We start from the raw sequence: 71,362 nt of genomic DNA, 5'->3' as shown, positions 1-71,362 counted from the left end.
CCAAAAGAACTGATAACGCAGCAATAAAAAATTAACAATAAAATAAAAATAAGAAGGCCAATGAGGTATGGCAATGCCTTCATGGTATATTTTCTCCCAATTTGGCACATCATTTGTTTAATCATCAGATAAGCAGAATTATAGCCCTCTAACAGGGGATGGGAATAATTGGCAAAAGTTCAGCACGCATTACAAAACTGATTCTTCTATGCAGACTTTTCTGGCTAGAGAAATACATTACAAAAAGTTATAGCTGTGGGTGTCAAAGACTATAGTATTCATCCTGACCAGCTAACAATTCTTGGTATTCAAACACTATACTCGTACTAACAACTACTAAACAAATTTATGACTTGTTCAAACCTGTTTCGGTTCAAGTTAAAACGTTTTGGATACAAACTCTATGAGTGCTTTTGAGACCTTCTCCAAAAATAATCTTCAAATTTCCCGTATAAAAGTTCTCCAAAGCACTTCTAAGTTGTGTTCAACCATACTAATTTAATTTCACTTGAAAAGGTTAAAATTGGTATCTGGTTAAATGAAATAAGAGAATGCTTTCAAAAGTTAGATTATATATAAACTATTTTCAAGTTGTTAGAGAAGCTTAAATCATTTCACCAGTTTATTTTATTTTCTGATAAACTCATCCAAACATGACCCAACAGTTACAATTCCAACCCATACTCTATAGTGTAGTGCACAGATGGAAAAACTTGAAAAGTTGAATTAGCAATAACATAACATAACACAGCATGGCATACCAAGGTGTATGAAGGGCCAATATAGTGACGTCAGCTCCAAGGGAGACCTTATCACCGTTTTCAACCTTGTCGGTGCAACCCTTCACGTTATCGATGGAACCACCATAGACCTTGATTCCAGGCACCAGTTGTTTTATCTTCTCGTTTCCACCAGCATGATCCCTGTCACACAATAATAAACGGTAAAACAAAACATCATAGGGAACATGTCAGAAAAAGATAAAAACAACTCAGTACATCATACCAGTGATGGTGGGTGGTGAGGACGAGTTTGAGAGTGACACCATACGAGTTGGCAGCTTCGAGAATCTTCTCCGGCTCGACTGGGTCCACCGCCGCGGCTTCCTTGGTGCTCTCATCGACGATCCTGCGCCACTCAGATTGGTTCAGCAAAATCTAAGAGAGAAGAGAAATGAATGGATGAATGTTAGATTAGATTCCCACAGATAAGAATAATTGTCTTCGAGACATGGTATGTGTTGGATTTTCATCTTTCCCTTTCCGATTCAAACACTCTTCAAAAATTCGACTCCTTTCGAGTATCTAGCGGCGACGGATTTATAAATGGACTGAAATTTTCATTTCCATAATGTTTATATATATATATACTTTATCATAAAATCAATGGAATTCAATTTTATTGATTAGGACTCTTGTTAGAACGATTGTGTTAAAGATATCACATGAACCTTCTTGAATCCCTGGCTAAACGTATTTATTTATTTTCTTAAAATAAGATTTATGTTTAATATCAGTATCGATGAAAAATGTTTCCAAAATGTTTTATAACAAAATTTAAAACTCTCAAAATATACTAAAATAAAGTTTGAAAAATTAGTACCATTATCTATTTATCAGGAGAGACAAAATAGTATCATTTGTCCATAAAAAAAAATATAAATCCAGCCAACTAGTTTGTTAAACAAAAACGTACCACCAATGATAATCAATTCCGCGTAGAATGGATTGTCGGGTCGGGCTGGCCGGCATGTTACCTTCTTTATTTTAATACTTTAAATTAATTTTAATTTTATAAAAAATATTATTTTTTTAAAATATTTTATTTTTAAAATTTGTTTGTGTAACATCCTATCATTAAAATAAAACTATCAAAATAAATTATTACATGATAACTTACCAGAAACTATAAATTACAATTGAAGAAGATTTTATACTTAGAAAATAAAACTCTATCTATGTGGTTGTTGTAAGACCCATGAAAAATATTTAAATTTAATAAATAGTTGTTTTATTTTTATTTTTATAAAGTTAATAAAAGTATGGTAAGAAAAAAATAAATTAAAATTTATGATAGGTAACAATAATAATAATTTCAAAGGAAGGAGTTTAAAAATTTGAGAATTTATTTTAAAAGTTAAAAAAAAAAAAATGAATGAATAGTAAATAGTAAATAGTAAATAGTGAATAGTGAATAGTGAATAGTTAAAAAAAAAAATATTAAAATAAATTGTGGAAGAGGACACTCCACGTAGAATCAATTATTCAGAGATAAAAATGGTGAATAAAAAATAATTTTTGAATAGTAAAAATGAATAGTAAAAGTGAATAGTAAAAATGAATAGTAAAAATGAATAGTAAAATTTTTTGGCTATAAATAGCCAAGGGGGGAGGAGGAAGATTTGCACCAAAATTCTAGGGAAATTGTGAGAGGAGAGAGTTGGAGGAAATTCTAGTTGAAGAGGGGAAATTCTAGAAGTTTCTGGAGAACGGTTTGAGAAGAGGAACCTAAGTCTGGAATAGAGGTAAGGGGAGTTACATTTTGTTTGGTATTATTTTGAGTCTTGTATATGTTGCTTTTGGTTGATCTTAAATCTTGAGTGTGAAGTATTTTGTTTCTGTATGATTTTGAATTTTTGATGAGAACATGCTTTTGTGCTTAGATCCAAGTGTGATAGTTGTAAAATGTGATGTTGATTATGTTATGCATATGTATGCTATTAATTGCCTATGGATGGATTAGAAGTTGTCTAACCGGCTCTGCCAGATTCAACTTCTTGTTTCCCCATACTTTATATTGTTTTCCTTTTTCGTTTTTATTTTTGGAAGGATTAGAAGTTGTCTAACCGGCTCTGCCAGATTCAACTTCTTATTTCCCCAAACCTGTTATTATTCTTATTATTTAATTACGTTGTATTCTTGGAAGGATGAGAAGTTGTCTAACCGGCTCTGCCAGATTCAACTTCTTGTTTCCCCATACTTTATATTGTTTTCCTTATTCGTTTTTATTTTTGGAAGGATTAGAAGTTGTCTAACCGGCTCTGCCAGATTCAACTTCTTATTTCCCCAAACCTGTCATTATTCTTATTATTTAATTACGTTGTATTCTTGGAAGGATGAGAAGTTGTCTAACCGGCTCTGCCAGATTCAACTTCTTGTTTCCCCAAGAGTTTTTATTAAGTTTATTTTAATGATTGTCAAACATTTGATTCTTCTCCGTTGACTATTTATAGTAAGATTTTATTATTGTTAATTTGTTTGTAATATATTTATCTTGTATGATTTCTGTGTTGAATGTATTTTATGATGTTGATATGAAATTATGAATCTGAACATGATATGAGTTTTATGAGGAAATTTTGTAATAGTATGACATGAGTTGAGGAAAATGAGCATGATATGAGTCTCATGGAGAGATTCTATATTGGTATGGTATTAGTGTATATGTTGATGTTGAGGGTCCTGTTGTTGGTGGTTATCCTAAAACTCTAATAATCTTCCAGTATCAATTAGAGAAGGATGTGTTATGTGGTGAGAGTAGTAGGAGGTCCTAGTCTATGTTTATAGACATTAATGGATTAACCTTGTGGGTGATATGATATATTATATTTGGCCAAATTTTTTGTTGTTGAAATCACCACAAGTGCATGACCACCCGAGACTTCCATCAACATTATATCCGGATAATAGAGTCTAGAATGATAATTGCATTTTACATGAATTTATGGTGAATGTATTACGTATAGCAATAGTGTAATGTTTTTCTTTGAATGTTGCATGGTAGCTCACCCTTACTTGTTTGTTTGTGCCGGAAAAATCTTATTTTTGCGATGATCGTATAATGTTTTTGTTATACGGGAGCAGATGAGGGAACGACGTCTGAACCAATTCAAGTGAAGGAGGAAGCAGCAGAAAAATGAAGAATATTTTAAGAAAAAAAAAATAAAACATAAATAAAATTAAGAGTGTTTTATTTATGTGTGAAATTATAATGTATTTCTAGTGTGAACTATGTTACTCCTAAATGGAGGATTGTAATATTGTACGATGTTTTCTTTATTAATGAAATAAATTTGGGTGTGAGATGTTTTATATTTTGGGGTGTTACAGTTGTTCTCTCAACCTCATGTTAAAATGACTGAAAAAAAGTTTTCTCTAAGTTCACACCATTTTAAGGTGATGATTGCAAAAGATAAAACACACATAAACAACAAAGAAAAAGTAAGGGTAAATTGGTGATACAAAACATTTTCATAATACATCAAACACATATTAAACATTTTAGGGTTAAATATGTTTTAGTCCCTCAACTATCAAGCGATTCTGTTTTTCGTCCCTCTTTCAAACTTTGGTACACTTTGATCCCTCTCCTTAAGGAAAACATAATTTTTCGTCCTCCACAACAAACGACGTTAAAAATAAAGTGAGGTGGCTAACGTGCAGTAAACTTAGAAACTCTCTCTCTTTGCAACGATTGCCACCTCTGCTTCTTTTTATCCCACGTAAGACCAGTTCTTTTCTCCCTCCCTTCACCACTAAACCTCCTCTCTCCTCCTCCCACCAGAAAAAATGTCGCCGGCGTCTCATAAAAAACATATTTCCTTCGCCACCAAGATAGCTCTATTTCGTTCTTGTAGCTTTTAGTTCTCTGTGAAGTCCTCCATGCTAGAATCAGAGATTCACGATTTACCGCGTCGCAGCAACAAGTAAGACTGTCGCCCTTCTAACTTCACGATTTGTCATGACCTTTTGCTTTTTTCGATCAATTTGCGCTTCAATCATGGTTTTGGGTGATTCAATTGAATACTCCACTCATGCACAACCTTTTATTCTTAAATTTGACTGACTTTACCATTTTTCTCTCGGATTGATTGGGATTAGGGATCTAGCATGATGCTACAGAGTGACAGTACCAAGAACTCCCTTCAGGAAGATACCGTTAAAAGAAATCTCATTGTTTTTCCTTTAATTTTTTTTTTAAATGTTGGACAAAAGTTTGAGTCTTGAATGTTATCTACTTGCAGATTCGATTTTATTGTCTGCAAAACAGAGGAAGCGGCACGTCGCTCATGGTAAAGGCGGCTATGAATTCTCACACGTTAGCACTGTATTGTCTCGCGGTGATACAGTTCAATGGAAGCAGCAGGACGAAAAACGACAAGGACCTTCGTGTCGAGGTGGCCTGTGCACACGCGCGACTTTTCTTGGTTTGGAAGAGGCGGTGAGACATAAGGCGATTGGTGGAACATTCAATGAGTCGGACGGATGATCCGAATTGGTATAGGCAGAGGCGTCCGAACGGTTAGAAGCGGAAGCGGTGGGACAAGAGCCGATCAGTGGAACATTCTGACATGTGGAGGCAGAGGCGATCAAACGGTTAGCAGCGAAAGTGGTGGGCCATGAGCCAATCGATGACACATATGAGTCGTTCGATGAAGCATTCTGACACTCTCATACCTCCGACTTTTCTGACTTTGTTCCATCGCTTGGTTTGGATTTGTTAAAATCTCTCAATCCTCACTGCTAGGTCACCAACACCACCACCTCCTCGTTAGAGCAGGAATTCGTGGCTCACTACCAGCACAACTCAACCAGTTCCCCAGATCTCAGCGCTACTGGGATAGTAAAGTGGCCTCTCTCATCGGGGAGAAGCTAGGGTTCTGTCTTAGAGAAATTGGTGTCACCATCTTGCAAATCGTCCACCACACTATCGCGTCATGGTCTCTCCCTAATTCCATTCCATCAAAAACGCTGGCATCCACGTTTTTGGCGCTCACTGATTAATTTACCCCAAATTGTGAGTTTCAATTTTGAGGGTTTTTCATTATTGAGCCAATTCTTCACCACACAAAATAAAATTTTTACTCTAAGACACTGTTTTGACTTTACATTCAAAAATATCAATGTAATATTATCCCTAATAATCATCCCTTTTGCGAAACCGGCATAGTGACCCTTTTTCCGATGGAAGGAAGAGAAAGGAGGTTTGGTGGCGAAGGGAGAGAGAAAAGAACTGATCGCGTCGTTGCTGACGGAGGATGAAAAGAAGCGGAGGTGGTGATGGTTGTGGAGAGAGGGAGAGTTTCAAAGATTACAACGTGGCACTCCACCGTTTGCCAGCTCACCTTCTATTTAACATCGTTGGTTTTTTAGGACGAAAAATTATGTTTTCCTAAAGGAGAAGGACCAAAAAATACCTTACTTGAAAGAGGGATTAAAACCAAAATCGCGTGATAGTTTAGGGACTAAAAACATATTTAACCCAACATTTTACTGAAAGATACATATCTCACACCAAATCAACCAAACACTTTATGCATGACAACCCTTTTGACTTGACTGTCCGGATTAGTATAAATATCGAGTTATGGCAGTTCATGCACTTGTTGTGGTGAAATAGTTAGCATACGCCAAGGTACCATACAAGGTTAGTCCGTTATCACTCGCCTTCGACCAAGGTAAAGCCCCTATACTAGAATTTCCTGTTATTCTCACGACATACCTCCCGTATTCATTTGAGAATGAGTGACCATTAGAATTTCAGGATGAACTCCAAGATTGAGCTTCCCATATTCATACTTACAATACTTGAAACCACCATTGAGAAGTTCCTCCTTGGAACTCTTTTCCATACCTTTGAAACCATACTTATACCCATATACTTTCACATTGAATCACAACATATAACATTAATGATCATATAGTATCATAGATAACCATTCTGAAAATCAAAACATAACTTAAGGTTATTAGAAAACAAAGATAGAAAGAATAAAAACAGGATTTGGACTAGTTGCTCAGCGTACCAAGTTCATTGTGCGAAGATAGAGAATAATGGGCTCTAGTCCCTTACCTCTCGCTCAGCGAAAACTCTCGCTCAGCTGGAAGTGTTTTGCTCGCTCAGTTGACACATATTTGCTCAACAAGACTTCATAATTATGCAGCACCAAAACTGTAGAATTTGCACTCCTCAACTACTCATGACCTATTCTATATAAATTTCTCAACTTCTAACACTCCTAGATCATATTTTAGACTAAAAAAATACCTAAACAAATGTATCTAAACCATCCTAAACACATTTTAAACTCATTAACCACAAGATTTATATCTAAAATTTATCAAAACCTCACTTTAGAGACCCAAATTGAATTCCACCAATTATGGCTTATTTTCAAACAACTCAATGACTCCAACAAGTCCCAAATGACTTATTAACACCCTCCAAAATGAGCATTTAAACACAAAACCTAGAATTCAAATTCTCACTAGTCCAAACCCTAAAAAACTAGTTCTAAATCAAGCTAAAATCTACCTATCAACCATCAAACACTCTTACATCAGATTTCATACATTTCAATGCTTAAACAAGTCACAAAACATCTCATAACAGACCCCAAAGGCCTCACACCAGTTTACAATCCTTCTCTCACAATTTCCCTACCTAAAACCTCATTTTTTTCTTCAAAACACTTCCAAACTTCAACTATAAACTTCACTTTCACTATAGCTCAGATATCAACCCCAATATACACCCAACAAGTCTCAATCTACCTCATGACAGTACCTAGACAATAGTTTACTCTCAATAGCCTCTATTTCTCAAACTCACTCTTGTAAACCTCTCCTTTTAAGACTTAAAACTAAAAAGTGCAACAATTTCTCATCAAAACCACTTTGAACTCAGTTTCTAATAACAACACAACTTCATCAAACACATGCATGATAGTATAACACATTAAGATCACATAATTACAGTTACTCTCAACATCATATCATCCAAGTTAACAATTAAACACACTTATAAAACACCTAGTCATAGTAACTTCTTCAAAATCAACAACAATTCCTAGAGATACCAAATTATTAATATAACCATAACTAAAGCAAGAATCCTAGCTTCCCTTACCTCACAAGAAATAACCCCAACTCAAAGAACGCTTCGCCAATTACTTAAACCACAAGGAATACCTAGACGAACCTACAAAACACTAAATTGAAAACGGACAGAGTCCTTAGAACTCTAGATGAACTAAGAACAATAAGAAAGGTATGATTACACATGCAACAATACTAGATTCTTCTAAAACAGATTTGGAACAAAAGGGAAAAAAGAGTCAAAACTTACTTTCTCTATCGAAGAAACTTATCACGTAAAAACGTAGACCTCATTGTCGTGGTCGATTAGGTACCTCCTGATCGTCATGAAGATGACTCAGGAATTATAACTCTTAGAGAGAAGGTAGAAAACTCTAGAAAAATGTTTTCTAGAGAGATGGTACATTTTAGGTTTAATGTCTCCGTAGGTCCCTATTTTGGTCATGAATTTCAAATAGGTCCTCTTCATTTTCGGCGTATCAATTGAGTCCTTGTTTTTGTAAAATTGAATCAGTTACAGGCCTGCCGTTAATTTGGACAAACGGCCGTTACGGTATTGGTTAGGTGGCATGGTTGAGTGCAGACGTGGCATTTAAAACGATTATTGTATTAAATAATTGGTATGCACGTATGTTTATTCAGTTTTGGGTAAGGGCAAAGTAGGAAATTTGAAAAAATTAAAGGGCAACTGAGATTGGGGAAAGAATTTGAGGGTTTTTATTATTAGGGTTCGCGTGAGAGGCCAAAAATCGCGATCGTAAGTTCGAGCTGAAGCGGCAGAGTGCATGTAGTGGGCGGTGTCTGTGGGTCCTTTTGTTGTTGGAAGCAAGAAGCTGAAGCACGTGTGTCAACACTCAATTTTGTCCGGATTTGTAAAAATTGTGTTTTTAGTGTTTCTTTTATTATTTTTCTTTTATTTTACCTTTTGGTTTTATTCTATTTTATTATATTTTTAGATCTTTGCTTTTAATTCAATTTCTATTTTATTTCTTATTTTCAATTTGTTTTAATAGAATTAATTAATTAAAATAATTAATTAAAAAAAAATTGAAAAATAAAATTAAAACTGAAAATAATAAAAAATAATAATAATAAAATTGAAAAAAAATGGAAAACGTGGAAAAGGGCACGTGTGGAGGCGTGTCTCAGCAGGGGGGACCAGGTGGTTAAGAGAATATTTTTCTAAGATTTTGGGAGAGAGAAAAGGGGAGAGACCAGGTTGTTAGAGCAGCAGAATTTGGTTGGATCGGATTGAGAAAAAAGGAGAGAGAGTGCACACGCGAAACCATCATCTGGGATCATCACCTAGAATCATCACCGGCACCGGCAGAGAAAGAGAAGAGTGAGAAGAGGTCGCCGGCTACACAGCTAGCAGTAGCAGCAGCCATAACAGCAGGTAGGTCTTTTGTTCACCTGTACATTCAGATTCATCACATATGCTTACTGCATAAGCTCCATTCACCCCTTATCTCGTCAGCCCATGCACCATCATCAGAATCATCTATCCCCTTCACACTAAAATGCACACAACACACTCATCTCTTCCAATACCAAATTAACGAGGTTCAACCAACATTAAACCCATCAGTAAACATTAAAAATTAGGGGAGGCAGAGAGGGAAAAATGGTGTTGCAGGGGGGCATTCGGTCTTCGAGAAAATCATCGAATGAGAGGAAGAGAGTAGCTGATTGTTTCGTGGTTGGTGGTTTGGAAGTAGTAGTCTGCTGTGTGGTGGTGGCAGTGGCGTCGCTAAGGTCGTCCTGGTAGGTGATGGTGACCGTGTAGGTGGCTGAGGAGGTAGACGAGTATAGGCACGGGGAGGGACATTATCGTGACAGTGGTCGTGTTCGTCGTGGAGGTTTTAGCAATGGTGAAGTTGATGTTGATGGATGATGATGGCGCGAGCGGATCGGAGATGAAGACGGAGGAAAACCATCCCTGAGAATCGCTGGTTTTCGAAGAGAGAGAAGTGGAGACGGTGGTGTCTTGGCTGACGGTGGTTCTGGTGGCGCGAGGTATCGCCGGTGAGGCCAAGGAACGTTCTGTTTAAGGCGACGGTGGCCGGCTATGGCAGAGGCGGCGGTGAGCTTGTGGTGTCGAGAAGGAAACCTTGGGTCTCTGGAGAAGGCGTGAGCTGGGGAGTGGGAATGACGATGAACCTCCTGAACCCCTAGAAAATTCTAGGTTAGAAATTAACCATGTGGGCCGGGCCCAGAAATGAGCGTACGTTCGGGAGCCTTGGGCCTCTTTTGGAACGCTCGTTATATAGCGTTCGTTCGCCATCTCCCCAACACGAACGCTCGTTATGAAAACCAACGAGTGCTAGTTATCTAAACGAGCGAACGCTCGTTACCTTAAGCCTTCTTGACCGTTCGTTCAAATCTTCTCCCTGAAGAGCGCTCGTCATCCAAACGAGCGAACGCTCGTTACCTTAAGCCTTCTTGACCGTTCGTTCAAATCTTCTCACCAACGAGCGCTCGTCATCCAAACGAGCGAACGCTCGTTACCTTAAGCCTTCTTGACCATTCGTTCAAATCTTCTCCCTGAAGAGCGCTCGTCATCCAAACGAGCGAACGCTCGTTATCCTTAAGCTTTTTGACCATTCGTTCAAATCTTCTCACCAACGAGCGCTCGTCATCCAAACGAGCGAACGCTCGTTACCTTAAGCCTTCTTGACCGTTCGTTCAAATCTTCTCCCTGAAGAGCGCTCGTCATCCAAACGAGCGAACGCTCGTTATCCTTAAAGCTTTTTGACCGTTCGCCACTTCCACAGCGAACGCTCGTTACTTAGCGCTCGTTCGCCACTTCCACAGCGAACGCTCGTTACTTAGCGCTCGTTCGCCACTTCTACAGCGAACGCTCGTTACTTAGCGCTCGTTCGCCACTTCCACAGCGAACGCTCGTTACTTAGCGCTCGTTCGCCACTTCCACAGCGAACGCTCGTTCGCCACTTCCACAGCGAACGCTCGTTCGCCACTTCCACAGCGAACGCTCGTTACTTAGCGCTCGTTCGCCACTTCCACAGCGAACGCTCGTTACTTAGCGCTCGTTCGTCACTTCCACAGCGAACGCTTGTCATTCAGCTCACATTTTTAAACGTCCGTCCGTTATATTCCCCAGTGGACGTTCGTCCTCCTCCCCAACGAACGTTCGTTCTTTACTTAACGAACGCTCGTTATTCTGAATCTCTTCCCAGCGTCCGTTCAGCCTCTCCAATTTCTTTTGCTTATTTATTTTTCTTTATTGTCTTATTTTATTTTGTTCTATTTTAGACATTTACTTATCTTAAAATATATATTTAATAATACAATATTGATAGTTTAAATAAAAATATTTTGAAAAGGTTTAAGCACACGTGCGACCGCTCGCGTAGGCCTTGTGCTGAAAATCTTTTCATTTTCTTTTACAAAAGTTAAAAAATTAAATAAAAATATTTTGAAAAGGTTTAAGCACACGTGCGACCGCTCGCGTAGGCCTTGTGCTGAAAATCTTTTCATTTTCTTTTACAAAAGTTAAGAAATTTTAATAAAAATATTTGGAAAAGGTTTAAGCACACGTGCGACCGCTCGCGTAGGCCTTGTGCTGAAAATCTTTTCCTTTTCTTTTACAAAAGTTAAAAAATTAAATAAAATATTTTGAAAAGGTTTAAGCACACGTGCGACCGCTCGCGTAGGCCTTGTGCTGAAAATCTTTTCCTTTTCTTTTACAAAAGTTAAAAAATTAAATAAAAATATTTTGAAAAGGTTTAAGCACACGTGTGACCGCTCGCGTCGTCCTTGTGCTAAAAACCTTTTCTTCTTTCTTAAATAAAATTTACAAAAATATGTTTTAAAGGTTTAAGCACACGTGTGACCGCTCGCGTCTTCCTTGTGCTAAAAACCTCTTTTCTTCTTCCCTAAATAAAATTTTCAAAAGTACGTTTAAAGGTTGAACACTCGTGTGATCGTTCGCATCGTCCTAGTGTTCAATACTTTTCTCTCTTATTTACGTAATAGTAAATAACGGCATGAGTGCTCGTGCGATCGTCCGCATCAGCCTAGCACTCAATACTCTCAAGTCTTCCTAAATAAGTAAATAACGGTATGAGTGCTCGTGTGATCGTTCGCATCGGCCTAGTGCTTAATATCGTTATCTCTCTTTTCAAAAATAATTAAAAATATTTAAATATCATTTTAAAGGAATGAGTACTCGTGCGACCGTTCGCGTCGGCCTAGTACTCGTTACCTTCTTTTTTTCGAAAATATTAAAAATATAAAATCTCCAAAAATTAAAAAACATCTGCTTTTCCAAACAACAAACAATCTTTTTAGCTAGAACTACGTAACCCTGATTTCTCATTTTGAATGAGAATACGTAGGAGCAAGGTCAATCCTTGTCGGGCCCAAAAAACTAAAAAATATATTTTGTTTCTTTAGAGTTTTATTTTAGGGGATAGTTAAACATTTTGAAAACCACATCATATTCGTGCATTTAGTTAAAGGTACTGCCTTAGGGCAGGCGTTGTAGGGTGCTAACACCTTCCCTACGCGTAACCGACTCCCGAACCCAGAATATGGTTTTCGTGGACCATGTCTTATTATTTTATGGTTTTTCCGTAGTTTTCCATAATAAACTATGGTGGCGAGTCCAAATCTCTTTTCAAAACCCGTTTCTTTTTTTGGATCGTCGTCCCGTCGCGATTCCGGTTGCGACAGATGGCGACTCCACTGGGGACGCTTAGAGAGTCGAGCCATTTAATTAGATGCGCGAATTTGGTGTGGTTTTGCTTTGTGTTTTTCTTTCCCTTTTCTCTATCTATGCTTGATATTTAGAATAACTGCAATAACTGTGGAATATTGAACCCTAGGGTAGACAATATGTTTATATCTGCCTGGGATTTTTTCTGGTTGTTTTGCAGGTGAGGGTTTGGGTGTGCATAATTTCCTCCCTTCACACACACACTTTTGGCATATCATGAGTGGTGCCCTATACCCGGGTCTGAGCGTAGCTTAGAATTAGAGGAGTTGTGTAGCGGTGTCACTCTGGGATGTACTTCCTGTTTGGCTATCGTGAGAACTCCAGCTAGAGTCTGTTCTCTTCATATGTGTTTTCACACCTAGTTGATTACTCGACTGTTGTGGAAATGCTATGAAGGGGGCCATAGCTCTAGTGACCTTTGACCTTTAGGTTCAGGGAACCATCTTTGTGAGATTGCATATACTTGACCTTGAACTGAAAGCAATGAACCTTTGGTAGGGCACGATGGGAGGAATATATGCTTCTGTAACCCTCACGCTGTTCGTTTTTTTTATGATATTACATTTCATACCATGCATGTGTTTTGTTTTGTCATGTTATTTTATTATCATGCATCATATTCATACATCATTTAGTAACATGTTAATTTTAAGGGAAATCACAGGTACCTACTTGACTTCATACGAGATGGATGTTAACACAAGATCTGATGCCACACGGCACACCGAGTCTTCCGATTTAAGAAAGAAGTATAGTCTAAGGACCCATGTGGGAAACTTGACCGGGCTGATAAACTTGGGCAAAAGGCTTAAGACTATAAAGAGAGAAACCTTTCAGAGAAGATATGGAAATTTGTTGAATTTAATGGAGGTTGAAGTACAAATACCCGCTATCACAGCCTTGGCACAATATTATGATTCTCCGCTTCGATGTTTCACATTTCAAGACTTTCAGTTGGCGCCAACCATAGAAGAGTTTGAGTATATCTTGGGTTTGCCACTGGAGGGCACCACTCCCTATCAACATTTAGAGCATCATGCCTCTATACCCACTATTGCTACCATCATGAAATTACATCCCAAGGAGCTTGAAGACAGGATGATGATGAGGAATCAAGTGCATGGGTTATCACAGGGATATCTAGAGCAGTATTTACATCATCTGGCTGATAAAGAGGATTGGGAAACTTTCATGGATGTATTAGCCCTCACCATATATGGCATTGTCTTGTTTCCCAAAATAGAAGAATTTGTGGATTACACCGCGATAGACGTCTTCGTGGCGAGTAAAACTAGATCAGAGAATCCTGTAACAGCAGTTCTTGCGGATGTTTATGGGACCTTAAGTTTTTGCCATGAGAGAAAGGGAAAGAAGATTCTTTGTTGCTTACCGGCGTTGTATACATGGATGACAACGCGCGTGTTTAAGGAAATGGTCGACGTTAAGAGTCTATCGGAGACTTTGTCACACCAAGGGCTTAAAGGTAAAGGAGGAAACGATTGGGCCCGATTCCTTGCCGGCTTGAGCGAAAGAAGTATAAAATGGCGCCTTCCTTGGCTCGGAAATAAACTGGCTATACAACATTGTGGTAGTTTTCCTAATGTACCTCTCATAGGTGCCCGGTACTGTATCAATTACAACCCTCTTTTGGTGCAAAGACAATTTGGGCATCCTATAAAAGGGGCACCTTCATCAGATTACCTTGCTACTCTATTCATTTATTACGAAGACGGGCATTTCATCGAACTGTTAAGAAAGGTTAAAAGCGCCTGGGAAAATGTTGTTCGAGCAGGGAAGGACTTGAGGGATGGAGTAGTGGATAGCAGTGTTAGTTATCACACCTGGATTCTGGAGAGAGTGAAAGTAGTCAAGTTGCCTTTCAAGCCAATCAAGGATCAATCAGCTAGTGAAGGACCATCTCAAGCCCCAGAAAGTGAAGAGGTGCAACAATTGAAGGCTGAGATGGAGAAATTGAGGGCGAGAAATGCTAGGTTGGAGAATGAATTACAAAGAGCGTGTAATGATCTTGTGGATATGAGAAATGATAATGAAGAAAAGTCGCGGGCTTATGAAAACCTTGTCAAAAGCCAGAAGGCTGAGAGGGATTACACATTTCGAGTGAAACAGGATCTAGCCGCCGCGAGTAAGGAATTATCCATGAGGGTAAATGAGAAGAAGGTAGCTTTAGAAGAGGGGAAGGAGTGGAAGCACCTCTACGAAGAAGCCAAAAGAGATAAACGAGAAGCCCTGAAGAGATTAAGAGAAGCGCAGATTCAGATAGAAAAAGCGGGGCATGAGATGAAAGAGATGGCTATGTCGTTCGAGGCGGATATGAATAGGGAGCGTTGGAAGCTAACAGAAGCAGAGGAAGAGCATCGAACTCTGATAAAACAAATGGAGGAATATATCGAGGAACAGGAGGAGCGATGGAGGTCGATAGATTTTGAAGAAAGGCATCAGGCCTTGATAAAGCGAATGGAAGAGCACATCGCCGAGCAAGAAATGGCTGTAAATCACTGGAAGGAAAGATTCTCTCAGTTGGCTGCTTTGGCAAACGGGGCAATTGAAGACATCCCCAGGATGGTGTCGAATGCTGAAGCAAGCACTCATTTTTGTAACTCACCAGCGGAAATAGAATTGTTTATTAATCATTGTAAATGGTTGGTGGGAGAGATGAGATCTTTCATTGCCCGGGCGCGGGATTGATGTACATCAGAATTATGTGTTTTGTTCCTTAGACTATGTAATGGATCAAATTTCCTTTAAATGAAAGATAAGGGATGTTTGTTGGTATCGGCTTGTGTTAATTTTCCATCAGTATTGTCATCGTTATCCTGTGATTTCCACTTATCACTAGCATGCATCATGTTTTCTTTTGTTTTGCATTTTTCATCCTTATCTAATTTAATTTAATAAAAAAAATAATAATAAGCAGCAGTACAAGTGAGAAAACAACGGCAAATCTTCCACGACATCCGTACAGGACCAGAGCTAACTCAAAGGTCATGGAGAATTGGGAGCAGTCACACGAATCTATTAAGGCTGATGTCAACCAGTTGAAGGATCAAATGGCCCAGATTTTGGCGGCTCTCGAAGCCCTAAAGACTACGGGAGGGGCGACGCCTGCGCAAGTTGAGGGAAGTGCTCATTATTACCCTCCGGTGTTCAGTTCTGGGAGCCAATCTGTTCCGTTCCCAATGTATGGATTACCTCCAGGTTACACCCCACCGGTGGGAGAATACACAGAAGGGGAGCAGACTTCATTCTCTTTCCCTACCACTGCCAACGTACCGCCAATCAGTATTCAGGGACCTGTTGTAATGTCCGCACCCATGATAAATGAAGGAATGCATGCAAGCATGTCTGATGGAATACGAGTAACTCCGGTGCCGCCTGTGATTACCGGAGAGGGCTTTTCTACAGGGGCTGCACCACATACCTCGTTTCAGGGGGTAACTAGTAATGTTGATGGGGCGAAGGATAAACTGGAGAGCCTAGAGGCAAGATTGAGGGCTGTGGAGGGGTATGAAAGTTATGGATTTGGGGATGTTTCTAGATTGAGCTTGGTTCCTGGCGTCAAAATTCCACATAAGTTCAAGGCGCCAGAGTTTGAGAAGTATAAGGGAAATACATGCCCAAAGAGCCATCTAACCATGTTTTGCAGAAAGATGGCTGCATATGCTTACGATGAGCAGCTGCTCATTCATGTTTTTCAAGATAGTTTGGCTGGAGTGGCGTTAAATTGGTATAACCATTTGGAGCCGACTCGTATTCGTTGTTGGGCAGACTTGGCTGATGCTTTTGTGAAGCAGTACATATACAATACACATGTCGCGCCGGATCGTTTACAGCTGCAAAATATGTCAAAGAAGGACAACGAAACTTTCAAGGAGTATGCCCAACGGTGGAGAGAGTTAGCTGCACAAGTCGAACCACCTTTGTATGATAGAGAAATGGTGGCAATGTTTGTGAACACTCTCCAGCCGCCATTTTACGAGCACATGGTCGGGAACGTGTCTGCCAATTTCGCTGATATCATTATAATAGGCGAAAGGATAGAAATTGGGGTTAAAAGTGGGAAAATTGCATACAGTTCGCCCGCAACTGCAAATTACAAAAAAACCAATTTCAATGCGGGAAAGAAGAAGGAAGGGGATGTACATGCGGCATCAGCAATGCCTATATGGAGAGGTCAAGCTTCCGCTCATAGCTTCCGACCATACTTGGGGCACCCCCCTCTTGCAGCTAATGCGGCGTTTGCTCATCAAGCCAGGCCTCAACAACAACAAGGGTATTATCAACCGCCATTGCCCCCAACTGATACTTGGAGGGCTGGGGCAATTGCAGGTCCAAATCAGAATGCGGGCCAAAATACTTACCCAAGAAGGAACCAATTTGTTAATTTCACCCCTATCCCTACAACTTACACAGAATTGTTACCTCAACTCGTCCAAAGGGGTTGGGTTGCTATTTGTCCAATGAAGCCCATGCAACCTCCGTATCCCAGGGGTTATGATGCAGAGGCCAAATGTAGTTATCATGGGGGAGGTGTTGGTCATTCAACTGAGAGATGTCTGGCTTTTAAACACAAAGTACAGACTCTAATCGACTCTGGGTGGTTAAAGTTTCAAGAAGATAAACCCAGCATTGAGACTAACCCACTTTCTGGGCATGAGAGTGCCTCGACGAATGCCATCGAGGATGAACACGGGCCATATAACAGCCATGGAGGATGAAGATAGCTTTGAATGCTCAAGTTTCGTGCGGGCCGGCTCCCCAGGTGCACCACTCAACAATTGGAACTCTGAGTTTACCCGTGATGCTTAATTTGAATAAAATGTAATAGTTTTAATTAATCCTATAGCTTCACCCGGGGCTTTAGGATTCATGACTTACGGGTTGACGTTTAGTTTTTGTGCTCAGCGTGATAATCGAATCCTGTTTGTTTTTATCATCATTTCGCATTAGTCATTTTTTTTCCTTTTTTATTTATTCCTTTTTTTCATAAATTTAAATAATGCAGACGTGACAATGAAAGTTTTGAAAATAACAATGTCGATATTCCTAATTTTGAACACCCTATCGATAATACGGAAGATGATTTCGAAGATGATGTGGAACCCTCTCCAGAACTGTTGAGATTAGTGGAACAAGAATCTAAGGAGATAAAACCCCATCAGGAGGAGATTGAAATACTCAACTTGGGGGAGAATGATGAGAGAAAGGAAGTAAAAATCGGTACCGGCATGAAAAAGGAAGTGAGGAAAGGGTTGCAAGCCCTATTGAAGGAGTTTAAGGATGTGTTCGCTTGGTCTTACAATGACATGCCAAGTTTGGATACCGATATGGTGCAACACAAGCTCCCACTTAAACCGGAATACCTTCCAGTCAAGCGAAAAAACTAAGAAGAATGAAAAATGCATTCGACAAAAGGGTGCATCCCAGAGAATTCCACGAAGGCGAGCTGGTGTTGAAGATGATCTTGCCTATACAAAAGGATCATAGGGGCAAATGGACCCCGAATTATGAAGGGCCATTCGTAGTGAAGAAGGCATTTTCTGGTGGGGCACTAATTCTCACAAGGAAGGATGGAGAGGAGTTACCATTACCGGTTAATTCGGGTGCAGTCAAAAAGTTCTACACATGATGATTCCGTGATAGGGGATCAATATTAAGGGATATTGACATGATCTTTAAAGTCTGTTGTACTCTGTGTTATTTCATTCAATAAATACTGCATGGTTTCATTCATAATTTTTGTTTGCACGCTTCTTGAAATATTGCATGTCGCGCTGAGCTTTTAGGTAAATAAAGGAAAATAAAGGTAATGATAATTAAGCACACATGAGTAAAAGCATCACGGGTATATTCGGGTGGCACCAGCTCGTTCCTGAAGGATGTCGTGAAAGATTAAAAAAAAGGAGAGAATAAAAATGCACATGTTGAATTCATTGTCAATTAGGTTGTCTAGGGCATAGTACGTTCAAAAAAAAAAAAAACACAATAACTAGAAATGGCAAAGATGCAGAGTCTTCTCCTGATTCAGAGTTTCGGGGGTAACCTGTGTTCGTTTCTCGTTAAAGCATCCGCTTTCTTATTGCGTGAACCCCTAACCTTTTCATTTCCCTTCAAAACAAAGGATTGTCGTGGATAGAACACTGGGGCAGTTGTCATCATTGTACCCATGCCCAATGATCCGCGATCGGGGAGCAAAAATTAAAAAAAAAAAAAAAAAAAAAAAAAAAAAAAAAACCGAAAAAAATGAAGTCGATGTGTCAACTGCTACAGAATTTCGTCTCATGGTTAAGGTTGTGGAAAGCAAGTCAAGCAAGCTTCAGGATGACGTGTGGCCGTTTTTCTTTATCCAAATTATAAAAGAGGTTTAATCAATTGCACACACTTTGAGCCGTAAGTCGTAATCATTTTTCATTACCCTAGACAAGAATCATTAGCATATCGACGTCAACTCAAAAACATACATCATAAGCATCCAAAGTTGAGGAGGAAATCTCTAAAAAAAAAACAAAACAAAACAAAAATGAAAAGGAAAGTATCATAAAGAACCACAGCAGGGGCAACAAAAAGATTGATCCAAAAGGAAAGAAAGAAAAAAAACAACAATAAAGGATGCCTGAAGTTCAAATCTCTAAAGACAGTTGACTGGGCACCTTGCAAATGATTCTTGTTTAAAAACTTTAACCGTCAAACACTTATTTGGGCCTTCATTATCCATTTCTTTCATAACCCGTTTGCCTTTTAGCCACGTTACAAGCCGATTAAAGTCCACACCGACTGAAGATTGTTCGTCCTGGTCTTTCTTACGAACTTAACTCTGGGAAGGAATGATGTGGTGACTGATATCATCACTAGAAGAAAAGAAAGGACATTAAAAATGAAAAGTAAAAATACAATGTAAAGTCTCCCCGTCAATCGTCCTGTCAAGAAGGAACCCTCAACTGGGGCAATCCTTCCTACCCAAACCTTTTCACCTCCCCAAATCGTACTTTTTGTGCACAACAAAATTGGGGCAGTCTTGTGGGCCCTACATGTTTCTATGTTAACCATATCTCCCCAGATGAGGAGAACACAAATGTTAGCTCCACATACAATCATTCAATTATCTACTTCTCGTCCCTATTTTTCCCTCACCTTCTCGGGTTCAGGCCAAATTGGACTGCAGGAAGCGATAAAGAGAACTTGAACTCATGGTTACACCCTTCTCTTTCTCATTAGAGGGCTCACTGTCTCCTGACATTTTATGATTACGTTTTGAACGTACATTAGGTTTGATGACAATGTTGACAATGAGTTTCAAACATGGGCAGTCTAATTAAGAGAGAGTGGCAAAAAAAAAAAAAAAAAAAAAAAAAAAAAAAAGAAAAGAAAAGAAAAGAAAGAAAAGCAAAGGTTTCATGTGTTTATTCATTCATGCACCCTCATGACATTACATCATACATTTCATAATAAGCAAGGTATTTTGTTTGAAAAAATCCTTTAGGCACAACAGAAATTGTGAAAAAGTTAATACAACATTTGCTTTTAAGTTTATTCAATGTTTTGCTAAGTGTTTACCAACGTTTCAGAAAGTTTCAAATCCAAGTTTTCTTCTGCGATACTGACCCTCTGCTTCGCAATGGTCAAATTCAAGTTTTTCTCCTACGATATTGGCCCTCTGCAAGGCATTGGTCGAATCCAGTTTTCGCTTTATGGCCCTCTGCTAAGCAATGGTCTAATCCCATCTCGTTGTCGTATTACTGGCCATCTGCTCGGCAATGGTCAATTTCAGCTCGTTGCTCTGTATTGTTGACCCTCTGCGTGGCAATGGTCAAATTCAAGTTTTTCTCCTACGATATTGGCCCTCTGCAAGGCATTGGTCGAATCCAGTTTTCGCTTTATGGCCCTCTGCTAAGCAATGGTCTAATCCCATTTCGTTGTTGTATTACTGGCCATCTGCTCGGCAATGGTCAATTTCAGCTCTTTGCTTTGTATTGTTGACCCTCTGCGTGGCAACGGTCGAATTCAAGTTTTTCTCCTCTGTTATCGGCCCTCGGCATGGCAATGGTCAGATTTAAATTTCTGTTCTGTGAGTTCGGCCCTCTGCGAGGCAATGGTCAAATCCAGATTTTAATTTTCTGATATCGACCCTCTGCACGGCAATGGTCGGATTTAAATTTCTGTTCTGTGAGTTTGGCCCTCTGCGAGGCAATGGTCAAATCCAGGTTTTAATTTTCTGTTATCGGCCTTCTGCATGGCAATGGTCAGATTTAAATTTCTGTTCTGTGAGTTTGGCCCTCTGCGAGGCAATGGTCAAATCCAGATTTTAATTTTCTGATATCGACCCTCTGCACGGCAATGGTCGGATTTAAATTTCTGTTCTGTGAGTTTGGCCCTCTGCGAGGCAATGGTCAAATCCAGGTTTTAATTTTCTGTTATCGACCCTCTGCATGGCAATGGTCGGATTTAAATTTCTGTTCTGTGAGTTTGGCCCTCTGCGAGGCAATGGTCAAATCCAGGTTTTAATTTTTTGTTATCGACCCTCTGCATGGCAATGGTCGGATTTAAATTTCTGTTCTGTGAGTTTGGCCCTCTGCGAGGCAATGGTCAAATCCAGGTTTTAATTTTTTGTTATCGACCCTCTGCATGGCAATGGTCGAATTTAGATTTCTGTTCTGTGAGTTTGGCCCTCTGCGAGGCAATGGTCAAATCCAGGTGTTAGTTTTCTGTTATCGGCCCTCTGCATGGCAATGGTCGGATTTAAATTTTTGTTCTGTGAGTTTGGCCCTCTGCGAGGCAATGGTCAAATCCAGGTTTTAGTTTTTTGTTACTGATACTTTACTTGACATTGGTCATTTGGCATCGTGACTTGAATTATTTTGTTCGTTTTCTTTCATGATTGAAACCCGGACAAAATTAGTGTCTTTATCTTTACTTAGCTTTACTTAAATAATACGAAAAGATTAAATTTTCATATTATTTAGTAATATCTAAGTAAAGAGGGGCAGCTGTCAACACTCAATTTTGTCCGGATTTGTAAAAATTGTGTTTTTAGTGTTTCTTTTATTATTTTTCTTTTATTTTACCTTTTGGTTTTATTCTATTTTATTATATTTTTAGATCTTTGCTTTTAATTCAATTTCTATTTTATTTCTTATTTTCAATTTGTTTTAATAGAATTAATTAATTAAAAAAATTAATTAAAAAAAATTGAAAAATAAAATTAAAACTGAAAATAATAAAAAATAATAATAATAAAATTGAAAAAAAATGGAAAACGTGGAAAAGGGCACGTGTGGAGGCGTGTCTCAGCAGGGGGGACCAGGTGGTTAAGAGAATATTTTTCTAAGATTTTGGGAGAGAGAAAAGGGGAGAGACCAGGTTGTTAGAGCAGCAGAATTTGGTTGGATCGGATTGAGAAAAAAGGAGAGAGAGTGCACACGCGAAACCATCATCTGGGATCATCACCTAGAATCATCACCGGCACCGGCAGAGAAAGAGAAGAGTGAGAAGAGGTCGCCGGCTACACAGCTAGCAGTAGCAGCAGCCATAACAGCAGGTAGGTCTTTTGTTCACCTGTACATTCAGATTCATCACATATGCTTACTGCATAAGCTCCATTCACCCCTTATCTCGTCAGCCCATGCACCATCATCAGAATCATCTATCCCCTTCACACTAAAATGCACACAACACACTCATCTCTTCCAATACCAAATTAACGAGGTTCAACCAACATTAAACCCATCAGTAAACATTAAAAATTAGGGGAGGCAGAGAGGGAAAAATGGTGTTGCAGGGGGGCATTCGGTCTTCGAGAAAATCATCGAATGAGAGGAAGAGAGTAGCTGATTGTTTCGTGGTTGGTGGTTTGGAAGTAGTAGTCTGCTGTGTGGTGGTGGCAGTGGCGTCGCTAAGGTCGTCCTGGTAGGTGATGGTGACCGTGTAGGTGGCTGAGGAGGTAGACGAGTATAGGCACGGGGAGGGACATTATCGTGACAGTGGTCGTGTTCGTCGTGGAGGTTTTAGCAATGGTGAAGTTGATGTTGATGGATGATGATGGCGCGAGCGGATCGGAGATGAAGACGGAGGAAAACCATCCCTGAGAATCGCTGGTTTTCGAAGAGAGAGAAGTGGAGACGGTGGTGTCTTGGCTGACGGTGGTTCTGGTGGCGCGAGGTATCGCCGGTGAGGCCAAGGAACGTTCTGTTTAAGGCGACGGTGGCCGGCTATGGCAGAGGCGGCGGTGAGCTTGTGGTGTCGAGAAGGAAACCTTGGGTCTCTGGAGAAGGCGTGAGCTGGGGAGTGGGAATGACGATGAACCTCCTGAACCCCTAGAAAATTCTAGGTTAGAAATTAACCATGTGGGCCGGGCCCAGAAATGAGCGTACGTTCGGGAGCCTTGGGCCTCTTTTGGAACGCTCGTTATATAGCGTTCGTTCGCCATCTCCCCAACACGAACGCTCGTTATGAAAACCAACGAGTGCTAGTTATCTAAACGAGCGAACGCTCGTTACCTTAAGCCTTCTTGACCGTTCGTTCAAATCTTCTCCCTGAAGAGCGCTCGTCATCCAAACGAGCGAACGCTCGTTACCTTAAGCCTTCTTGACCGTTCGTTCAAATCTTCTCACCAACGAGCGCTCGTCATCCAAACGAGCGAACGCTCGTTACCTTAAGCCTTCTTGACCATTCGTTCAAATCTTCTCCCTGAAGAGCGCTCGTCATCCAAACGAGCGAACGCTCGTTATCCTTAAGCTTTTTGACCATTCGTTCAAATCTTCTCACCAACGAGCGCTCGTCATCCAAACGAGCGAACGCTCGTTACCTTAAGCCTTCTTGACCGTTCGTTCAAATCTTCTCCCTGAAGAGCGCTCGTCATCCAAACGAGCGAACGCTCGTTATCCTTAAAGCTTTTTGACCGTTCGCCACTTCCACAGCGAACGCTCGTTACTTAGCGCTCGTTCGCCACTTCCACAGCGAACGCTCGTTACTTAGCGCTCGTTCGCCACTTCTACAGCGAACGCTCGTTACTTAGCGCTCGTTCGCCACTTCCACAGCGAACGCTCGTTACTTAGCGCTCGTTCGCCACTTCCACAGCGAACGCTCGTTCGCCACTTCCACAGCGAACGCTCGTTCGCCACTTCCACAGCGAACGCTCGTTACTTAGCGCTCGTTCGCCACTTCCACAGCGAACGCTCGTTACTTAGCGCTCGTTCGTCACTTCCACAGCGAACGCTTGTCATTCAGCTCACATTTTTAAACGTCCGTCCGTTATATTCCCCAGTGGACGTTCGTCCTCCTCCCCAACGAACGTTCGTTCTTTACTTAACGAACGCTCGTTATTCTGAATCTCTTCCCAGCGTCCGTTCAGCCTCTCCAATTTCTTTTGCTTATTTATTTTTCTTTATTGTCTTATTTTATTTTGTTCTATTTTAGACATTTACTTATCTTAAAATATATATTTAATAATACAATATTGATAGTTTAAATAAAAATATTTTGAAAAGGTTTAAGCACACGTGCGACCGCTCGCGTAGGCCTTGTGCTGAAAATCTTTTCATTTTCTTTTACAAAAGTTAAAAAATTAAATAAAAATATTTTGAAAAGGTTTAAGCACACGTGCGACCGCTCGCGTAGGCCTTGTGCTGAAAATCTTTTCATTTTCTTTTACAAAAGTTAAGAAATTTTAATAAAAATATTTTGAAAAGGTTTAAGCACACGTGCGACCGCTCGCGTAGGCCTTGTGCTGAAAATCTTTTCCTTTTCTTTTACAAAAGTTAAAAAATTAAATAAAATATTTTGAAAAGGTTTAAGCACACGTGCGACCGCTCGCGTAGGCCTTGTGCTGAAAATCTTTTCCTTTTCTTTTACAAAAGTTAAAAAATTAAATAAAAATATTTTGAAAAGGTTTAAGCACACGTGTGACCGCTCGCGTCGTCCTTGTGCTAAAAACCTTTTCTTCTTTCTTAAATAAAATTTACAAAAATATGTTTTAAAGGTTTAAGCACACGTGTGACCGCTCGCGTCTTCCTTGTGCTAAAAACCTCTTTTCTTCTTCCCTAAATAAAATTTTCAAAAGTACGTTTAAAGGTTGAACACTCGTGTGATCGTTCGCATCGTCCTAGTGTTCAATACTTTTCTCTCTTATTTACGTAATAGTAAATAACGGCATGAGTGCTCGTGCGATCGTCCGCATCAGCCTAGCACTCAATACTCTCAAGTCTTCCTAAATAAGTAAATAACGGTATGAGTGCTCGTGTGATCGTTCGCATCGGCCTAGTGCTTAATATCGTTATCTCTCTTTTCAAAAATAATTAAAAATATTTAAATATCATTTTAAAGGAATGAGTACTCGTGCGACCGTTCGCGTCGGCCTAGTACTCGTTACCTTCTTTTTTTCGAAAATATTAAAAATATAAAATCTCCAAAAATTAAAAAACATCTGCTTTTCCAAACAACAAACAATCTTTTTAGCTAGAACTACGTAACCCTGATTTCTCATTTTGAATGAGAATACGTAGGAGCAAGGTCAATCCTTGTCGGGCCCAAAAAACTAAAAAATATATTTTGTTTCTTTAGAGTTTTATTTTAGGGGATAGTTAAACATTTTGAAAACCACATCATATTCGTGCATTTAGTTAAAGGTACTGCCTTAGGGCAGGCGTTGTAGGGTGCTAACACCTTCCCTACGCGTAACCGACTCCCGAACCCAGAATATGGTTTTCGTGGACCATGTCTTATTATTTTATGGTTTTTCCGTAGTTTTCCATAATAAACTATGGTGGCGACTCCAAATCTCTTTTCAAAACCCGTTTCTTTTTTGGATCGTCGTCCCGTCGCGATTCCGGTTGCGACAACGTGGTCAGTGGAGGTTCATCTAAAGGAAGGTAAGTGTTTGTGCTTTATTGTATTCGTTTTTATTCAATCGAAACTACAATATTCGGTGGTGGTCCCCCATTGATGTATGGTTTGGTCTCTGGTTTTGATTGCATTTTGGTGGTCCCCCATGTATGTTTAAAGTTATTTGACTTTGTCTGAGTGCGTATGTTTAAAGTTATTTGATCTTTGTGCCTGTTTTAATATATTTTTTTTTTGTCGTGATATGTTTTCATAATAGGTTTGTAGATATATTTATGTTGTGTTGTGCGTAATGGAGGACGCTATTGTGTGTGTGTTCCACCATGGAGGAAAGTTCATTAATGATAGTACCGTAAAGTATGAAGGGGAGACAACAACTTTGTCCTTTGACCCTGACACGTGGAGTTTTTTTGTGGTTGTCAGTGTAGTCAAAAGTTTAGGATATGAGAATTTTAAAGATTTATGGTACTGTTTAGGAGGGGGTTTAGTGTTGGAAAATAGGTTGGAACAATTGATTGATGACAGAGGTGCCATGCATATGGCTAACTTAGCTAGGCTTAATGGTGAAGTTCACTTATACGTTGTCCATGTAGTTTCTGATCCCGAAGTCGTTCATATGCTTGAAGACATTACTAATGATGAAGGAGAAGTTGAAGGTAATGGTACAGTACAAAAAGAGGTTGAAGAAGATGGTGATTCTGTTAAAGTAAATGGTGAAGGTGATGGTGACTTACAAGAGGTGAATGTTTGTGAAGAAGATGGTGAGGGTGTTGAAGTAAATGGTGTAGTTGATGGTGACTTACAAGAGGTCAATGTTTGTGAAGAAGATGGTGACGGTGTTGAAGTAAATGATGTAGTTGATGGTGACTTACAAGAGGTGAATGTTTGTGAAGAAGATGGTGATGGTGTTGAAGTAAATGATGTAGTTGATGGTGACTTAGAAGAGGTGAACGAGGGTGAAGAAGATGGTGGTGCTGTTGAAGTAGAGGTTGAAGGTCATGGTCACGTACAAGAGTTGCATGAGGTTGAAGAAGAGCAAGAGTTGAATGTGTGTGAAGGAGTCGTGGAGGATGAAGTTTATCTTTGTAGTTGGAGTACATCTACTGAAGAAGGTGATGTACATGGAATTAATGAGTGCTTAGAGGGCCTAGTAGATGTGAGTGTTGAATGTGATATAGATGGTGATGTAGATTGTAATGTCGAAGTAGAAGTAGAAGTAGAAAGTCTTTATGATAGTGATGATGACCGTGATAATGTCAGTGTTGAATGTGATGATCATGACGATAGAGGATTGTCAGATTTTGAGTGGAAATCTGAGGAATTTCTTAGTGCAACAGATAGTGATGAAGAGGTTAATGACAGTGAAGGTTATGGGAGGTTTGGTATTTTTTGTATGCCAAAAAGTATGGTAGACTTTACATGGGAAGTTGGGACTTTTTTTGCATAAAAGCAAGATATTTTAGATGCTGTAAAAGGGTATGCCTTGGAAAATGGGAGGAATATAAAGTTTGTAAAAAATGACAAGAGAAGATTGAGGATGAAGTGCTTTGGTGCAAAAGGAGAATGCCCATGGACCATATACTTTGGTTATATGGAGGCTGTAAAATCATGGCAGCTGAGAACTAAAAAAGACATTCATACATGCAGCAGGGAGTTCAACCTGAAGTTAGTTGACGCCAAGTGGTTGAGCAAAAAGTTGGTGAAAACAGTTCAGGAAAATCCTAAGATGAAGGGTGTTGATATTCGTGAAAAAGTTCAAAGGAAGTGGAACATAGGTATATCAAGGTCTATGGCTTATAGAGCCAAAGCTATTGCTTCTAATGAAATTGATGGGTCCTTTAATGAGCAATATAAGAGGATATATGATTATGCGCATGAGTTGTTGGAAAGAAATCCAGGATCTACAGTTAAGGTCCATGTTGAGAATAATGAGGGTGAGTTAATTTTCAAGAGATTTTACTGTTGTCTGAAGGCATGCAAAGACAGTTTTGTCTGCTGTAGGCCAATAATTGGATTAGATGGAGCCTTTTTGAAAGGGAAGTATGGTGGTGAGCTGTTGACGGCTGTTGGGAGGGATGGAAATGATCAAATGTTGCCCATTGCATATGCGGTGGTAGAAGTCGAAAACAAAGATTCATGGATGTGGTTTTTGGAACTTTTGATTGATGATCTTGGTGGTGGAGAAGTGTGTTCTTCAATTACTTTTGTCTCCGACCAACAAAAGGTAATAATCATATTTAAATTGCTTCTTTCGTATATTGGTTCATTAATTTGATATGGTGATAAATCATTTATGTTAACACCACAGGGTCTACTACCAGCCATACAACAGTTACTCCCAGGTGTTGACCAGAGATTTTGTGTCAGACACTTATATTCAAACTTTAGGAAAAAGTTTCCTGGTAAAAATCTGAAACAGCTGATGTGGAGGGCAGCTACTGCCACTCATCCACAAAACTGGGAAAGGGAGATGAGAAACATTAAAGATATAAATGAAGACGCATTCAAGCATTTGATTGCCATCCCTCCAAGGTTGACAATTTGTATTAATTATTTTTGCCCTTTGTATATTATTTTATGTTTGTCCATATTAGTTGCAGTTTTAACATGTGTATATATCATCTGTTGTAGATATTGGTCAAGGTCCAGATTCAGTCCAACACCAAAATGTGACACATTGGTCAACAATATCAGTGAGGCTTTCAACAGTGTCTTGGTTCACACCAGGACTAAACCAATCATAACAATGCTGGAAGAAATTAGGGTATACATAATGCAAAGATGGGCAAAAAACAGGTCTAAGATACAATCATTTTCAGGACCAATTTGTCCAAAGATCCAGGCCAGATTTACAAAGGAATCCCAAGCAACCAAGAATTGGATACCTAGGTAACTTTCTTCATAACTTCATAAATGTTTATTCATTCCTTGGTAAACTTTATGTCAGACACTTAAATGTGTTGTTTAAATTTTTTATTTCTTTATAGCTGGTCAGCACACAAACTGTTTGAAGTAAGACACGTCTCCCAAAGTGGAGAAAAATTTGTTGTAAACATAGACGAGTTCTCATGCTCGTGCAGGAGATGGAGCATCACAGGAATTCCATGTTGTCACTCCCTTGCCGCAATGAAGTTTCTTAATATTGATGGCCAGCAATTCATTCCGGCTTGCTTTCTAAAGTCCACCTATGAAGAAACCTATGCATCAATCGTATATCCCATCAACGGCAACAACATGTGGGACCTAACACCATATCCGGATGTCATGCCTCCTAGGAGAAAGGTTATGCCTGGAAGACCTAAAAGGAAAAGAAGACTGGAGCAGTGGGAGATCAGAAAGGATGATTCACGAGTGAGCAAGGGTGGTTTGCGGAAGAGATGCGGGATATGTAGGGAGGTTGGGCACAACAGGAGTCGTTGCCCGAAAGCAACCCAAGAACCAATCATGCCATCATCGCAATTATCTAAAGTGTGTATGAATGATGAGGAAGCTGAACTATAGATGTGTGTATAAATGACAATGATGCTATGTAATTTAATGAATGATAATGATGCCAACTATGTATGGTTTTGGATGTATTACAATGATGCCAACTATGTATGGTTTTGGATGTATTACAATGTTTTGGATGTATTACAATGAGCAGGAACTATTTTGTCAATGACCAGGAACTGTTTTGGATGTATTACAATGAGCAGGAACTATTTTGTCAATGACCAGGAACTGTTTTGGATGTATTACAATGTTTTGGTTATATTACAATTTCCTTCTTGGACGTCTTATATACAACGATACAGGACGACCAGACCGAACGGTCTGCAGCACGGAGGTTGTTGGAAGACCGGTGCACGAGGGTGGACGACCAGACCGAACGGTCTTGAACACGGACGTAGTTGGACGAGCGCTAGACAAGGGAGGACCACCAGACCGAACGCTCTTCAGCACGGACGTAGTTGGACGAGCGCTAGACAAGGGAGGACCACCAGACCCAACGCTCTTCAGCACGGACGTAGTTGGACGAGCGGTAGACAACGGAAGACGACCAGACCGAACGCTCTTCAGCACGGACGTAGTTGGACAAGCGCTAGACAAGGGAGGACGACCAGACCGAACGGTCTTCAGCACGAACGTAGTTGGACGAGCGCTAGACAAGGGAGGACGACCACACCGAAAGGTCTTGAGCACGGACGTAGGTGGACGAGCGGTACACGAGCGAGGACGACTAAACCGAACGCTAGGGAACAGGGACCTAGTTTGACGAGCGATACACACGGTAGGACGACCGGACCGAGCGTTAATTATTATGTAACATTGCTGTGAATAAAATAAACATTAAACAATTTTCAAAAGGCTTAAAACCTGCTACATTAAACCAAAACCTCAATTTATTATGTTTATCACTTCAGTAACACAACTTCATTCCTTCACATCTAGTCATATACATAAACACTACTACATCTAGTCATATACATAAACAGTTCCATCCTAACAAACCGAAAAACCCGGCTAATTTCTTCCTAAGAATACGATCAACACTACTACATTATGGATTTATGATCCATATTGAAATTACAATAATATTAAGTAAAAAAATCAAAATAACCAATCCTGTCAGCACCTTCATCCATTTCTCCACAACGTTGACAGATTTAATCAAATCACTCATCATCTTCGATCCACCTCCCATTTCTCTTGTCTTTGACAAAGACTCATGCTTTTCTTCCCACTTCACATTCGTATAGCTTTTGTCATCACCGTCTTCACAACACCATTTGAAGAAATTGCAACCACCTTCATGTCCAGTCTGTGAAAAAAATAAAAATTAAAACCACTTTCCACTCAAACAAAACCCTACTTCTACATGTTCTTACCTTGTACTTAGGGCAGCTCCAGAATTGCTTCCCTCTGTTCTTAGCAGTTCTAGCTGTTCTTACCACTGTTTTGTCTCCACAGAGGCAAAGGGGTGATACACCATCAATGGTAGATACTCCACCACCACGAAAAACGACATCACAGTTTTGATTCCGCCACCCATTGCATGTCAAAGATGAACAAGAATGCGACTTTTGCACTTCATTATCCATCACTTCGAATCGAACAAAGAACGCGCACCCTCCCACTTCGAATCGAACAAAGAACGCGCACCCTCCCACTTCGAATCCAACAAAGAACGCGCACCCTCCCACTTCGAATCCAACAAAGAACGCGCACCCTCCCACTTCGAATCCAACAAAGATACACCTGATTTTTGGATCGAACTTAGGATCCCATTTTTGGCCTCTCACGCGAACCCTAATATTAAAAACCCTCAATTTCTTTCCCCAATCTCATGTGCATTCGTCAATTAAAACCTCTTGGCCTTTAATTTTTTCAAATTTCCTAGTATGCCCTTACCCAAAACTGAATAATCATACGTGCATACCAATTATTTAATACAAAAATCGTTTTAAATGCCACGTCTGATTAGTTACTGCACTCAACCATGCCACCTAACCAATACCGTAACGGCCGTTTGTCCAAATTAACGGCAGGCCTGTAATTGATTCAATTTTACAAAAACAAGGACTCAATTGATACACCGAAAATGAAGAGGACCTATTTGAAATTCATGACCAAAATAGGGACCTACGGAGACATTAAACCTACATTTTAAAATAATGAAACTCGTTTATAACAAAACTATTTGTAAATAAACCATTTAATATTAAAATAACCGAGTCTTACTATTTTTAGACTACCACCACTTCTAAAATACTATTTTTTGGGGTTTTATAGTTTATATAAATATATAAATGAATATTAAAAACATATTTAATCATATAAAATATTTTTTAAACTTTTAATTGATTAGTGAATTTTTTAATTAAATAAATTAAAATAATTATTACATTTATATATTATTGTATAACTAGTAAGTGAAATTTAATTTGTAAATGTTAATGATTTAAATTACAATACTATTATATATTTAAACTTTAAAAAATATAATATAAAAAAGTTATTTTTTTAAATTATTTTTTATTTTAATTTGTAAGTGTTAGAAAAAGAGTTTTAAAGCTTGAAGATTTGATAAAGCTTGAAGATTGATAAAGATTGAAAACCAATGTGTAAATCTCACTTAGGATAGAAGTCTTATGCGTGTCTTGCAGTTATTTAATTTGTTAAAGTGGTGTTTAATTGGTTAAATGACTTGTGTATATAGTTATGTGAATAACATTTAATTAGCTAAAATAACAATTAATCAACTAGTTTCACTTGAGTAAGTGAAATCAATCAATCGATTATAATTACTTTCCATTGGTTCAATATGTCAATTTACATACTATATAGTCTTGTTTTAAATGAAAGGAGTTTTCCAAAAAACACAAAATCAATTATGAAAATTGAAAAAAGTTATTCTCTTAAAGGAAGATTGTGTTGTTATTGTTGTTCGTGATTAATCATAGAGGTGTTGGAGTTGTGATTGCTCATAGTTGACAAGGTATATAAAGGTTCTTGATTAACTAGGGAGATCTAACCTTGAGCTTTGATCCTTATAGTATATTTGCATGCGTTCATGTGTTGTTCTTGGTGTTAGTCCAAGTCTGCTAGAAGGATTCTTATTGTGCATTTGTTATTTCATGTGTGATTCAAGGAACCTGTATTGTGTGTTTTTTATTTTTCAAGAAATCAATTGTAAGGATATTGTAATTTCTTGAGTTATTGAAAGGTCAAGCTCAAGTTGTCTTGAATAGCTAGATGTAGCTCTATTGAAGTGAACTAGTATAAAAATTTCATGTGCATTGACTTAGGTTTTTGCAATTTATTGTTCTAAGTTGTTTTTATCAAGAAAACTAATTTGTTTTATCTTTACTAATAATCTTTGTATGATTGCATACTAGAATTATAAATCAGTGCATCTATTGCTATTGTGATTGATCTTAGTTATCAAATTAATCAAATTTTGAAATTTGGTTATTAAGTGGTATTTCTATAAAATCTAATTTTAGAATTTTACACTATTGATTTCACAATTTAATCCGCTGAAATGTTTAGTCCAGAAATGATACATTGTTAAATCTCACGGTCAATCTGATTTAAGAAAAATATTTTTACCAATTTCAAAATAAACATTTTTTTTAAAATAGGGTCAATTCAAACCTCCCTATTTGCTTAAACCTTTTACTATTATTACAACTTTTGTGTGCCTTCAAAATCCTTTTTAATTCAAAATTTATTCGCAATGTTTCTTTGAGTAAGGGTATCATTTGCATCTGAGGTTTAGATAACACCATATAAAACGGCCTGGAGGTGAAATTTCTAACAATATTCTTCCTATTAGGCTTTTGTTTAATGGTTAAATCATAAACCAATAGCTTATGCAACAAGTTCTATTGCTATGGGATTTGAATTGTCTGGTGCATTTTAAACAATTGATGAAATTAGGCTTTGGTCAGTGATTTACTTTGCTCACCATGTAGAATAATGAATTGATTATCAACTAAGAACTTTAAAGTCAACTTACTAAATTTGCAATGTATGGCCTTAGTGTTAATAATCAAGCAACCTCAAAACCAAGCCAACACCTGAGCTAAAAGCAAGTACACAAGTATTTTTGAATCTTTACTTTTAATTCTTTAACAAATCCTTCACCTCTTAAAGCATTTTCATTCCTAACCAACACTTGAAAATCATGAATGGATTCCACTAGAAGCTTTCCGTTAGAAGTTTTCCACTTGAAAACTCACATTATCTAGCAACACTTGAATTTTCATGTCATTAACAGTCCCTTGCAATCTCGAAGTACCCAATCCATATGAACCTTTTAATGCATTATATAAATGATGTTCATGCAATGCAAATATTTTCATATTTTCAATTATATTAGGAGGATCAGATGTACAATTATCCATGTCATATTTTTCTATTTGTAAAAATAAATAATGCTTTATTGGGACATCTATGCATTAAAGAAAACTTTTCATCACACATAAAGAATAATATTTTTCTCTATGCAATTGCATTTTGACAAGGGATATTCTTTTAACATTTTGAATTCTATGGTACGTGGTTATATTGGAATTTATAGGATTTGAAAGTAATGGTAGTAAATTAAACGATTTTAATGTATAGGTAAATGATAAGGTGGAGTTTGAGGTTTGTGATTTGGATTAGTAAAGTTCAACGAACGTTTAAGGATTAACCATATATTTCTCCTGACATAGAGTGAATAAAGGAATTTGGTGATCTAACAATAATGTCATGATGAATGTTCATTTTAAGCCTTTCCTCTGAGCAATCTAAATAGTGCTTCTATTGTTACCCATTTGCACTTGGTTAGCAAGTGGAATGAATTGAATGTAACACTATAGAAAAATAAAGTGGAAGTAACCAATGCTCTCTAGAAATTGTCACAATATTTCCAAATCTTAGGACACTATGGACTAAAATACTGGTTGTGCTTGAAATTTTATCGCACTTATATATCCTTGGCCATATTATGTTTGTAACTTGAAATGATCATTTATTTTTAATCACTTCAATTGAAAAAGGCTTCATATTATCTTTTTATTATGTTAGATCTTGATGTGAAACTAATTATTTTGAATTAAATTCAATCTTGTCTTATACTACGTGAAATTTTTCTTATAACAAAATTATTGATATATGCATTTTTCCTTTTTTATATCTCATGGCTAAAATCTTGAATTTTGTAGGATATAATGACAAAGATGGAGACAAAGTTCAGACGTAGTCTCACTTTAGCCCTTAAGTAGGTTGTATTTCCACATTGCAAAATGTTGTAAGTACATTGAATACAAGCTAAAGTTCTACGTAAAGCATGATGTAGTTGGAAGTGGTGTGTTATATCCATCTCTAAATGATATAAAAGGATCAAGTGGAGAAAACATCATAGATTAAACATGTGTATTTTTTTTTTTGGAAATTTAGATGTACAATCAAAATTATCGAAACTTTGTACTTTTCTTGATATTTGCATTATAATATACATAAACTTGGTGGTTTTACTTGTAAACAAAACCATTCATAATTGAGTAAAGGGTTCCAAAATTATAATTAACCAAAGGAATTGAGGAATGTCAATCTTACAACCAAACATTTGGTTGGAGAAACGCGTCAAGTCTATATAACCATGACTAATCAAAGTTTAGGGGTTGAACTCAATGATGAGGTTGAAGAAAGCCTCGCGGAGTAGCCATTTATTATGACACTTGATGCATTCATATACTACTTACCCTTCACAATATATCCCATATAATGGTACCACTTCACAAAAGCAACAAAAAGGAAAACTCATATGATGAATGTTCTAGTGATCCAATTTGACAAACTTACATTACGCTTAGACAAAGTTGTAGATACAGTAAGTACCTGAAATATGTTGACTAAAATATTGTCGGGACTCAACTATGATGTGAAATGGCTAAAAGAGAGGTATTGACAATTGAAAAACATAAATCATGAACAAATAAGTCTACATATTGATGGATAACTCAAATTCATAATATTGGAAATTTGACATATGTGACATGTTAGGATTGTGTTAACCTTATGTATGTTTATTTTCATTTTTTTATTCATGTTAGTTTTTAAAATTAGGTTTAAACCCTAATTTGGTCCTTGTATTTGTTTAAAAATCTTAATTCGGTCTTAGATTTTAAGTACTCTTAATTGAAACTTTTTTCTTTTTAAATGTGTAACAAATAGACCTTTTTTGTTAATTTTATTGAAATGACATGAATACTTGATGAGCTATAATATTGAATGAATTACGTGTCATTTGGTTTCATAATTCACTGTAGTTAAATGGTTTAATCAACCCCTTTTAAGGTGTCAACACCCAATTTCGTCCGGGTGACTAAGTATTATGTTTCGTACTTTTTACTTTATTTTATTTTATCTTATTTTATATCTTTTTATCATTTTTGTTTCACTTTGTATTATTTAATTTTAATTCTAATTTTATTTTATTTTATTTTATTTTGTTCTTATTTTTTTATTTTTGTTTATTTTTTTATTTTTTATTTTTATTTTTATTTTTTTTTATTTTTACATTTTATTATTTGGAGTTATTTTGGTTTTATTCTTTTGTATGTTAGTTTCTTTTTGCTCCTTAAGTTTTATGTATGTTTTTAGTTAAACGTTAACAAACAAAAAAAATCTAAGAAAATGAAAAGAAGAAAGGAATAAAAATATAATGGTTAACTCAGTTTTTAGAGTCTTTTTTTTTGGATTTGGCAGTAGTTGTTCAGTCGAGGTAAGCATTATTTGGTTATTCACCGTGAAACTTGCAGCAACATGCTCACGTTTCTCATCCCATAAGGCCTCACGTGATCGATTTGGTTCTTCTGGCTGAAAAGAGTTAACACGAAAAAGGAAATGATGTTTGTACATGGTGGCTTTGACCATAGAGCAAACACGGAAAAGGAAAAAAAGACACAAAAAGGAAATCTTAAGTCAGAAGATCGGCTTCTTCCCTGGGTTCCGAGGCAAGCTGGAGGAGGCCTTTTCTATTGAGATGAACCTTTTCTTTGAAAAAGAAAAAAGGAGCCATGGGGGAATCACAATTCGTCTTCTGGCTTCCACCTATCAGGCACCTCATGACCGCAACAAAATGAAAACTCTGAGACTCCCGGGATCTCCAACACCTCCACCTTCAACTATAATCCAGTCTCGACTCCCCTCACCCCCATATACCATTCATCATTCATCAGCTAACTGCACCCACAACAACAAAGAAGGAGTACAACCATGTTCAGAGAGGAGGATAAGTAAGGAGCATTGACCGACAATTACAAGCCAGGGCAGTGCGAAATCAGCCCATAGAGGTAAATCTTACTACTCCAGCTAATAGGTGTTTGTTAGCATTTATGTGTCTGCTTGCTAGTCCAAATTGGTCTTCATGTGAATCGGTATTTCTTCCATGCTACTGTCATCCTCCCTAGCCATCACTGATCTCAACCTCTCTGCTCTTGAAACCCATTCCATTCATTCACCTCTACTTCACGACCAACATCAATCTTCACTCAATACCCCCTCACACGCAAAACTTTCAATTCCTTCAGCACACTCAAAGCCAGAGAACCCACCATTTTCCTATCTTCCATTCACTCTCACGCTCTTCTCTGTTCACTCAACAAAATCACACCCTCCAAAACCAACTCCCTCCATCACGCGCATCACAGAAAACCATCTTCTTCCTCTGCCTTCATCTCTGATTCCCTCGAGTCATCAACACCCATCATCATTATCCTCTTCGCCCTCAACATTCACCTCCGACCACCGTGAACCACACCAAACCTGCAAGAAATCTGAGAAACAACCCAACCCATCATAACCACCCCAATCCGGATTCACCCATGACCAAAAAAAATCTCCAAAAAAAAAAACTCACAACCAGCACCTATCATTTTCATCTTTCTTCTTCATTTTTCATCCCCAACAACCACCTCTGGACCCATCTTTAGATTGTGAATTCTAAACTAAGACAACAATGTGAGGAGAAGAAGATAATCTCTGTGCATCTCGGTTGGGACTGTCGGGAAAGGCGTTGTTCTTTCCGGCGTAAGCTCGCGACGGCTATGGCAGAAGAGGAGGTTTGACAGAGCGGCCCGTGACGGCGACAAGCGGCTCGCGACTGCTAGTTGGGTGGAGGTCCGGACGCACGGCACGGAGAGACGAGAGTTTTTCTCCCTCCCGCGTGACCGGCGATGGCCCTGGTTTGGTGGCAACGGCCGCGGCTCGCGACGGTCTCGGTGGCGGCAGGTTACGCCTCTGGGGTGGCGGCGACTATGGTAGGGAAAGGGGGAGAACTTCCCGCGCGCGAAGAGGAGAAGGGGAGCTGGAGCGGCGGCCGGCGATGGTCTCGTTCGTGGGTGTTGGAAAGGGCGACGATTCTGGCTGGAGCGCGGTGGCCGTTTATGTTTGGATCGCCGGCGAACTGCTGGGAGAGGAAAGAGACCCTGGGTCTCATCTTGGTGAAGTGGTGCGGAGAAAATGGGAGAACCCCTGAGGTTTTCTGGAACAAGGAAAACGCCTTGGCCCGTTATTGTTTTCTGACCCAGCTCCCTCTAAAACAAAAATACATAATAAGAACCTCTTCCCCTTTCACGCACCCCTCATTTCTCACTCGCTCACCCCTATCCACTCCCTGGGCTCAGACCCATCCAAACCCTAAAAAAAAAAAAAGGAATGGATCTCTGTCTGCACCCCCGGTTTCATGCTTCGTACCCCCTTTTCATTTGGGCTTAAGCCTTTCTGCCAAGAAAATAAAAAAAAAAGAGAGAATGGGGCCTGGATACAATATTCAATTGCACCTCTAAATTTCATCCTTACACCCCTGATAGGTACAAAGTTAAAAAGGGGGTTTGGGCCCAAACTAAAGAGACTCAATTTCACTCCACACCTCTGGTTTTTATCTCTGTACCTCTATTCATGTTGGGCTTTTTTTTTCTTGCTTTATTTTTTATGCTTTTGTTTTCTTTTTATTAGTTAGTTTTTATTGCATGTAACCCCTTGTATGATAGCCCACACCCCTTTGTTTTATTTATATCTATTGGACTTGTTTGTTTCGTTCTCCATAAAAATTATAAAAAAATATTAAAATTATAAATATTATAAAAAATACAAAAATATATTTTAAAGGTTAGGCACGTGTGTGATCGCTCGCATCGTCCTCGTGCTAAAAACCTTTTCTCCTTTTTATAAAAAAATATAAAAAAATACAAAAATATATTTTGAAGGTTAAGTACATGTGTGATCGCTCGCATCGTCCTTGTGCTAACAACCTTTTTTCTTCTTTCTCAAATAAAATTATAAAAATATGTTTTAAAGGTTAAGCACATGTGTGATCGCTCGCATCGTCCTTGTGCTAAAAACCTTTTCTTCTTTCTCAAATAAAATTACAAAAATATGCTTTTAAGGTTAAGCGCATGTGTGATCGCTCGCATCGTCCTTGTGCTAAAAACCTTTTCTCCTTTTTATAAAAAAATATAAAAAAATACAAAAATATATTTTGAAGGTTAAGTACATGTGTGATCGCTCGCATCGTCCTTGTGCTAACAACCTTTTTTCTTCTTTCTCAAATAAAATTATAAAAATATGTTTTAAAGGTTAAGCACATGTGTGATCGCTCGCATCGTCCTTGTGCTAAAAACCTTTTCTTCTTTCTCAAATAAAATTACAAAAATATGCTTTTAAGGTTAAGCGCATGTGTGATCGCTCGCATCGTCCTTGTGCTAAAAACCTTTTCACCTTTTTCTCAAAAGATACAAAAAACTGTAAAATCTTCAAAAACTAAAAACATCAACACTTTCAAGCAAACAAACAGTCTTTCTTCCAGAACTACGTGATCCTTGATTCTTCATCAAAAGTGGAGATACGTAGGAGCAAGGCTAGACCTTGTCAGGTTCACTTTCCCAAAAATCCAAATTTATCCGTAATCATTTTTCAAACAAATTTTCTAAACAATTTCTCAAACAAGCTTTCCAATCTCCAAAAGAACTACGTAACCCTGATTTCTCATTCTGAATGAGAATACGTAGGAGCAAGGTCAATCCTTGTCGGGCCCAAAAAAACTAAAAAATATATTTTGTTTATTTAGAATTTTATTTTAGGGGATAGTTAAACATTTTGAAAACCACATCATATTCGTGCATTTAGTTAGAGGTACTGCTTTAGGGCAGGCGTTGTAGGGTGCTAACACCTTCCCTACACGTAACCGACTCCCGAACCTAGAATCTGGTTTCCGTGGACAGTGTCTTATCGTTTTATGGTTTTTCCGTAGTTTTCCAGAATAAACTATGGTGGCGACTCCAAATCTCTTTTTCAAAACCCGTTTCTTTTTGGATCGTCGTCCTGTCGCGATTCCGGTTGCGACATAAGGTATTGTATTTTTTCGCCTTAACATTTAAATGTGCAGGCTTTATAAAACCCATTTACTACTGTTGTGAAAATGCAGTCTTGAGAATTGCTAGAACTCCTAAGAATAAGGAAAATCAATTTTGGGGTTGCTCTAAGTTCAAGGTAAGATCCATGGAACCAAAATTGACTATTTTTCGAAGTGAGTTTTTGTTGTTTTGTTGGACAAAGTGGGTGTGAAGAATTGATTGGCTGCATTTATTTCCAGTGGTGTAGTGAACAAGGAATTGAAGAAAGTCCTAAGAGTAAAGAAAAGGATAGAATTATGGTGAAGATGAAAGAAAGGGATGGTGAAGGAATGAAACTCGTGACACTGTGGTGAAAATTGAAGATAACTACCAAGCTATTTGAGTTATTGACTTGTTCTCTAAATTCCTCCTTGGTCTTAATCTTTCAATCTAGAAAATCAAGCTTGTTTGCCACATGGTTTCTAAATTCTTTGCTCAGCGAGCTTACCTCAAGCACTTCCCCTAACTATCCTATCACTTCCTCGGATTGTCCAAACACTTCCCTAAGCTATGCAGACATTTCCCCACGCTATACATATTGGTCCATAAATTCAAATCTCATTGTCCTAAAAAATATGGAACTCCAACAATTGTACTTAATGATTACATCAAAATGAAGTTGCTAATACTTTCGATTTGCAAGCTTCTACTTTTAGTTTCTAAGCTTCTCGTACTAGGGTACTTACCAAAATAAAATTTTCCTTTCGAAATAACGAACCACGCCCACCTCACACCAACATACCGAGCTATCAACATACTCTACCGAGTTATTTGAGTTGTTCATTTGCTCACTTAATTCCTCATTGACCTTCATATTCTAATATAGAAATCCGAGCATGTTTGCCACACCGTTTCCAAATTCTTTGCTCAACGAGCTTATCTCAGGTTCCACAAGCTCTTTACATTATTCTAAGAACTCTCTACATGCTCTTTCAAGCTATGCAAGAAGTCTAAGCACCTCCAAGGCCTATCAAGTTATCAAGTTGGCCTATCCATGTTGCTCATTTGTTCTACCAGTTCACCGCATTAATTTGTTGTCATGTCGAGTTCCCCATACTACTCAATTATTTTGAGTTCACTCTACTTGGCTGTCTTGCCAAGTTCTTCATATGTTTCACCTCGTTGTCTGGTCTATTTGCATATCTTAGTAACCTTTCCAACCTATTCAGTTGTCTAGCTGATCTTTCTTTTCTACTTGACAAACTTGTTGAGTACTCCTTGCTACTCCATAATCTTGTCGAGTTTTCTTTTCTATTCGACAGTCTTTCCAAGTTCTTGCTATTAGACGAACTTGCTAAGTTCTTCTTACTATTCTACAAACTTTTTGACCTCCTCGGACACCCTCTTGTCCTCGGCCATGTCAATTTTGTAGACCAGATTGTTATTTGTCTTCTTCCTGTTCACGACTTCTTCCATCAAGATCGCTTCCAATAACGAAAGTTAAATTTTACATCCTAAAAAAATCCACATCACCATGCCTACTTTGCATAGCATTAATAATTTTGACATATTTGTTACACATTTAAGCAAAACAGATCAAATTGGAATTTTTCAAAATCCGAGGATTGAATTGAGATTTTCGAATAAATATAAATACTTGAAGGTTTAAACCTTAAAATTAATGTGTACTATTTTTTTCATGTTAATTGCTCAACGCTTTAATGCACATTTTTAAAGACATTTTTATGTTACATATTTTATCATTAATGTGATTTGTATTTTTATTTTTCATCATTTATGTCTTTCTTTTCCAAAAATAATAAGACACATAGATTTGAAAATGATAGAAAGGATATAATCTCACAATAATTGATGGAGTTCTGCCTCCTAAGCTACCACAATGTGAAGGAGGTTTTAGATAAAACTCAACAATTCAATAATCATGTTTAAATCACTAATACAAAAATCGCGTACAATGTCGAATATTTTGGGTTGTTAACAGTGAATTCACAAACGATGTCATATAAAGAGACGTTAAATTGACATCGAATTTAAAAAATTCGAGGTTAAATTAACGTCGAATTTTGTCAATATACGACGTTAACTTAACGTCGAATTTAATATTTGACGTTAATCAAATTTTTTTGACCTGAAAAGCAGAAAAACAACAAATTTCAGTTTTTGGTATTTTATAAAGCATGAACTATGAATGTTTAGTGTAGTATTAACAATAAACAATAATAACCAACAACATACAAGTTCAATCAAACAAAAACAACAAACAAGTTCAACCAAACAACAGCAACAACCAAGTTCAACAAAAAAACAACAAACAAGTTTAACAAATAAGTTCTTAAAAATGAAAACGAAAACTAACCTTCAAAAGGTGGGTTCGTCGGAATAAAGTTTCGTCACCAGCAATAGAGAACACAAAATGCGCCTATGAAGAACAAGAACATGAAAATAATCGGTTAAAACAAACAAAAATCATAAATAAAGTAGTTAATTAACATGCATTTGTATCAAATGAAAGAACGATTACATGTGATACTCGTCAAACTTCGTTCAAGAAAAGTTTGAGAAGAGAAGAGGAAATTGCGCGCTAAGATAAAATGAATGAATTTTCAATCTCCCACTCAAATTTTTGTTGAATTCACTAACCTTTTGATGGTGAATTTAAAAGGCATTTAACGTGTTATATCATTTTACGTCGAATTACAATTATAAACAACGTTTAATAATTGCATTTATTTATAAAAATGTCACCGCTCATTTTTAACATTGACTATTCAGTGGATGGATATTGAACTCGTTATAAGTTGTTTTTGTACTAGTGAATTATTATATATGTTTGAAAAAAAAATTCAATGAAATTTTTCCCTTACTGAGTTTGCTAAACGATATCATTAGTATTTAGTAGCATATTATGGCTTCAACCACTTTATTTCTCAAAATTCTTTGTACTACGAAGATCTAATTAAGGTCTTTTACTTAAACTTGAAAGTATTTGCTACCGATCACTTGCATAGTGAGGTCAAAAAAGCAATTTTGAAATATGATAGGTTTTATTGTCACGACGAATATAATCTAGCAGTAGAAAAATTGGTTTAATGAAATACTATTTTGAAAAAAATGTCATTAATGGTATATAACAACAAAGGAAGATTACCGATTATCATTAACAACATCTTAACAATGAAAATCTTTCAATTGGTTGGCCTAAGGGTTATGCTACTAATCTAACAACATAACAAATCAACCATGATCATCAACAACATTTTATAATGATTTTTGTTCATTTTAATTTTTGTTTAATTTCAACTTCAATTAAGGTTTTTAAAACTTAAAGTGTCGCATTACAAAATTACATTAAAGATATAAGATAATCTTCGAATACTTTACATGTGAATGTTTGACTTGTAACGAGAGAAACAATTTAACCCTATAAAGATAATGATACATACTAAAACATTTCTTAACATTGATTCTACTTACATTTTTAATATACTAACACTTTGATTTTTTTTAAATATATCAATATTAAATTTTCGTATTAAATCACGATAAACTTTTCATTATCTTTTCCTTAGTTCAACCAATTAAACTATTTTCATTTTATTTCTCTTCATTTCTTTTCTTATCCACTCCTTTATTTCCATTGCTTAATTCAAAAGTAAATTAAAAAAAATAAAAAAATACATGAATTTTTACTCTTTTAAAAGAAAAAAAAACACAATTATTACAAGTGATTCAAATTAACTAATCTCAACTTTTTGTTACTTAAGTCAAATTAAATCAATCTTAAAGAAACCAAAAAATTCCTAACCTATTTAACACTCTTTTTTAGTTTTAGACTTCGTAAATCTGGAATGCTTCATCTTTTAAATTTAGTAAATAAAATAAAACGATTCATTCAAAAATAATGAAATGTTTTTGCGTTAAAAGAAAATAATTTATCAGTTTATAAACTCCGATAGTACAATTTGGGCCCAAAAGAAGCCCAACTCATAAACAGGCAAAAGCCCTACGGAACTGCCTCTATATAAACAACTTTTTCTAGGGTTTGGGGTTGCGTAGATAGTCTCAGCTATAACGCGTGTGGAGAAGAGAGAGACGCAGCCATGGGGAGAAGTAAGTTCTATCCTCCTTATCCTCTTCACTGAGTTTTGATTGCTTGGTTCAATTTCTTATCTTCTATGTTATAATTAACTATTGTTGTAAGATTCTTTTTTTTTTGAATCTATGTGCTTCCGATTCTCGCGAACTATTTCCTCTTTCATTTAAATTTATATCGATTTCGGAAAATGAGTTTCTAGGTATGTTTTATTTTCGTGTTGATGTGATTACTGTTGATTTAAAGCTAGATGACTGTTTTAATGATTTTGCCTTATTCATTGTAAGAGTGGTTTTGTGTTGTGCTTGATGGTATGCTCAAATTTATCTTTTTAGGTATTAATATTCATCATGAATATATGTTGTTCTGTTAAAAATTACAATCTCATTATTGAATGAGCTCGTCCAAATTCTTCCATATTCTTGGTTGTCAGTTTTCTAGTATTAATATTGAATACGATTTATGCTTTACTGTTTGGAATTACAATTAAAATATATTATGTTTTGAAATGAACTGCTCCAGATTTTATGTGTGATTGAGGTGATTGTAATTACGAATGCTGTTTTATTTAGGACCTGCTAGGTGTTATAGGCAAATTAAAAACAAGCCATACCCCAAGTCCCGTTTTTGTCGTGGTGTTCCGGATCCCAAGATCAGAATTTATGATGTTGGCATGAAGAAGAAAGGTGTGGATGAGTTTCCTTTCTGTGTCCATCTGGTAAGTTGGGAGAAGGAAAATGTTTCGAGTGAAGCATTGGAAGCTGCCCGCATTGCTTGCAACAAGTACATGGCAAAGTTTGCTGGAAAGGATGCTTTCCACTTGAGGGTCCGAGTGCACCCATTCCATGTTCTTAGGATCAACAAGATGCTTTCATGTGCTGGAGCTGATAGGCTCCAAACTGGAATGAGAGGTGCTTTTGGAAAGCCACAGGGTACTTGTGCTAGAGTGGCCATCGGGCAGGTGCTCCTTTCTGTCCGCTGCAAGGACAGCAACAGCCACCATGCACAGGAGGCTCTTCGCCGTGCCAAGTTCAAATTCCCTGGTCGTCAAAAGATTATTGTTAGCAGGAAATGGTATATATTTGCACTTTTGGCAGATTAGTAATTAATTTTCTGCATAAATTTTCTGTTTTATTACGCAGCCATATTTTTCTTCCGTGTTTAATTTTGGTTATTATTGTTTGAAATGCGTGCTCAGGGGCTTCACCAAGTTTAGCCGTTCTGATTATATCAGGTTTAAGTCAGAGAACAGAATTGTGCCGGATGGTGTTAATGCAAAGGTAATGTGAACGAACTGGAATCTTGTTATATAGATTCTGTCATATACATGTGTACAACATCTAAGCGTGGGGTGCACAAAATCTCGTTTCTGAATGAAATATTTTCTCTGTGAAATACTTTAAATGTACTCATTTGGGCTCATATCAATTTCTCTTTTGTGGTCTTGTAGCTTCTTGGATGCCATGGACCATTGGCCAACCGCCAACCTGGAAGAGCTTTTCTGAACAGTGCTACTGCTTAAGTCTGTGTCTGTTACATTAAGTGTTAGAGATTGAATTATAGTAGTTTTGCAAGATTTAATCGGTTATTTTGTCAGTACACTCCCTTAAACTAAGTTGAGTTCATTTGTTTTTGCAGAACCTCTTGTATTGGTTATTTTAATTTTAATGCTATATTTTGTTATGATATTCTACGTCTCCTTTTTGTTTGTTAGTTTTCGATTTTTCGTCAGCTTCACCGATGGTACCTGGTATTATTTTATTAACGAGATTTATTGATAGCACTGATAGTGTATCAAACTTTAACGTGAATGAGACCTACTTGGCCATAAACTTGATGGCTTTTTCTTGGGAGCTATGTGGTGTGTAAGCTGTGTATACATACACGAAGTTTGAAGAACTGCGTAACCTTTCTGGTTTAGAAAATTAGATGCCACTGTTCCTTGCCATGAAAGTAACAGTGAAGTGCCGAAATCTGTAGTGTTGATTCCTCTGTAAGCTACCTCTTGTTCATCAACTGATGAAAATTATCATCGTTTTATGGCAATTCCATGGATGGATCCTCTACTTCACTGATCATTGTCTGCCCATTCTGTGCTTTATGTAAACTATCATTGCCATCTGGGTGGATCATTAAGGTCAGTTTGATGTGAGGGAAGATTGGGCATTTGAAAACACAGAAAAGAGGGAGTTAAAAGGACGTGCCTTGTGAAAGGCAAAATGTGTTATCCAGGGAAAAGTGTAGAAGGAAACTTATAATATGATTATTGGTGGTTATTAAATATGTATCAAAGTATGTAATCATGTAATTAGTTGTTAATCCTAACGGAATATGCATACAGAGATATTCTCAAAAACCAATTTTTATATCTTAAATCTTACAATTTTTTCACCTAATCCTTGAAATTACAAAGTATTTTTATCACCAATTTTTATTTTTTTTTATCAATTAGAATTAGAGTCTCATGCATAAAAAACTTTATCAAGCGTGAATCCGCTGTCAATTGTGATGTCTTGGTTTTTGTTATCCATCTAAAGAAAAAACTCTAATTTCATTTACTGGATTTGCGTCAAGATTCTTTACTGGATTTGAGTCAATGTTTTCTACTGATTTTTTTTATTGTCTAATAACATATTTTAAGAACTCAGAAAAATACGATAAAAAACTCAGCAAACATTATAAGAACAAATTTGTTTTTCTCATTAACTACCGCATTTTATTTTTTTTTTATTTCCAACTGAACACGTAATATTTTACCTTTCATTCATTTTTTTTTACTTTACTTAATTTTAATTCAACATCTTAACCTTTTACTCATTTCTCCTTATTTTTTCTTCCACCTCAATTTCTTTCACTAAATGAGAGTTGTAGTCTATACTTACAATTCAACTAAAATAAAACATCATAACACTCCTACATAATTAGCTTTACCTACATTGAGTAGCATGAAATATAATGGACTAGAAAGTGCACCTTTTGTATTGCTTCCCATCCACTTTTATGCTTCTTCAATTCTTTTTATGACAACGTTTCTTGAATTTTACGGCTTAGAGTCACTAAGCCAAAACGTGAACGATTCAATAGTCACAGGTCTTGGTTAAATAATGGACACGAACCACTTTTCTTTATATCTCGAGAACAACAATTACCAACGACCCCTTTGTCATTTCTCTTGAAAATTGGTTCCACTGTCTCATAGAACGTGCTGTAGTTTCTACAGCATTCACCAACACTCTCTTTAACTCATTTCGATTTTTCGCCAAACATAAAAAAAGTCATTTTATTGCCAATTCCTAACGTCTCATCCTCAATTAAATTTTCACAATCAACCATCATATTAAATAACCTAATAATAGCAACAATACAGCAAGCAATCATAACCAATGTCAATAAAATCGAAAGCAGAACGTTTCTTAGTCAGTTCCGTGTGGAAAAAAACACGCAGTGAGAATAAATGAGCTACATATGAGATTTTAATGAACAAGGTCAAAATGGAAAAACACTGATGTCTGTTAGAATTTCATTAGTTGTTGCATTTAGGTCATACGAAAATTAAGAAGAAAAGGTAAAATGTACTATCATTCTTCCTTTCATGATCCTATTTTTCATATTGATGCATTATATAGCGCTTAGTAATATACTTTTTAGCTATTTTTTGCAATACTTTTTATCTATTGTTAATTAATGACTAATGGGTGTATCTGAATTAGATTAAAGAGTTAGAATAAGGAGTTATTATGTTGAATATAGAGTTGAGTTAAAAAATAATTTCTTGACTGAGTTTTATATTGAGTTAGGTTAGTTCAAGACAAAATACTAGTGCTCTGAGAAAAAAGATTAAGTCAATGAAACATAGTTTTCTTGTACGTAATTAGACGATTTAGTTTGGAATTTAGATTTTCTTATATATTTCCACGTGCAGAATTACTGAAATGGCGTTTAAGTATGTTTTTGTACTTAAAAGAATTTAGTAATATAAAAATTGTAAATAATTGTATTAGCTTTGAATTAAGAGGAGAATCAACTTGATATATTGTATCTATAAAAGTTGATAAATTTTATAATAGAATCTCTCTTTTGAATGCTCAAGCGAGATAAAAACCATATCATTTTTCTCTCCCATTTAAGAATGTGGTTACTCGAATGCTAGTTTATATGTTGCAAGGGAGAGATTTATAGTTGATTTTCTCTCCATGAAAAGAAGATTGAAGTGAGGATGCTCTGCTCAAGTGATACATCTTTCGTTTCAAAAGCTTAAGTTTGGTTAAATACTTGTTTTGAGGTAATACTGATATATTTATATTTATTTAAAATTTAGGATTTAGATTTTGTAGTATAAATTGTAAATATAATGATATGTGGTGATTCACTTAGACTATAAATTGCATTTATAATGATAGTTTTCTTTGGTTTGTGTTTTGTTAAGTTGGATATTAGAGTCAAAAATACTCTATTTTCTTTTATTCCCAAAATACTCTACACCTCCCCACCCCAAGTGTTTCTGCATCTTCCCACCTCACGTGCTTCTGCACCTCCCCACTATTTTCTTTTATTTCAAAAATACTCTACATTTCCCCACTATTTTCTTTTATTCCAAAAATACCCTACACCTCCCCACTATTCTCAACAATCTTTCTCTTTCTGCATTAATGGAGCATTCATATGGCTTAGATTTAAACTTGTGATATATTGCATAATATAAAATTCAGAGGAAACTTCAATATTAGTGCTTCTACCACTTCCATTTTATAAACTTAAAAGTTAGATGCAAATACAAAATAATAAACATAATAGTATTAATATTAAATAATATATTATTATTATTATATACTAACTTTATAATGACGAAAGAACTAAATAAATTCTAAATCTTTAACAAATAACTTTTTTTTTATATTTTAAGTATTTAATAATATTTTTATATTATTTATCTAATAAATTAAATACTTTATTCAAGTTATTTGAGTCAAACATGTAGGTAAGTTAAAACATAATATAATGTTAAAAATTATAGATATTAAATGTAAAAAAAACACACGTATATAAACATTTTTCTAGAAATTTAGAACAACATTTTACCACTTATTAAGTAATTTGAAGAAAAAAATATATAATGAATAGTGAAAATAATATTGAATCAAACTTATTTAAGGGAAAGTGTAAATAAAATTTTGCAATATATCATAAAGAGAAAGATGGTTAAATATAGTGGGGAGGTGTAGGGTATTTTTGGAATAAAAGAAAACAGTGGAGAGATGTAGAGTATTTTTGGAATAAAAGAAAATAGTGGGGAGGTGCAGGAGCACTTGGGGTGGTGGAGGGAGCAACACCCTGACAAAATAGGTCAATTTGGTCTGTTTAAGCTCGACCCATTAGCCCGATCAAAATAATAGATTGGATTAGATTGACTCGCCAATTGAAAACGAGTTGAGATTTATAACCTGATCCGTCAGGCTGTCAGATTTGGTGACAAGTTGATTCAGACTCCCAGATTAAAAACGTGTTCCCAACCCACCTTTTTTGGTTGAAACAAGTTAGCTTATCAAACTTGATCTTTTTTGTCATTCTTACCATTAAGATTTAAATCGTGAGAAATTAAAAGAGTTATTGCATTAAACTTTAGGTTTAATTGATTCGGATGTCCCTATTTGTGCAGTTTTGCGTCAATTAGGTCCCTGTATTTTGAAATAACTCAATTTGGTCCCTATTCATGAAAATTTGAAGCAATACAATCCCTGCCATTAAATTCTGTGGATGGCGTCAAAATTGTTGCTAGGTGGCTAGGTGAGGTGGCATTTGAAAAGCACGTGGCATTTTACAATTCCTAGCATCGTCACACTCAAACTGCACTACCACCAAGCCGCCGTAGTAGAGCCACCCAACCTGCACACAAAATCGCAGACACAAAAACCCTAACTGCTGCTACTACCACGTTCATCACCATCAACACACAAGCTTCTTCATCCGGGAACCATGACAGCCCAAAGTGTTGTCACTGCCATCCTCGTCGGCAGCCGTCCTCTCCAACGCATGATCAACGCCCAAGCCGCCGTCGCAGAACCACCATCTCGCACCTTCATCTTCTCCATCAAAACCACCACAGCGCTGACACATCATTCCGCCACCACGACCCAAAATCGCGCAAGGTCGCCATCAACAACTCGTCATTCTCCAAGCTCGCATTGGACCACCACCATGAGTAGCGCCACTTCTTCATTCATGCACAACCATGGCCATCTTCCATTGACACTTCGTGCCGCCATCCTCACCACCTGCACTCAGAAAAACCAGAGGACCAACAACCATCACACACACAAAGACCTAATTCCAAGAAACCCTTCGAACTCTAAATCGCCATCCGCAAGAGACCACCACAATGAGCTTTTTCCTCGCACCTGCAAAGAGAGGAAAACCTAAGAAGACAACCAAACAACAGAGGAACCCAACAACCACCCTCTAGGAATCGCGCCGCCATGAAGAAGAAACCCCAATCGCGCAACCAAACCTGCAACCAGCCAAGCACCGTGAGTGACTACCTTATCTCCATTAGCGGAAATCCTTCTCTCGCACAGAGACTCCCTAATGGTGCAAGTTCTTTTTCCTCAATTTGGCAAACCCTAAGTTTGGGTGGGAAAGGGATGACACGTGTCACGTACTTTTCAAATGAAATGCCACCTCAGCTAGCCACCAGACAACAATTTTGACGTCGTCCACAAAATTTAACGGTAGGGAATATATTGCTTCAATTTTTCATAAATAAGGACCAAATTGAGCTACTTTAAAATACAGGGACTTAATTGACGCAAAACTGTACAAATAGGGACCTCCAAATTAATTAAAGCTAAACTTTATTGAGGCATGAAAAAAGTTACCTTAACTATATTAAACTACTAGGTGGTAGTGTGTGATTTGCATACAGAATGATGAAATATCGTAGTAATCCAAGTTTTTTGTTTGTTAGTTGTATGAAAAAAAAAAGTTGTTTAGTAATTCAATGTGTCTGTTAGAATATTTGGTTAATTTTGGTGAAGTGATAATAAAATTCTAGAAATTTCTTTTGGATATTGTTGTCTTGGATATTGTTGTGAGATTTCTTATTTACATAAATAAATAAATAAATAAATAATTCAAATTTATTTCAATTGTAAGTTGAAATTACCAATGTACTTGCATTAAGATTTGTTTAATTATTAGAAACATGATAAAAAAAATACTTATATATGAATTTGTTAAGATTTTTTTAATTATTAGAAACATGATAAACAAAATACTTATATGTGAATTTGTTAAGATATGTTTAATTATTAGAAACATGATAAAAAAATACTTATATGTGAATTTGTTAATATGTGATTAAATAATTAATATATTATTATTACTATTATTATTTATATTATTATTATTATTATTATTATTATTATTATTATTATTATTATTATTATGGTGATAAGGTGCAAGTAGAGTTTGTGGGATGCAAGTAGAAAAAGTTGACATTTGAATTTGGTCTATTACGGGATAGTAAAATAATCCATATTAATAAAAATATGTGGGGTGTTGCTCCCTCCACCACCACACCATTTTCCCTCCACCTCTCATTTACTATTTTGCCCTTAAGTAAAATTTTATTTTTAGGGTTATTTTTTAATTTTACCCATTCACAACCTATTCCACTAATAACCTATTCTAGTGCCCCGTACATGAGTAAAATAGTTTTCTTTTATTTTAACATTATATTTCTTCCTCTCTTTCTTTTACAAGTTGCAAAGGTTGGTGGTGGTGGAAAGAATATCAAGCAATCTCCCTCTCGTGGTGCAGTGTCGCTCTCGTAGTGCAGTGTGTGGAGTGGTGCAGTGTGTTGCTTCCTCAAGGTGCGTATTCAAATAAACCTTCAAATAAAACCCTAAAATAAAAAACATAACCTTTAAGACATCCTTCAACGGATGTCAAAATCCTTCAACGGATGTCAAAATCCTTCAACGAATGTCAACATCCTTCAACGGATATCAACATCCTTCAACGGATGTCAACATCCGTTTAAGGTAAAACGGATGTCGACATCCGTTTTTCCTTAAACGGATGTTGACATCCGTTGAAGGATGTCACATCCGTTTAAAAGTTACGTTTTTTATTTTAGGGTTTCTTTTATTAGTTTATTCTTTATTTTGGAAATATTTTAATAATTTAATTTAAATGTTTTGATTTATTATTTTTGAATATATTTTTAATGTATTTTAATAATGTAAGGAAAATGAAGAAGAAAGAAACGGAGGAGGAAAAGTGAAACGGAGAAGACAAATTGAGTTGCAGAGTAAAACGAAAGACAAATTATTAAACGAAAATGAGAGATGGAAAAATTGGGTGCAGGAGTAAAGTAGGAGAACTAGGTTTGAAATAAATTAAAATAGTAAAAGTAAAAAATTTTAATATGAGGATATAATTGGAATTAAAATAAATTGGGGAGGTGGAGGGAGAAAGGTGTGGTGGCGAAGAAGTAACACCCAAATATGTGATGAATATTAAATGAATATTTTCAATGGATATTCGTGAATAATAGATATACTGTTTAGTTACCTGCTTGCTAACGAGATAGGTATATGTAATGATAATATCATCCGCATGTACTTTTTATCCGTTAATAATTATTAATAAATTTTGTTTGAATTTTTTTAAATTGAAGTGATCAAAATAATATTATTAGTGAAATAAATATTAGTTATGGAATAATCATTTAGAATTTGATTTTCTATATTTTTATTTTTGTATGAAACACGTAAAAATACTAGAGAAAAAAAAGGTGATTTGAACAGTATTTTAAAACTGGTTGTAAATAGTATTTAATATTATTTTGTAGGGATTAAACACTTTGGAACAATAGTTAAACACTAAGTATAAAAAAAACATTGAATGAAAAATTTGTTTAAATACAAAGGAAAAAAAACACACTTTGATTTTATACAAGTTTACTGCAATTCAGTTACGTCCATTTTTTTCTTAAAATTCTTTTAAAGAGTTTCACTAAAACAAGTTTAATTACTCTTAGTTTACAAATGAGCCAAAATGGTTAGACGAATTTCATCACACCTGGTATCAACACTATACCATCTGTCTAAAACGTTTAACTCTACTGAGTTAAACTTTACAAGTATTTGAATTCACTTCTGAATCTAAAACATTAAAGTGTTTTTGAAATCTTATAAGACAAAAGATTACTCTCGTAGAGAGGATATAAAAAGAGAACAGAACATAGTAGATAAAAGAATACTTGAACGTACTTGCATTAAAGCGTTAAACAACTTAAGATTTAGGCATGACACAAGAACTATCGTTTAAAGTTTGTCTGTTTTGAGTACCTTTTTAAAGCATTTAGGATATCTAGTGTTTAGCGAGATTATATGATTCCTAGACAACCTAACTCTTTATTAGATGCTTTCGCGATTAGATGTTTTGTTACAAACTCTATAGTGTTTAGCACTTGTCAAACATATGTTAAACATTCTTCTTTCAATAGACGTTCTTGTATCCATTAGGCACATTAAAGAGTATCGTTTAGTGCTTCTAACAAATGTCCTAGACGGTTAAAAACTATTTCATGTTAGACATTATGTTAAACTTCAAAACAAAACAAGGTTTGTTTGTCTTAATATTGCATTTAAAGATATAAAATTGAAATTATTTTATAAAGGATAATTTTTTAAAATTTTTATTTTGATATAATTAGTTTAAATTTACTTTTTAAAATAGCCAAATTTATTTACATTATTATTTTAATTAAGTAATTTGATTTAAATTTGATTGTGAACATTATCCTTCTATCTGAATTTAAATTTCAAAGATTTGTTTTTAATTTTATTCAAAATTTATAAAAGTAAAATATAAAAATATACACAATTAATCATAGGTATTGATAAGTTTTTTATATATCCGTAGTTACTTTTTTCACATGTACCTAACGGGACAAATATATTTAGGAGGCATAACACAGAAAATACACACATTCCGTCCGACCGTTGTCATCCTACTTAATGAATTAGTTATAATAATTTATATTAATATTCTGTGTATTGTGAAAAATAAAACAATGAGACGAATATCATTTACTTTTAGGTTTGATTTTTCCAATATCTTAATTACATATTTTAATCCCTCCATCAACTTTTACTTTAAAAAATTACGAAATTTTGTTATTTATGTGACAGGCAGAAGGAAAGTTCCGGTAGTGTTTCTCTTCAGCTACAGCTCGTCATAGCTTTTATGCGTATTTCCTTCCCATCAATTTCCAATGTGTACCCATTGCCATTAATAATCTATTTCAAAATTTTTTAGAATACTACTCTATAATGATTCAAATTCTATTTTATTTGTGTAGTAAATATTGAATATTTTGAAATATTAAACACACACAGAGGTAGGATCTCTTCAAACAAACATTTTCAAAATTTGATTTGGCTTTTGATGCGGTTAGAAGTAAATTTGGTGTATGGGTTGAGTGGGTCCTGTGGTTTTAAGAACTGAAATTGCACTGTTCATATTGATGGTTTAAACAAGACGTATAGTTGTTGTGTGAGTTGTTTAATTAGTGAATAATATAGGGTCCATTTCCAAAGACATGCCAACTAATTAATTTATGACTTGCTGCTTCGTTTCAAACGTTAGAGTTGAAGTCATGCAAAGCCATGTTCTTTTTTCCTCTTACGTTGAGCTAATTTCAACTGCAAAAAGTGGACATTAATGTGATTGTTAGGGAGAAAAAGGAGTTTGTAATTTGGTGTAGGTTAGCTCCCTCATTATTGCTGCCAGAGTAGATTTGTAGTTAAGTAGGAAAATGATCACCAATTCCTAATTGTTTAGTTTCAATCTCTATTTATTTCATGCTTTCATGTCATATGTTGCGTGCACAAAAACTATACTTTTGCTCTGTTGGACGCCATTCATTAGATCTTCATTACAGATTTTGAATTTCATTGCTATTCTCCTATTTTTGTTGAACTGGATTAAATATTTCCTTCTCATTTTTGTGAACTGGTAATGCTGCAATTCTTGGTATCTTCACACTGAATTTCATACACAGGTATTTTCTCTTGGTTCCTCTAAACTCCAAATGTGAACACTTGCTTGATTATGGATTGGAAAATAAGGTATTTCTGATGAACATGGTCCATTTGTCGGTGGTTGCCTCTGCTGCTCATCATAATTGTTTTTGGAACCTGATCCCTTGCTTTTAACATCTTCTTCACAAATCTGCATAACATTTTTTTTTTTGTGTACAATGCTTGCAATGATCTATGTATCTCTGAAAATCTGGTCTTTAATTAAGTTGAATGGAGTCAAGTGATTCATGTATGTAGCCAATGAGAGTTATTCTAATATGATCTGCTGATTCTGTCACTTCCTTCTCTCCTAACTGTTTTGTTTGTTTAATATTTCTGGCATTGTCCGTAAGGTGAATGATGTTATGTTTGTATGACTTCACTTGAGGAATCAGCAAGTTGTATTAGTTAACATTTGGTGGTATTCTTGTTTTGAATGTGAAATTTTTTACCCATCTTCATCCCTTTTGAATGTCCTTTGTCACAGTAAATGTTTCAATCTAGCTCCAAAGGAAAAAAGTAGTTTTTCAGTATTTGAAGGTTAACTTTTCGAGTATGCAATCACCAGGTTTGGTGGCAAAAACTAGAAATCAACACTCATGATTCACAACATCATTTTAAATCAGGAGATTTCAGCCTACTTTTAGCGACAATGCCTTTTCTTTATGAAGTACAAAAGTGAGTCAAACTTCAGCTTTTTCTTTTTTCAGTTCTTTTTTTCTCGGATTCTCAATCACAATCCTCCTTTTTCCCTCTTCCTTCTTGCTTGTTTTTTGGTAAAGGAATACTTTTTTTGGTAAAGGAATCTTCTTACTTGTTTTGAAATGTCTGATTTATTTGAAAAAATGTACCAACAGAAGACACTCACTTTAAAATTCAAGTTCTCTAAGAACGGAATTGCTGAACTTATTCGACTTGATTTCTGGTCAATTTCTAAATCCACTCTGTAAACTAATAGTCTAAACCACCATTTCATGTCTAAGTTCTGCATTACCTTCCAAGTTGGCACATCATTGTTTTTAGACTAAACTCTTTCTTACTCAAGTAACTCAATGTCACAGAACAAAAAAGTAGTTCATTATGACTTTCAACATTTTTATCCTTCTCAGCCATATGATCAGCTAACACTTTACCATAATTTTCCAGAGCTGAACCAAGCAAGGATGAAGAACAGCTAAGATCAGGACTTGAAACTATCACTTGCCTCCACTCCACACCAAACAAGAAGCAATGAAGTTCCAATTCCGTGCTGTTTCATTTGTTCTGCTAAGCTTCATAGTGTCTCTCTTTGGCCTGATTGTAGCTGACTTGAACTCCGACAGACAAGCTCTGCTTGAGTTCTTCTCAAATGTTCCACACGCCCCAAGATTAAATTGGAGTGAGTCCACTCCAATTTGTACTTCTTGGGCTGGTGTGACTTGCAACCAAAATGAAACTAGTGTCATTAGCATCCATCTTCCAGGGGCAGGTTTCCAGGGCTCCATTCCAGAGAATAGCCTGGGTAAACTAGATTCTCTTAAAATTCTGAGCCTTCATTCCAATGGCCTCAGAGGAAACCTTCCTTCTGACATTCTCTCTATTCCTTCACTCCAATATGTAAACCTGCAGCAAAATAACTTCTCAGGTCTAATCCCTTCTTCCCTCTCCCCTAAACTCATAGCATTAGACATTTCCTCTAATAATTTCTCGGGAAGTATCCCACGTATCTTTCAGAATCTCAGTAGACTAACCTGGTTGTATCTCCAAAACAATTCCCTCTCTGGGGCTATTCCTGACTTCAACTTTACAAGTCTCAAGTATTTGAATTTGAGCTATAACAACTTGAATGGCTCAATTCCAAAGTCCATCAACAAGTATCCGTACGCTTCTTTTGCTGGGAACTCTCACTTGTGTGGACCACCTCTCAATAACTGCTCTGCAGTCTCCACTCCATCTTCATTTTCTTCCTCCATTTCTCCTTCACCTGTTCATCAACCACTCTCTCCAGAAGCAGCTCCCCAAAATAGAAGTGCTACCACTTCAAAGAGTTACTTTGGCCTAGCTTCTATACTTGCTCTGACAATTGGGGGCTGTGCTTTCCTCTCTCTCCTAGTTTTGGTGATGTTTGTATGCTGTTTAAAGAAGAACAAAAGTCAAAGCAGTGGCATACTTACAGGAAAGGCACCGTGTTCTGGAAAGATTGAGGTTTCAAAGAGTTTCGGGAGTGGGGTGCAAGAGGTTGAAAAAAACAGGCTGTTTTTCTTTGAAGGTTGCTCTTACAGCTTTGACCTTGAAGATTTGTTAAAGGCTTCAGCTGAAGTTCTTGGAAAGGGGAGCTATGGAACAACATATAGGGCTGTTTTGGAGGATGGAACAGCAGTGGTAGTTAAAAGGTTGAGGGAAGTTCTAGTTGGAAAGAAGGAGTTTGAGCAGCAGATGGAGGTTGTAGGAAGAATTGGTCGGCACCCTAATGTTTTGCCCCTTCGAGCCTTTTACTTCTCCAAAGATGAGAAACTTCTAGTATATGACTACATGCCTGGAGGCAGCTTGTTTTCCTTGTTGCATGGTACGTTTTATTTACATTGATTATTGATACATTGTCTCTTTCTGTTGCCAAGTCCATACACCAATCTCTTTTATTGATAATGGACAAAGTAAGTTTTTCTTCACCATTCTGCATCTGCATTATATTTATCAAGCTACTTGGTGTGAGTAACCAAAAGGCAAAAGCTGAAGTCAATATTTATGCTGGTTATTAAAGGAGAATTTCAATTATCTAGATTGATGTCATGGAAAAAGTAGCCTATTTTTCTATTTCTATCACCATTGAAGATTGTTTAGCAGTAGTTTTAGGGATTCGGCAAGATAATGGACAAAAAATGGTGTCTTTTGTTCACCATTCAACAGCTGCAGTATGTTACTTATGTAGCAATAAGCAATTCATCATGCAACTAGCTGACACATAGTGAACTGTAACAAAGCTACATCTTTGCTTAATTCTTCTATCCTTCCTAAACAACAGGGAACAGAGGAATGGGAAGAGCTCCATTAGACTGGGATTCAAGAATGAAGATTGCACTTGGAGTTGCAAAGGGGATTGCTTCCATTCACACTGAGCACATGGATTTAAAACTTACTCATGGCAACATCAAGTCCTCCAATGTGCTCATAACCCAAGAACATGATGGCTGCATCACTGATGTAGGACTCACTCCTATGATGACCACTCAATCAACCATGTCAAAAGCCAATGGCTACCGTGCTCCCGAAATAACCGAGTACAGGAGAATCACTCAGAAGTCTGATGTTTACAGCTTTGGAGTGCTCCTTCTTGAAATGCTCACTGGAAAGGCTCCAATAGGATATCCTGGATATGACGACATGGTTGATCTTCCAAGATGGGTGAGGTCTGTGGTTAGAGAGGAATGGACTGCTGAAGTTTTTGATGAGGAGCTGCTTAGAGGGCAGTATTTTGAAGAGGAAATGGTGCAGATGCTTCAGATTGCACTGGCATGTGTGGCTAAGGTGGCAGATAATAGGCCAACAATGGATGAAACTGTTAGGAACATAGAGGAAATTAGGCTTCCTGAATTGAATAACCATAACACATCATCTGAGTCTGACTCTAATCTACAAACTCCATGATTATTTTGTATACGTATGTTTGCCCTGCCATGGATTTCTTATTTTCTATACCACACAAGGAATAACCTTGTTGTGTCTTTAGAGTATTCAAGTTATGATAACTGTATTGTATCATGGTATGTTCAGATGACGTAGTAGTTTCTTATTCCACAAATGCAGTGAGAAACGTTGTATCAAGTTAGTGACACTGAAGAAGTAAAAGTTTTCAAACCTTGCAGTTCAGTATCACTCATTTATGTATCTCGCATGATCTTTTATCGTCACATTATTCCACATAAGAAAGATTGGAAATCTAAGAATTCCCATATGCACACAGTTTACACCTACAGTTGAATTCGGACAGAATGTTTTGGTCATAAAATTTCTTGTAAAATAGATCTAGGATAAACCCAAAGAAATGGGATCTTATTTCCACAGTTGAAAGACCAAGAATGGGTACTCAATTGATCAAGGAGCACACTCTTCAACATAATTTTTACTAAATTTTTCACTTCTTATTAAACACTCTTTTTTCCTGTTTTTTTGGTTTGTAGTAAATTTTAATCAATAAAAAAGGTTTAAGAAAGTGTTTTACGTTTTCTTGTTTCTGCTACTAGAAATGGAAATTTTCCCTTTGGCTATAAAAAAGATTTTATGAAAAAATATTCACTGCAACTTCGTGTACTTTTTTTAATGAAAGTTAAAATTGAAAATTTTCTTTATTCCATTCCAAATATGATAGAATTTGCTATCCAAACTTTTAAAATATATAGATATATTTTCTTAACTTATTTGTGTTAATTTTTTTTAACATATCAAAAGTGGATATATTTACACTTTTGATATATTTAATCTCAAATGTCAATTTAAAACTCCGTTTAACAAATCCAAAAAATTAAAACAACTATATCAATTTATTTTTAAAAATTGAGATTAGAATTGAAAGAAAGGTGAATTCTATTTTGTGACAATATTTAAAAATTAAAAATATATTTATCTCTTATTATAATTAAAAAGAGTTTAGGAAGAAATTATTAACTTTATATAAGAGATTTTACAATTTCTATATAACTATATGTCAAATACCTGGGTTATGGATATGATGACCCTACAAAAACAAATCGAAATATATGAGCTTCAAGATTTATTCAAATTCCATGTCATGACTTATGTGGCACCATTAGAAGAGTCTTTATGTTGAAGTGAAAACCTCTTATGTCTCTATCGTACAACCAAATGAGTTGCAAATAAGTGTAACATCTAAAAACCGAAAGATCTGGCTGTTTTGCATGATAATAATGGATGATGGTAAGTAATTAAGGAAGGTTGACAAAGGTCAGCTTGGATGATATGATTGTAGCCTTATTCAAATTCCACTCATTTAGCACAGGTATTCTTTTACTTTCTATCTTTACTGTAACAATTCTTTAATGAACAATATGAATTTATATAATCATTGTAATTTGTAAGGGTGAGTAAATATAAGAGATGATGTTTTCATTGAGCAATGCTTTATTACAGATATCAATAAATACTTTTTTCAGTACAATAATTATTAATATATTTTATTTTTAGTGTAACGAAAAAAGATTATAATTTCAATATAAAAATTTGATTTAATTAATTTTAATTGAACATTGATAATGATTAACATAATTGATCACGTGTTTTGATTTTTTGATTTTTTCCTTATTATCAAGTTTATTTATTGAAGAAAGAATTAATATTAATATCTCTCTAATTTTGAAAGAACATGTTTTTTACTCTCTAAATTCTTTTAAGATTCATTACATAATTAATATTAGTATGATGGCGCATTGTTTATCATTTTCTAATCCATTAAAAATCACTAAACAATGTTTATCACTTGTATAAATAATTTATATATAAGATTTAACATAGTCAGTGAATGAAAACTTACAATCCTTAAACATTAAAGTTTCACTTTAAAACTAAGATTAACTACAAGATGTTCAACTCATCCATTATAAAATTCAAGTAGTTAGAAATACTTATTATTCCTTCTCAGAAATGAAAACTTAATTTTGTATTATTTAGAGATGGATGAAAGTTACAGCCCTATAATGTCTCATTAAACACATGCAGGTGAGGATTTTCTACTCTGCATAGTTTACAACGCAATTAAACAAACTTAAAATCATCAAAAGTTGGAGTGTGATATCCTCAATACCAATGTGCTCGGAACTCTGAAGTCATTAAACTAAACAAAATTGATGAATACAAACAATTCATATTTCTTACTTCTTAAATAGACAGAAAACACAAAACTTCAGAAGATTACAAGGGAAAAAGATAATCTAGACTACTAAACCCTTCCAAAATTGTGCTTTTCCTAACACATCTTTGCTTGAAATGTGTAGGGAATATATGTTTAAATATCTGTAATTTAAATTAGTTTTTAATTAAAGAAGTTACATCAATCTCCTCAAATCTCTAAGGCATAATTCAAAGATGCAAATTTTTTGTGTAAACATTTGTAACCATTAAAAAATTGAAAGGTTTTTCCTTGAAGGATACGCGGATTTGGCCCTGTAAACAATCACGTGTCAACTCAACAGAGGAAAAACATAATTGGAGATTACGTGCATGGATTTCATCAATTAATCTCCATGCATATCGCAGAATATCCAAAGGGAACCAAGGAATTAGAATCCCTTGCCAAGGAACAAAGAATGGTGAAAGAAGGCACTAAGATGAAAGACACAAGATAATAACAAAGCTATACTTTTATATATTATGTTGGAAACCAACTTAAGATAGAAACCAATAGCAACTTAGCCATTAAGGAGGAGGGCTTTTCAAGCTTCCACATAAACATTGTGTGTTCTCATATATCAATGCATTTTTCCTTGAACCAGACGATATTTGAGACTCGATGTTACCTATGTGTTATTCCAGCTTTAAGAAAGCAATGTCTGAATTGTCAAAATCCAAGAAGACAAGTTAAGTTCCTTCATTAATATGGTATATAAAACTGTAATGTTTCTACTCTCTTCTCCTGCTCACGTTTTACCATCAGACACTAACCTTTGTTAAGAGCCATGGCCACCAACCGTGGTGTCCTCTCGACACTTGACAAAGCCAAGACACAAAGATATCACTATAAGGTAATTGGGATAGCGGGGATGGGGTTCTTCACTGATGCATATGATCTCTTTTGCATCACTGCACTTATCAAGCTCATAGGTCGCCTGTACTACTATGACCCCATGAGTCACAGTCCAGGTAAGCTTCCAAAGAATGTAAGCAATGCAATAGCAGGAGTTGCATTGTGTGGCACCCTTTCAGGGCAGCTCTTCTTTGGCTGGCTGGGTGACAAACTCGGCCGAAAAAAGGTTTATGGCATAACCCTTTCCACCATGGTGGGGTGTGCCTTGGCATCAGGGCTTTCTTTTGGCTCCACAGCCAAAAGTGTGGTTGCTAGTCTTTGCTTCTTCAGGTTTTGGCTAGGATTTGGCATAGGAGGAGACTATCCTCTCTCAGCTGTTATAATGTCTGAATATGCCAATCAGAAGACTAGGGGAGCTTTTGTTGCTGCTGTTTTTGCTATGCAAGGAGTGGGAATATTGTTTGCTGGAGGTGTATCCATGTTGGTCTCCAAACTGTTCCTATTAGCTTATCCAGCCAGCGTTTTTGCAGTTGATCCAGTGCAATCTACTCAGCCACAAGGAGACTTTGTTTGGAGAATAGTGCTAATGTTTGGTGCATTTCCTGCTGCCTTCACTTATTACTGGAGAATGAAACTGCCAGAAACTGCAAGGTACACTGCCTTAGTGGAAGGAAATCACAAGAAAGCGGTTGAAGATATGGCTAAAGTTCTTGAAAATGATATACCTTTAGAAGAATCAAATACCAGGGTTGCTGCCACACCTAGCCTCTCTTATGGATTCTTCTCTTCAAAGTTTCTTGAGAAGCACGGCCTTCACCTTTTAGGAACAACCAGCACCTGGTTCTTCTTGGATATTGCCTTCTACAGTCTTCAGCTAGCACAAAAAGATATTTACCATGCAAGTGGATTTTTACCCGGTGCTTCCCAAATGAATGCCATAGAGGAGGTTTTTCTACTCTCCAAAGCAATGTTTGCAGTGGCACTGTTTGCCACTGTCCCTGGATACTGGTGCACAGTGTACTTCATTGACAAGATTGGAAGGTACAAAATCCAACTTGGCGGATTTTTTGCTATGTCTGTTTGCATGTTGTTTTTGGGACTCAATTATCCAGAAAAGGGGGGAGATGAATGCAACCCAGATGAAACATATGATTATTGTGGTGGCAAACACACCCTCTTTGTCATTCTTTTTGAAGTCACCCTTTTCTTTGCAAACTTTGGACCCAATAGCACAACATTTATAGTGCCAGCAGAGCTGTTCCCTGCCAGGTTCCGTTCAACATGCCATGGAATATCAGCAGCAGCTGGTAAAGCAGGAGCTATCATTGGTGCTTTTGTTGTACAAAGCTATACAAGTAATCCGCAAGACGAATCAGAAGGTATCAAGACCGCACTTATAGCACTTTCAGTTGTTAATATGCTAGGATTCCTCTGCACTTTCTTAGTGCCAGAAACACGAGGCCGGTCACTTGAAGAAATCTCTGGAGAAGATAAAGAACTCACTGGCAATGTTTCTCAAGACAATGCAAACGATAAAACAACTGATACAGGAAAGGAAACCAAAAACTCTAACGCTGATATAAGTCCAGCAAACTCAGTGGTTTAGCTAATCTTAATACCCCAACTATAAGCGTCAATAATAAGAGGAAGGTGCAAAAAGAATAATGTTTGTTTCAGTAAGTTATACTTACACGTTTCTATGTTCTGCTTGTGTTTTAGTTTCCCTTTATATTCTTGTCTAAGAGACTAAAGAATAGTAATCTTCGTGTGGTTTAGTTGCTAGAATAAGAGCTTCTTCGTTGACTGTGCGAATGTGTTTGCACCAGTAGAAGAACCAAAATGAATACTTATACTGTAATCTCTGTTCCTACTGCTTCTGGTTTTAGCATATTAAGGTGTTGGACACTCAGTTAAAGTCTCAAATTTAAAAAAACATATTTTTACGGCTCCAACATCCTCGGATATAATCCAACACAGTTCCTATAACGGGAGAAGACACAATGATCTTTATAAGACGTTGGAAAGTATGAAACTTATTATCTCCTTTAAACAAACACACGTTTCATATTTATATTTTGTATTTCTCTTTTTCTATTTGAATTTGTCTTTAGATGAAATTTAACTTAGGTGGTATCTTTTTCAATGATGGTAATCAGCAAGGGATAAAATGCTCTAAATGAATTAGATCCGGTTTCACTTTTCAAATTAAGATGAATAGATTAAATTCGTTTCTGTATAGGAAAAAAAGTGTTCAACTGGTTATATTTGGCTAAAATTTCTGAAGATGATTTTAAATATAATGTTCCTTATCAGTTTAAATGATTCATAGAATGTTCAATGTATACACCTGTGGCTGTATCCTATGTTTTATAAATTATAAGTGTGGCAGTATCACAGAGATATAATTTTCTAAGCCATCACAAATTACATGAATTGGCTGCTCTGATTGGACATTTATTGTAGAAATCATGCATTTCTATCATTACTGAACTGGAGCACCAGTAAATGAGAATTTCTTGAAGGTAGTGTCATCCTTTTTGGGAGTAGAAGCTGGAGAATCCAGCAAAGACATACTAGTCCACCGCTCCTCAAAGTTAGCAACACAGTGCTTCCCAGCAACATCTGGCACAAAGCTTGGCCTGACTTCACGGGCTTCCAATTTATTCCAGTTCACAGACTTAAACCACTTGTGGCTTTTAATCCCCTCACTGCTTCTTGATCCACTGCCAAGGCGTTTGCTGACATCCTTTTGCAACAGCTGAAGAAGAAAACTTCCATTTTGTGAAGCCAATGTGTATAAAAAGATTGGTTCTAAATAAAAGAATACTTCACTATCATACAAGTAATGGATTTTTCAGAATCATACATGCAGAAACAACAAAAGCCTTTTCCCTCAAGAGTGAGTGTTTTTCATAACCATATTACTCAAAAGGGGGAAAAAACTAATGATTAGATGTAGGAGAAAATCTGTACCCCTTTTAACAGTGAATGTGCCTCATTTGACAAAAATGCTGGGAGCTTGATTTTGTCTTTAATTATCTTCTGCTGGATCTTATGTCTATTTCCGCCACAGAAAGGAGGCTGCAATTGGAGTAAACACTAAAATAAAGTCTAGATATAAATGTTGCAATAACTCACTCAAACATCAGCAAACTTAAGTATCAGCCTTAGATAAATACATCCAAGTGACTTGTAAATCTCCAGAAATATGTCACAAACAATCACATGATCTAGATAACTTTCTCAATCTCTTGAGCAATATGATATTATTGGCAGTCACTTAGAAACAGGATTTTCAAATACAATCATGTTTAAACAATCAAAGTTGACACAGCACCACAATTTAAGGAAATGTAAGATATAGTTTTCGGAGAGCTACAGGTCATTGACTGGCTAATAGAAATCATTCACCATAATCTTAGCAGAATAAAGTTGGAGATTGATATCATTAGCCATCATTCTAGGGTTAGTTAACATAGTATTGTGTTAGCTTATGTTTCTTTCTCCAGAAGCAAAATAAATTTCGTGCAAATCAGACATACAAACTTATTTTGGCAATTCATTAGAAACAAAGCCATTTCAGTAAAAACCTGAGTAAAATGATGTAATCCAAGCATAATGAACAACGAATAACTTTCAGTTATTTTCATGAAAGTAGAAAACATTTAATTGCATTTCAGATAATCAAGTTTATCTAACAATTTCCATGAAATTGGAGCTCCTTCTTCAGTAGTAAATGCTTGAGAGAGATATGTCAAGTTGGAAAAATAATAATATAGTGCAATCACTATTTTATACTACAAGACAAAAAAAATACTAAGATTCTAACCTTTCCGGTAAGCATTTCATATAGTAAAATTCCCACACTCCACCAATCAGCAGCCTTATCATGACCTTTTCCCATTACAATTTCAGGGGCCATGTACTCTACAGTTCCACACATAGAATTTGATCTTTCAGTGCCATTGAATTGCTTAGCCAGGCCAAAATCTGTTAACACAGCCTGATATCAAGCACATAAATATGCCATAATTCAACAAGATAGAAGTTAGAAACAAATCACAAATCACAAATCCCTTCAGAATAAATAAGCAAGCATGTGGCATGCCTAAAGCAGAGAGACAGAATCACAGACGTAAGTTTATGTTATCTTACATGACCATCTGCATCGAGAAGAATGTTTTCAGGCTTAAGATCCCTGTGCATTACATCATTTGCATGAAGATAAGAAACGGCACAAATAATCTCTGCGGCATAGAAGCGTGCCAAATCTTCCCTGACAAAAGTTGTGTGAGACAAACATGTATAAGCATAATATGGTCATAGCATGTGGCTTACAAATTACAATACCTGAATAGGCCTTGGTGATAGAGCTGAAAGAAAAGGTGGCCACCATTGACAAAATCAAGCACAAGGTACAGCCTATATTTGGTCTGTAAGTCCAACAAAAAAAGGTTGTCGTTATGCAAATATGATATCACTGTCCATTTTCCTATCCTGACACTGAAACATATGATACGATCAAAAGTCTTACTTGGAAAGCGTATCTGAGCCGCACAACAAATGGGTTGTCCACCTTTGTTAGTATATCCCTCTCAGACTTTACATATTCAGCATGGTTTCTCTCTATGATCTTATCCTTGCGCATGACCTTCATAGCATATATTTCAGAAGTACCTGCCCTCCTCACCTGGTACACCTTTCCAAAAGCACCTTGCCCAACAACCTTCAAAAGTTCAAAATCCTCAACTCCAATAATCTGATTATTCAGACAGTAATCATTGAAATGTAAATTATTTTTCTCTACTGCTGCATTGTTAACAGAATGTTCAATTTCTTTCTGTGCTTCTGTTAAGACCTCCACAAGGTCCAATGCATCTTCTGTCTCATGTAAGTTGAGCTTCCTCAGCTGCAAGGACTGACCAATACAAGTTGTGGGAGCAAATAAAGATTGAGAGCGGATGTTGATGCAATCAGGATCATTGCAAATCTTTCCACCAGAACCTCGTGTAGGTGTGGAATCTCCATGTTTCTCGGAGCTTACTGTTATTGAGGCTTCAACAGGAGATGGACCAAACACATCAGAAAATTCAAAGTCCTCAGAATTCGAAGAAGGCAAAAGATCAGGTGGTCCCTTTGGTAGAACCAACTGGTTCAGGAAAGACTTTGGCGAACTATTTTCATTTAAGACAGAGAACTGGGAAGAAACCATAGCTCTTTGATAAAACAAGGAGAGTGCAGAATATGAGACCAAGAAACTTTAGAACTATAGGTGTGATTTGCCCAAAGATTACACCCCAAATTGAGGAAGATGGAAACCCAACAATGAGCTCTATCAATTGGGAATGAACATATACTTCAGGAGCTTCTAGAAAACTTGGTAGCAAGAAGCAAACCAAGATCCAGAAAAGGAATTTGTTGTTGCTTCCCGCTCTACAGGAAACGGTGGATGTATCAACACTTGTCAAATTCATGAAGAACGGTTGTCAATTCTGCAATTCAGGACAATAAAACAGTGAATTCAAGGTTTTTGCATTAAAGTGTAGAATGGAGGGAATTAAAAATACAAACGCAAAAGCATCACAGATTGCAACAAACATTTAAACTCAGAAAAAACAAAAGGAATGAAATTGCAGCAGGGCGAGTGGGAGGAGGAGGAACCCAATGAATATCGTCTCTTGGCAGTTTCAAATTAGGTTCCAAACAAACTCGATTGGGAGTTCATGGGATCAAACATGCACTCGCAGATCACAACAAACACTGATAGAAAACTACAATTCAGAGAAGTTCAAATGATGAGATAACATAAACTCCAAAAGACATTATTGTTTCGGTTATAATCAACTCCCAAATGATTAAGAAATCGAAAAGGGTATAAAGAACAAGGACAAAAGTATAATTTTAGAAGACATTCCAGAGGGAAACTTAATCATCATACATAAAACACAAGGCAGGAAAGATTTGTTTTTTTCACAAAACAAGTAACAAAACCCAAATACTAACATAGACCAAATTCTGGACACAGAGTTTGAAAGCTAACTTACATTGAGGAGAATGAAGGCTAGAGCCGTTAACAAAAGAAACTATAAAGGTTTTCTTTTTCTACCCTCTTTTCTGTTCATAATATTTTTTAAAACATTAAATTAGTTTTGGCGGCGGTTATTCTTTTTCACGGCTTCGGTGTCGAATACAACAGATAAACATTAGTTGACTTTGAGGAAAAGAGGACAACGTTAAAGTATCAAGACATGGATAAACAGTGTTTTGAAAAATGAATTTTAATAGAAAAAAAACACGTTTAAAATAAGATTTTACTTTTTTTAACAAGATAGAAAGTGTTTTATAACAATTTTTTTAAGGATTATTTAAATTATGATTCAAAATTTTCCACAAAACATGTTACATGAATTTTCTAATTATTGCAACTACTACCACTAACTTTTATATTAACATTAATATATATAAAATTTGAAAATGGAATTAAAATTGAAACTTCTATATATGGCTTTGCGTTTGGGATCTGATTAAATGAACCTCAAGCAAAGCAACAGAACACATACAGCGAGGATGTACTTGTACGCAATTCTTTGTCATGTCTTTTCTTTGCGTATGCAAATCAAATTCCATGTTTTGGTTCTTCAAAATTTCATCTCTAAATTCATTATTATTTAATCCAAAAATCACGTGTTGTAACTTTTTTTTGTCATTGACGCGTGTGATGATCTAATCTTGTTCAATAATGGAATAAATTGACATCTAAACTAACATAGCATATGAACATGTCCTGCTTCTTTTGTTTGATTCTTTTAAGTAGTTTTCAAACGCAAGTTTTGCTAAACATTATTTTTTCTTATTTGCTTCTAAATGGATATTTCTCATTTCGCACATCTTTAATAAACAAACAATCATTAAGGTGATTTTGATCCCTAAAATATAATCTGATATCAATTTAAACTTATTTAGTCCTTTAATAATGTTTAAAAAGTGTGACGATTAAATATATGATCAATTTGAAACTAAATTTTATTTTTTTATAGACCCACTTGACATTGAGATATAAAATTCAAAACTAAATTTGTATTTTTTCAATATTTAGAGATTAAATTGGATTTTTTCTCTCTCAAATACTAATTTGCCACCCATTTACACATTCATGAATCAAACTGTTGCTAATAATAATGATTCCATAGAGCTCTTTAAGTCATAAGCTTTTCAAGATAGCAAGCAACTTTGTTTCCAAAAGTTTGTGAACTCAAAACTTTAAAACCTGGGATTGAAGAAGACAAATCGATCATTTTTAATAGGTTTAATAGCCAATTTAGTCCCTACTTTGGTTGAAAAATCTCAATTTAGTCCCTCGTTATAAAAGTGTTTTACATTAGTCCTAACTTTTAAAATAGTGGGTCAGATTGGTCCCTTTCGTTAAATATAAGTTAACGAAATTAATGGATGATGATGTGACACAGCTTAAAGCTGATGTGTTAGATTGGTCCCTCGTTAGCTTTAAGTTGTGTCACATCATCATCCATTAATTTTGTTAACTTATATTTAACATAAAGGACCAATCTGACCCACTATTTTAAAAGTTAGGACTAATTCAAAACACTTTTATAACGAGGGACTAAATTGAGATTTTTCAACCAAAGTGAGGACTAAATTGGCTATTAAACCTTTTTAATAAGGACGAACCTCGTATCAAAACTCTTTTGAAAATCCCAAAACCATTTACGCTATTTTTCGTTTGATCATAAATAGAGGTGGTAATACGGGCTAATATGTTTCATTTTAGTTCGTATTTTTGGTCTATAAAAAAGATTGACTCACCATCCATAAGAAATGTGGGCTAATATCTCTGTCTGGTTCTGCAAGATTTTAATAACCTTGTTTTTATTTAATTAAATTAGTATAAATAATAAATTTTATAAGTCTATTTTTTAAAATAAATAATATTTATAATTTTATAATTTATAATTTATAATTTTTAAGTATAAGTCTATTGAAATAGAAATGACTTTGAATCAACTTAACGTGAATGAGCGAATTGTTTTTGGATGGATTAGAGAAAAAAATTCTAATGAGCAAGTTGCTTATAAGAAACACTCATTACTACAAATACGAGTTTTGACGTCCGTTATATTTTATTTTTGAGGTCAGTCCAAACTTTGATATCATAGTCGAAGATGTCAAATTGGCATCGTAAAAGAAAACCGACATCGAAGGACGTCGACTTTCGGTAAAGCCGGCGTCCATTGATGACAGACAAAAAAGAAACCGACGTTTAGGGGATTTGATTCAAAATTTTTGTGAATGCTTTAACGCTAAGCGGAAGTGGAGCATTGTTGAGTATCATCTTTACATTGAAAATGGAGAGCAATTGACATCGGCTATGGTATAGACCAATGTCAATGGACGTCTGTTAGTATTAACAAACATCAATTGTAGCATTCTTTTAAAATAATTTATTTGTTTTTACAATTTTTCCAAATCCAAACAACAGAAGATGTCTGACACAATTTTTTGTATTGAATGTTTCTAGCACAGTTTCAAGATTAAAAGTATGAACTAATCAAAACTAAAACTAAAACTAAAGCTATCAAAACTCAGTATTAAAACTAAACTAATGAATGTCTTGAAGAAAAATATAATTGTTGTTATTATGGGTCCTAGGTCTTAACTCCATCGTTCTTAAAGATACATTGTTCACTCTTGTCGTATCTTCTTCATTGTGTCATCCGTTATAGGTAATAGATTCTTGAAGTACTGTAAAAATAACACATCTTCATTATGTTTGCATACTAATATTTAAAGTTTAATATGATTTGTAATAGTATTTCTTGTTGTTATTGTAGGCGTTCCATAAAGCGTTGTTCCATAACAGTCATACGTTGGTTTAGTCTTTCGTTCATTTGGAACTCCATCTTCCTCAACGACTCTCGTTCAAGGATTCACTACTTCTTTGTGAAGGGCCAAGGTAGTCTTGAAGACCAATTGCACCTCTAACGCCAAGCACACGACCTGGGTGCTATGACTTTCCAATGGTCGTTGTGAGTATATTGTCCTTACCTTGGCCAACAAAGAAACCTTGAGTCTGTTGCTCAACTAACTCATCTTACACTGCAAAATCAAGTTTGTTACATAAAACACTTCATGTGAACTATGGTTTTGGGGTTAGAGTTTATACATAAAATTTTTTCTAATATCAATTCAGTTGATTTTGATGTCATGAGCCTATCAGACTTAGTTCGAGTAGCCTTCCACATCTCGTACCTAGCAGATGCAGGTACTAGATCAAGAGACTCAAGTTCTAAAGCCTCTGTACAACACTTTTTCATTCATCTCTCCAATAATGCATAACCACCTTAAAAGAGTGTGTGTGGAGCATCATTTAGCCTTTATCTTTGTTGGGTTGTTATCCTTTTTTCTTGTCACATCATATAAATTTCTAAGTGTAAATTACAAATGAATATCTTGTGTGACTAGAAAAAAAATTTATGAAGCAAATTTGTCAGTCCCCAGACTCTTTAGATGCACGAAATTGCATGATGCAGGTACTAGATCAGGAGACTCAAGTTCTAAAGCCTCTGTACAACACTTTTTCATTCATCTCTCCAATAATGCATAACCACCTTAAAAGAGTGTGTGTGGAGCATCATTTAACCTTTATCTTTGTTGGGTTGTTATCCTTTTTTCTTGTCACACCATTTAAATTTATAAGTGTAAATTACAAATGAATATCTTGTGTGACTAGAAAAAAAATTTATGAAGCAAATTTGTCAGTCCCCAGACTCTTTAGATGCACGAAATTGCATTCGTTCCTCCTTAGTTATTTTGTACTTCCCATAAGGAGTGCCATGTTGTTTGTCTCCGAACACATAGAGACATGTCAGCCTTGTCTTAAAGTCCCTCCATCTAATGGCTGTGCGGGATAAGACTTTCTTCCTAATTTTCTCAGTGTTAAGAACATCAAAATTTTGTTGTTGAAAATAAAAAGAAATGTTAATGAATTAAGTAAAACATATTAAACACTATATATGTTTTAAGTAAACATACTAGAATATCCTGCCATAGGAGGTTCTTCTCCATTTCCGAGATG

The 71,362-nt window shown here is 36.1% G+C and overlaps 7 protein-coding genes across 8 annotated transcripts in view; 4 read left to right on the top strand and 3 right to left on the bottom strand.

Annotated features, from left to right (window-relative positions):
• LOC124835526 (hydroxyacylglutathione hydrolase cytoplasmic) overlaps positions 1-1,366 on the bottom strand; it is a 3,595-nt gene extending 2,229 nt beyond the window's left edge. Inside the window, exons 1-3 of the mRNA XM_047310460.2 lie at positions 1,206-1,366; positions 1,006-1,128; positions 762-923 (exon numbers count right to left, since the gene is read on the bottom strand). Of these exons, the coding sequence (XP_047166416.1) occupies positions 762-923; positions 1,006-1,128; positions 1,206-1,252 (332 nt within the window). The 5' untranslated portion in view covers positions 1,253-1,366. The remainder of the gene's footprint in view (positions 1-761; positions 924-1,005; positions 1,129-1,205) is intronic.
• A 25,692-nt stretch (positions 1,367-27,058) lies between these two features.
• LOC148193519 (uncharacterized) lies at positions 27,059-28,968 on the top strand. Its single transcript, XM_088098179.1, has 4 exons — positions 27,059-27,691; positions 27,776-27,999; positions 28,099-28,356; positions 28,455-28,968. Exons 1-4 carry the CDS (start codon positions 27,059-27,061, stop codon positions 28,966-28,968), a joined length of 1,629 nt encoding a protein of 542 aa, XP_087954305.1.
• A 1,042-nt stretch (positions 28,969-30,010) lies between these two features.
• Positions 30,011-30,551, bottom strand: LOC148193518 (uncharacterized). The gene is made up of 2 exons (XM_088098618.1): positions 30,339-30,551; positions 30,011-30,271 (listed from the first exon to the last, which is right to left on the bottom strand). Exons 1-2 carry the CDS (start codon positions 30,549-30,551, stop codon positions 30,011-30,013), a joined length of 474 nt encoding a protein of 157 aa, XP_087954744.1.
• A 12,788-nt stretch (positions 30,552-43,339) lies between these two features.
• Positions 43,340-45,137, top strand: LOC124834985 (large ribosomal subunit protein uL16-like). The gene is made up of 4 exons (XM_047309828.2): positions 43,340-43,466; positions 44,022-44,523; positions 44,648-44,729; positions 44,900-45,137. The coding sequence occupies exons 1-4, from the start codon at positions 43,457-43,459 to the stop codon at positions 44,969-44,971; spliced, it is 666 nt and encodes a 221-aa protein (XP_047165784.1). The 5' UTR covers positions 43,340-43,456; the 3' UTR covers positions 44,972-45,137.
• A 9,013-nt stretch (positions 45,138-54,150) lies between these two features.
• Positions 54,151-58,382, top strand: LOC124839146 (putative inactive receptor kinase At5g58300). 2 transcript variants are annotated; one of them, XM_088099712.1, is made up of 4 exons: positions 54,151-54,517; positions 55,105-55,214; positions 55,683-57,081; positions 57,538-58,382. In XM_088099712.1, the coding sequence occupies exons 3-4, from the start codon at positions 55,767-55,769 to the stop codon at positions 58,158-58,160; spliced, it is 1,938 nt and encodes a 645-aa protein (XP_087955838.1). In that variant the 5' UTR covers positions 54,151-54,517; positions 55,105-55,214; positions 55,683-55,766; the 3' UTR covers positions 58,161-58,382. The 2 variants fall into 2 exon arrangements, with proteins under 2 accessions (XP_087955838.1, XP_087955837.1); XM_088099711.1 differs by lacking the exon at positions 55,105-55,214.
• Positions 58,383-60,699: 2,317 nt separating this feature from the next.
• Positions 60,700-63,543, top strand: LOC148193517 (low affinity inorganic phosphate transporter 8-like). The gene has a single exon (XM_088098465.1). The coding sequence runs from the start codon at positions 61,202-61,204 to the stop codon at positions 62,873-62,875; it is 1,674 nt and encodes a 557-aa protein (XP_087954591.1). The 5' UTR covers positions 60,700-61,201; the 3' UTR covers positions 62,876-63,543.
• A 71-nt stretch (positions 63,544-63,614) lies between these two features.
• LOC148193516 (serine/threonine-protein kinase AtPK2/AtPK19-like) lies at positions 63,615-66,612 on the bottom strand. Its single transcript, XM_088098466.1, has 6 exons — positions 65,804-66,612; positions 65,620-65,702; positions 65,425-65,545; positions 65,099-65,272; positions 64,243-64,350; positions 63,615-64,027 (listed from the first exon to the last, which is right to left on the bottom strand). Exons 1-6 carry the CDS (start codon positions 66,479-66,481, stop codon positions 63,752-63,754), a joined length of 1,440 nt encoding a protein of 479 aa, XP_087954592.1. The 5' UTR covers positions 66,482-66,612; the 3' UTR covers positions 63,615-63,751.
• Positions 66,613-71,362: the final 4,750 nt, after the last annotated feature.

This window comes from Vigna umbellata, chromosome 9, assembly GCF_029865625.1.
Source record: "Vigna umbellata cultivar VRB3 chromosome 9, Vumbellata_1.0, whole genome shotgun sequence".
Taxonomy (NCBI): domain Eukaryota; kingdom Viridiplantae; phylum Streptophyta; class Magnoliopsida; order Fabales; family Fabaceae; genus Vigna; species Vigna umbellata.
The sequence above is the reverse complement of the archived record's forward strand: the minus strand, read 5'-3'. Positions and strand labels throughout refer to the sequence as shown.

Coding starts and splice junctions, on each gene's coding strand:
- LOC124839146 (XM_088099711.1), top strand. CDS start 55,767: ATGAAGTTCCAATTCCGTGCTGTTTCATTTGTTCTGCTAAGCTTCATA. Junction 57,082..57,537: donor CTTGTTTTCCTTGTTGCATG/GTACGTTTTATT, acceptor CCTAAACAACAG/GGAACAGAGGAATGGGAAGA.
- LOC148193517 (XM_088098465.1), top strand. CDS start 61,202: ATGGCCACCAACCGTGGTGTCCTCTCGACACTTGACAAAGCCAAGACA.
- LOC148193518 (XM_088098618.1), bottom strand. CDS start 30,551: ATGGATAATGAAGTGCAAAAGTCGCATTCTTGTTCATCTTTGACATGC. Junction 30,272..30,338: donor GGAGCTGCCCTAAGTACAAG/GTAAGAACATGT, acceptor TTTTTTTCACAG/ACTGGACATGAAGGTGGTTG.
- LOC148193519 (XM_088098179.1), top strand. CDS start 27,059: ATGGAGGCTGTAAAATCATGGCAGCTGAGAACTAAAAAAGACATTCAT. Junction 27,692..27,775: donor TTGTCTCCGACCAACAAAAG/GTAATAATCATA, acceptor TTAACACCACAG/GGTCTACTACCAGCCATACA. Junction 28,357..28,454: donor ACCAAGAATTGGATACCTAG/GTAACTTTCTTC, acceptor ATTTCTTTATAG/CTGGTCAGCACACAAACTGT.
- LOC148193516 (XM_088098466.1), bottom strand. CDS start 66,481: ATGGTTTCTTCCCAGTTCTCTGTCTTAAATGAAAATAGTTCGCCAAAG. Junction 65,703..65,803: donor GGCTCAGATACGCTTTCCAA/GTAAGACTTTTG, acceptor TTGGACTTACAG/ACCAAATATAGGCTGTACCT. Junction 64,351..65,098: donor ATGAAATGCTTACCGGAAAG/GTTAGAATCTTA, acceptor CTCCAATTGCAG/CCTCCTTTCTGTGGCGGAAA.
- LOC124834985 (XM_047309828.2), top strand. Junction 44,524..44,647: donor ATTATTGTTAGCAGGAAATG/GTATATATTTGC, acceptor ATGCGTGCTCAG/GGGCTTCACCAAGTTTAGCC. Junction 44,730..44,899: donor CGGATGGTGTTAATGCAAAG/GTAATGTGAACG, acceptor GTGGTCTTGTAG/CTTCTTGGATGCCATGGACC.